The following is a 72,089-nucleotide window of genomic DNA, read 5'->3' on the forward strand; positions in this document are numbered from 1 at the left end:
CCTAGTAGAATAGAATGATGAACCTCTAGGTGCAGTTATCATGTGATACAGTCCTACTATCGTGGATCCCTACAGGACGGAGGTCATGGACAGCTCGTCAAACCCCATCGTCTGTCATATGTGAAGATTTATTCGACTTAAGTTCGAGAGTGAAAAACTCTTTCTCCACTGTGCATACTGCCCCGGCCGAGGTCTTACGAACTCAGTTTTATAAATCACATAGGATCTCTCCTTATCTATCAAGGTCGATAGATTCCTTATAGGTGCATACCCTACTCCTACAGTAAACTTACTGCAGCCAATCTACACTGCATGGACCCATATGGCTAGAGACCATGTATGTGTGCAGTCAAACTACAATAACCTCACTGTGAGTAGCCGAAGCACCGCAGGTCAAAGGACCAGTCACACTACTGCAACATCAAGCAAGTCACTGACGAGTGGATAGACATCCAAGTGACTTCTTGTATTGGTCACACTCAGTACCCTTGTTCTTAACAAGCACCTGCACTATTACTTCAGTGTCGCTACACTGTGGACTTGAGTCTCGTCCATCCATAAGGAAAGTAATCTGTGCACTGATCTCATCGGATCGATCACCGTCCTCGTGATGATCCATCGATCAGGAGCGTTTAGAAATTAATCACTAATGATACATGGCTCAAATTCTCAAATCTTGAGAATATGCATCATCATCTTATTAATTTTTTGGACGATTTATAGACACAATAATAATATGAATGAAAAAGATGCCTTTCATTTATTCAATAATAGTAAAGTCAAGTACAAATTATGTCTTAGAATTAATAATGTGTCAGCCAAAATTGGCTTCTAGGGCATACATCTAACAAATTCTAAAGGATAGATTTTGATGATCACAAAAATAATTGAGTTAAATGTGTACTCTAACGATGTTGGCTTAAATGTGAAGGGTTAGACCTCAAGACAAAAAATTATACTTACAACCTCCAAGAAGCAAGAAGAATAAAATCAAAGCTCTCTGGAAAGTTTGTGAAAAACTTAATGAGTCGACCTATATAGAAACTGAGTCGACCCCTATGTAGTTCAAGAAAAATAGAGAAGAATCACCGCCTGAGACCAACTACATGAGCCGACTCTCGTGTTTGAAGAGACGACTCAAGTTATACATGAGCCGACCCCCGACATTATTGAGTCGACCCTTGGGGGAGCGCAGGTAACCTATGAGCACTAAAGGAATGAGGCGACTCTTGCGTTTAAAAAGTTGACCCAAAATTTACATGAGTCGACTTCCGACATTGACGAGTCGACCCTAGAGGCAAATGCAGGAACATTGTATGGATTGAAGGAAAGAGCCGACTTCTATACTTAGTGTGCCATCTTCCTTTACACACGGGACGACCCCCGAACTTGGGTCGAGCCATGGCATCCTGACAGCTCCAATGGCTAGTTTCGATAGTACTTTTGGATGAACAACAGATAATTTCTTAGTATGACGGGTATCCAGTACTTCCTGAGAAGCTTACAGTCTATAAATTCAAAGTAATACCAAGGAAAAAATAGTGACGAGGGAGAGGATCAAGTGAAAATATCATATCACCCAAAATCGAAGCTTTAAAAAAAATCCTCACATAAGAGCCTTCGAGGAAAAACCATATTGTGAGGAAACTAGTTGAAATATTCAATAAAGAAGTTGTTGCTGTGCATTCAAGACCTTCAGCTGCAGCCAACGACCATCATCAAAACTTCAGTTCTACTTTTATTGTTACATTTATTTTGAAGGTTTATTTACCTTGTTACAACATTCATCACATAGCTTTATTTCTGCTGTAATAGTTATATTTGCTCTAAAACTGTGAAAGGTTCTTCCAAAACCTTAATTGGAAGTTGTTGAATTAGAAAATTCAACAAGGTTAAAAGATTTTGGTTGGTGAGCCTGTGAAAACCAATTGGATTGTTTGTGAGCCCGAAAAACAATCATCTAAGGTTTTTGGTTGGTGAGCCTGTGAAAACCGACTGGATTGTTTGTGAACTCGGAAAACCAACGGTTTAAGGTTGTGGTTGGTGATCCTGTGAAAACCGACTGAGTTTGTTGTGATTCCGAAAAACAGTGAGTTGGGTTGTGAGCTCGAAAAACAGCCATACTATAATCTGGATGGTTATAGTAAAATTTTCAAGAATCTTGGAGAGTAGATGTAGGTGTGGGTTCCACCAAACCACTATCAAATTTCTGTATCTGTGTGCGTGCTTTTTCTCTTTACGCTATTGCACCTTACTCTCTGCCATTATTCATTCATTGCTTAAAGCACACTATATCTTTCAAGTTGACATTATAGTTTATCTGCTGCATTCTAAGAAGAAAAAATTTAAAAATTCAATTCATCCCCCTCTTGGCCTGCATATCTGGGCAACAAGTGGTATCAGAGCCCGAAGGGCAATCCACAAATAGACCACCACTCTTTAATGGCACCAATTACACATATTGGAAAGTACACATGCGCATATTCATCCAAACACTTGACTATGATTTATGGAACATCATAGTCAATGGGCCGCACACACCCATGATGATCATGGATAGCATCTCACTACCCAAACCTGGAGGGGATTGGAATGATCATGATAAGAAAATGGCTCAGCTGAATGCAAAGGCCATGAATATTTTATACTGTTCATTAGATGCTAGTGAATTGAATCGCATATCCATCTGCATGTCTGCAAAAGAAATCTAGGATAGGCTGGAAGTTACACACGAAGGCACTAACCAGGTTAAAGAATCTAAGGTTAAAATGTTAGTGCACAAATATGAACTGTTTAAAATGAAACCCAGTGAGTCTATATCTGAAATGTTTACTAGATTCACTGATATTATTAACAGTCTAAAAAGTCTTGGCAGATCTTACACCAACAGTGATCTTGTCCGAAAAGTTCTCAGGTCACTTCCAAAAACTTGGAAAGCAAAATTTACTGCCATCCAAGAAGCCAAGGATCTCAACGCACTCCCACTGGAAGAATTCTTGGGCTCACTGATGACTCACGAACTCTCCATGAGATAGAGCCTAGAAGAGGATGAATCCAAGAAGCGCAGAACCATTGCTCTAAAGTCAATTCAAGCTGAAAATGAGAGCGATAGTTCTAATTCTGAAGACAGTGAGGAAATGGCCTTGATCACAAGGAGATTTAGAAAGTTCTTCAGAAAGAAGAAATCTGGATTCAAGAAAGCACCAGTGATCAAGGGGGAGCAAAGTAGGAAAAAAGAAAAAAAGCAGCAAGTGACTTGTTATGAATGTAAGAAACCGGGTCACTTTAAAATTGAATGTCTACTACTCAAAAAGGCTCCTAAAAAGTATAAAAAGAAGGCCATGATGGCTATATGGAGTGACAGTGACGAAACGAGCTTTGAAGAAGAAGAGCAACAACAAGAAACTGCACTTCTATACTTTATGGCACACGAAGATGAGGTATGTGCTGGAACTCAAATTGACTTTTTATTTGAAGAACTTCATGATGTATTTTCTGATCTTTTCTTAGAATACAAAAAACTTATTTTAAGAAATAAAGAACTAAAATAGAAAAATCAACTTCTTATTGAAAGCAATATTAAAATTCAGAAAAATAGTGAGCAGCTTTCAGAAATTAATGAAAAGGTAACCAAAGAGATTAACAAGTTAAAACCTTTTGTTGAAAGATTTACTCTCAACTCTGAAAAACTGAACTTAATTCTAGATAATCAAAGAGCTGTGTTTGAGAAGGCTGGTTTGAGATATCATCCTTGGACCAAACAAAAAACACTCAAAAACGTTTGTTAAATCCTCCCTTGTTAATCCTTAAATAGTTCACTGCAAATCTGATAAGTAGAAACAGAAATCTGTTAAAAACATCCCTAAAAATCTATCATCTGTGTATGTTGAAACCATTCTATTTAGACTCAACAAAAACACACTATAATATACACCTTGTAATCTAAAAACCTGCAATCTTGTTAGCAACATGTCTTTTAAAAAAATCTGGATTCCAAAAGGAACTATTATTGCTAACCAGCAATGACCCAAAAGAGCTTGGGTATCTCAGATGAAAATTTGATTGGTGTTTTGCAGGTGTATCTAGCTACCCAAGGATCCAACAAAAGATGGTACTTGGACAGCTGGTGCTCTAGACACATGACAAGGGATGAAACTCAGTTCATCACTCTTGAAAAGAAAAGTGAGGGAATGGTTACCTTTGATGATAATGGCAAAGGTAAAATAATTGGTATAGGTAACATTTGAATCACCCTATCCTCTTACATTGAAAATGTCTTATTAGTTGATGGACTAAAACATAATTTGCTAAGCATCAGTCAATTCTGTGATAAAGGCTATAAAGTAACCTTTGAATCCTCTATGTGTTTAATCTCTAAACCCCATAACAGTGGCATTATTTTTACTGGACATAGGCATGGGAATGGGTACATGGTAGATCTAGATCAAATTTTCATAAAAAATATGACGTCTTGTAGCGATGAAAACTAAGGAAACTAGCTGGTTATGGCACCGAAAATTTGCTCATGCTAGTATGGACTTAATTTCAAAGATCATTAGGAAAGATCTTATTAAGGGTTTACCTAAATTAAATTTTGAAAAGAACAAAGTGTGCAATGCATGTCAGCTAGAAAAATAAACTAGAACCTCTAAATCCAAAAATGCTGTTTTCACCACTAGGCCTTCGGAAATTCTGCACATGGATTTATTTGGACTTACTAGAACTATAAGCCTGGGAGGCAAACGTTATGGTTTTGTGATTGTAGATGATTTTGCAAGATTTACATGAGTTTTGTTCTTGACACATAAAAATGAAGCATTTTCTGCATTTGCAAAACTTTATAAAAGAATCTCAAATAAAAAAGGTTTACAAACGGTAAAAATCAGAAGTGATCATGGTATAGAATTTGAAAACCAAGATTTTAAAAAATTCTGCATAGAAAATGGAATTGAACACAACTTTTCTGCACTAAGAACACCCCAACAAAATGGGATTGTAGAAAAAAAAATAGAACCCTTGGAGAAATGGCAAGGATAATGCTTTGTGATAGTAATCTGCTTAAATATTTCTGTATCAACACAGCTTGTCATATCATTAATAGGTTTACCATTAGATCTATCCTAAAGAAAATTTCTTATGAACTCATGAAAAACAGAAAACCAAATATTGCATATTTTCATATTTTCGATTGCACATGTTATGTTCTAAATAATGTAAAAGATAACTTAAGAAAATTTGATGCCAGATCTGATGAAGAAATTTTTCTAGGATACTCATCATCAAACAAAGCATATAGAGTATTCAATAAAAGAACTTTAGTTGTGGAAGAATCAATTCATGTTATTTTTGATGAAACTAATAACCTCTCATCAAGAAAGGGTATAGATGCCGATGAAGGTGCAGAAGAGCTTGATCAAGGAATTAGAGACTTAACCCTAAGAGATGATTCTGCATTAGAAAATGAAAATCAGGGTAATGAAGAACAGAAAAATGATCAAGATCAAATTCAGCAAGGTAAGCATGACCTACCAAAAGAATGGAGGTATGCAACCCATCACCCCAAAGATTTAATTATTGATGATCCCACTCAAGGTTTTAAAACTAGATTTTTTGTTAGGGATATCATTAATCATATTGCCTTTGTCTCACAAACTGAACCAAAAGATATTAGAGAAGTTGAACAAGACAGTAATTGATAATGACAATGCAAGATGAATTTAATCAGTTTAAAAGAAATAATGTTTAGGATTTAGTTAAAAGACCTAAAAACTACTCTATAATTGGAACTAAATAGGTTTTCAAAAACAAACTTAATGAGAAAGGATTAGTAATAAGAAATAAAACTAGGTTGGTTGCTAAAGGATATAATCAGGAAGAGAAAATAGATTTTGATGAAACCTTTGCACCTGTAGAAAGATTAGAAGCTATAAGATTACTATTATTATTTGCTTGCTACATGAACTTCAGACTCTTTCAAATAGATGTCAAAAGTGCATTTCTAAATGGTTATATTACTGAAGAAGTATATGTAGAACAACCACCTGGATTTGAAAGCCATACTTTTTCAAATCATGTCTACAAACTCAACAAAGCACTATATGGTTTAAAACAAGCACCAAGAGCATGGTATGTGTTGCCCAAAGGTGCAGCCCAAGAGGGGGGTGAATTGGGACTCTTTAAAAAATAATTAAAGTTAAAATGTATGGAGAGTATGAGTTACTGTTATCTTATAGATTCAGCAGCGGAAATAAGATTGCACAAATACGACAGTGAATAAAGTTAGGAAAGCAGTTAGGAATATGCAGAGAAAAGGAAGAGAAGAACCACAATCACAAACACCAAGGTTTATAGTGGTTTGGTGCACTCCCAGCACCTACGTCCACTCCTCAAGCCTAGCTTGAGATTTCACTATAACCCAGCAGATTACAGCCTGATTGTTTTCCGGGCTCACAATCAAAACCCAGTTGGTTTTTCAGACAACCAACTGAAAACCTTTTGTTTTCCAGGATTACAAACAACCCAGTTGGTTTTCAGATAAACCAACCAAAAACTTTACACCGTTTGTTTTCCCGGGCTCACAAACAACCCAATTGATTTTCATATAAACCAACCAGAAACTTTTCCCTTGCTGAATATTTCCAATTCAGCAACTTCCAATCAAGGCATGGAAGAGCCTTTACAAGTTTCAAATCAATGAAACTGTTACAGTAGCAATTAATCCAACTAAAAGAATGCTGTAACTAGAAAACTTAAAGCTTCAGAGCATATAAAGAATAAATCAATGAAAGTAAAAGCTGAAGCTAATGAAGAAGTTAGCTGTGGAAGGATGTTCCAATAGAATCTTTTCTCTTTTCTTGTTGTTTCCATTCTGAGGTTCCCTCGTATTTATAGACAAATTCTTCGGCGGGATTTGAATTCCTTTCTTCCCGTTCTGATGAGAATCTTTTCTGTTACAGAAGAAGACAAAAGTCGTTCACAGCTTCTCGTTGTGGTTCCAGCAATACAAGGGTCGACTCATATAACTCAGGAGTCGACTCATGTTCATTCTGGATCGGCACTTCAAAATGTGGAGAAAGCTTTTGCTGGGTCATCTTCAAAGGGTCGACTCTTAATTCTTAAGGGTCGGCTCATCTTCATCAGGAGTCGCCTCTTTAAACACAAGGGTCGACTTATCGTCTTCAGGAGCTACCTCTTTAAATGCAAGAACGGCTCATACCATAATTTTCCGGTTGTCGCTTAAACTGAGCTGGGGTCGACTCTTCAAATGCAAGGGTCGACTCTTCAATTTCGGGGGTCGACTCATTTTGAACAAGGGTCGACTCTTCAAGCTTCTCTCAGGCGGTAAAAACTTTCTATTTACTTTAAACTACACAAGGGTCGACTTATGTTTTGCGGGGGTCGACTCATTGACTGTGTTCTTTAAATAAAACTTATCAGAATCAACTTAAACTTGTCCTTTTTGCTTAGGGGTTGACTCAAGTTTTTCAAACAGAAAATTTTAGACTTCATCTCTGATCTCCATGGATTGGATTATGATCATTTTCTTTTGGAACATGTCCAATGAGATGTTTGCGAAGAACTTATGATTTTGCAGTGTTTCATTCCTTCTGATTTTTCTTAACTTAGAAATCTTCACAATTAGGCCAATATCATTAGTACACAACATGATCTTAAGTGTTTTGTAATCATCAAAATTCATCCTTTAGGGTTGACAGTATGAAAGGCTCAATAACTTTTTGATAAAAAGTAACTTTTCAAGAAAAAATGTTGATAAAACTCTCTTTATCAAAAAGAAAGATTCTGATATCTTGATTGCTCAAATATATGTTGATGACATTATTTTTGGTGCTACTAGTTGCCTCAGTCCTTGCAGTTCAGATTTTACTTCTTTTATCAGGTCAAATGAGGTCAACAACTGAATTCCAGCAGACTCCAGATTGAACATTGCTTTTATAATGTTATCTCCAATAAATTTTAATTGCCATTTCTCAAGTCTGAGTGGAGGATCTGATGGCCTTTGTATTGGAGGAGGCTGACTGACTGGAGGTTCTGTTCGAGGTGCTTATGTAGGGATTCTTTTGCCTTTTAGTGGTGTAGGAGTGTCTTGACCACTTTCATCTTGAGATTCTTTCCCTTTATGAGTCCATTTTCTCTCAGATTTGACAAATCCCATCCTCTTCAGTGATTTGTCATTGTAAACATCAGAAGACAATAATTCTTTCTTGGTTTCCCCTTCTAGATTTACATTGAAGTTACAGAGGACTTGAGTTAAGACCATACCATAAGGAAGTGAAGCTCCTTTTCTCTGTTCTTGAGCTTCCATGTATCTAAGCATCAGGCAGGGTAGGTTCAGTGGGAGTCCTTGTATAATATGGTGCATTACCAGTATATCCCTTTCTGAAATATGATCAAATTTTCTTGTCTTCGAGAAGAACATTTTGTTGATCATGTGATGCAGTAGACGCATCTCTGCATTCAGTTGATTGGCACTGATCTCAGTCCAATCTTCTGTGACTTCTCTATTCAGAATGGTACAAATTCCTTCATTCCTATTTTCTAGGTGATCTCTATTTTCTCCATCATTTGGAATTCGAAGAGTATCTCTAAGAATCTCTTCAGTAATTAAGATAGGGACTTCTTTTACTTTGGACGAGATCTGTCCTTGTCTATATCTAACATTGTTGTAGAACTCTCGTACCAAGTCTGGGTAGGTTGGCACATTCAGGGAGCATAAGTATTCCCAACCCATATCCTTTAGATTCTGCCCTTGTGGGAAGTTTTCCTTTTCCAAGAACTCGAAATCCACTCTCCTTCATGTTGCCCAGAGATGGTCACCCAAGAGGGGGGTGAATTGGGTGTTTTAAAATTTTTGTCTAATTAAACAATACACACAAGTGTATGCGCAAAAGTAAAATTAAAGTGGTAAGCACAGTCAATCGCAAACGCAGAGGTTTATAGTGGTTCGGAGCTTTCACTGCTCCTACATCCACTCCCCAAACACCTTTGGGAATTTTCCACTATAATCAGCGATTACAGTCCGGTAGTTTTTCGAGTGAACTACCCAACTCGTTGTTTTACCCCGGACTAACAACGAACCCTATAATCCCCCAATTTAACCTAGGCTTGGGACGCCTAACCCTTGTTCCAAGTCCCTTGACTGGAACAAGCACAATATTCAAGTGTTTTACAAGAATTTAAAAGCTTCTATGAAAGCAAATAAAACGATGAAGAACAACAAAACCGGAAGAACCCTCTTTGCCGTTGAAAGCGTGGATGATGGTGGTTCTTCCGATGTGGATCACGTTGGCTTGAATGTGAGCTTTGATTGCCGAGTGGGAGTGAGTAGATGAGCACGAAATCAGATGAAGAAGACTTGAATGCACTTGATTTCTCCTCTTGAAAGCACTAACTCCCTTGTAACTCTTTTTCTTTCTTCTCTCTTGAATGCTCTTATGTTTTGTTGGTGAGAAGATATTTTTAGGCACTTAAAAGCTCCTTTTTATACTCCTACAAGCAATAGATCCGTTAGACACAAGAATATAGCCGTTAGAATTTCAAACAAACCTGCAAAAATGTGTCAGTCGCGTCCCAGGCATTCCGGAGACGTCTCTGCTTGAACGAGAGACGTCTCGGCTGTATAAAAAATCTTTTGACGATGTTGGAGTCGACTCGGCGCTTTCTGGGGACGACTCCGAAGAGGAACAGCTCGATTTCTTGTTTTTCTGTTTTTCTGAGAGAGTCGGCTCGCGTGCCTCGGGGGACGTCTCGGGATTTTTGTGCTTTATGCGTGGGGACGACTCCGCGACGTCGGAGACGGCTCCGATGTTTTCTCAACGAAAAAGCAGGTCCTCTGGAATCCCTGAGAGAGTCGACTCCGCGTCCTTCGGAGACGACTCGCGCGCATCCCTTGAAATCGGCCTTTCTGCCGTCTCTGAGAGAGTCGACTCCGAAAAGCCGGGAGTCGGCTCCGACCCTGCGAGACGCCTCGGCAGGTGCCGGGGACGTCTCCAGACGTCCCAGTTTCTTCTCTACGTGCCAGAGACGTCTCTGGAACAAACCGGAGACGTCTCGGCTGCCCCTGATCCATTTTCTTCATCTCAAAGATCTTCAATAAACTCTCCAAAAAATATGGGAACATGCCTTGACAATTCTTAACAATATTCTTAGTTAAACACCTAAAATGCTTAAGTAAATTGTTAATATAAAGGGAATTATACTCTAGTATTTTGTATTCATCAAAATCCATTAGGAGGTCAACAATCTCCCTCTTTTTGATGATGACAAAACACTGAGTATATGCAAAATTTAAAATTAAACATATACACAGTATTTGATCAGATGTACAAGTATTGTGTTTTGGTTAGAGCTAGATACAGTATGCATAATTCAATATAGTCAACTGTCAGTTCTATCCTTATGCATAAGTATTGATCTTAGTAGCTCTTTGAGCAATTTTGGCATATCATCTATCACTTTTAGATTTGCATCAAGTTAAAGTGTAAATTAATGAAATATTGATGCTAACGACAATCAAAAGCCAAATACTTTTGACTCCCCCTTTCTTTTCCATAAGGACAATATTCTTCAATTTTATCTTTTCATTTTGTTGATTCTAATTCAACTTTCAAGTATGAGTGTAAATTTTGCGTTTTGCATTCCATATTGGTTCTACTCTCCCTTTTTGTCATCAACAATGAAGGGGACAAATTTTCCTTAGGTACCTAAAACGCGATGCCTATTAGAATTCAGCATTCATATTACCATGAAGCATTTAATAATTTGGAAAGGTGAAATTTACTCCCCCTTTGTTTTGGAATTCATTTCAGACCTTTTAAATGCAATTATTATAAGTTGTGCTCCCCCTGTTTCATATGCATTGTCAAGTTGGCAAAATAGTGAAATGGTTGCACATTGTCAAGTTTGAACATTCAAGGTACGTTATGACATTTCCATGGCACATCACAGTATTAGAAACATACTCCAAGATTCAAAAAGAAGGGTTATGACATTCATATAGTATTACAATCATTTGAAGCCATTACAAAGATTGATTGCTAATACAAAAGAAAGAGTTTCATATAAGCCTAGGGTTTTACAAAAAGATGAACCCTAGATGTCCACAAAAAGTGCCTCACCGGCGACCACGCTCAATAGCCCCAGCAGCAGCCTCCACAAACCTATTTATTGCATCCATTAGACTTCTAAAGTTATCTCCCTGAGATTGATTGAGTGCTGTCACTAATGCTTCAAATTTATGGGTTGCCCTATCAATCCTCCCTCGAAGCTGGGCAGCCACACTGCCCAAATTGCCTTCAGGGCTCGTCAGCTCTTGAAGACCATCCGATATGATCTTCAATTCAGCCTGTATCTCACATGATCTTCTAGTTTGGTTTGATGCCACACAAACCAATTCTGACCCTATAGCTTCCATTTGAGTTCTGATTTCTTTCAACTCTTCTAAGAGTGCTTCATGTGAGGTGCGGATGGGAGCTATCTCAGCAGAAACCACTGATCTCATTTCTTTCCTCATTTGCTGGCACACCATGGATGCTAGGGTGTGCATCTGCTCATCTGACAAGAGCATCGATCCACCAGCTGGAGGAGGAGGCATGGAAGTGGATGGTCCAGCCGAGCTGGAAGGTACATCAGGAAAGCTCTCCATATGATCAGTAAAGGGTATAGGGCTATGTGGAGGAGAGAGGTGGACAGGCTCCTGATGATGGATCTCAGGCTCTACAGTTTGGGATTTTCTTTTACAGACCTTAACCCAAGACCCGTCTTTCTTGTGAAACTCCATCCTATGTAGTGTGCTCTCGTTATAGAAGTCAGTGTTTCTCAAGGGTTTCTCTTGCTCATTTTCAGGGATAGGAACCTTAAAGTGCTTGAAAAGTAAGGTGAAGACCATCCCATACGGTATGCTAAATTTGGAGTACCTATGACATATTGAGATGTAGTTCAACATGAGCCTAGGAAGGTTTAGGAGAATCCCTAGCAGGATGTGGTGCATAATGGCCAAATCTCGCTCCGAAACAAAGTCGAAGCGACCGGTTTTTGGGAACAAGACCCTGTTAATTATGCTCAAGAGCAGTCTCATTTCAGCATTGAGGTCTTGGGACTTAACTATGTCAAAAGGACCGCAGTTCTCTCTACCTAGAATTAGGTTTAAAGCAATCTCCCTTTGAGGATGTGAGGTCGGAGCCTCACCGTACTTAGGTATTTGTAACAAACTAGATAAAATGTCCTCATTGATTTCTACCAATGTGCCTCGGACATACCCGGTGTACCCCGAGCTCCCTAAGGCCAAATTACTAAAGATTTCTCTCATTAGGCAGGGATAGGTAGACATGTTTAGGGAACATAGGTGTTCCCAACCTTGGGCACGGAGTCTCTCTCCAATAGAGAACCCCTCACTCGCTAAGAAATGAAAATCTATGTGCCTACCTGTTGTTACTGTGCGATTCGCACAGGAGGGAGTCACGGTTGGCGGAGCAACCGGAGGAGACGGCGCGGAGGACTCTTCCCTCCGTTCCTCGTCGTTCGCCACCCTAGGATGCCTCCCACCACTACGCCTAGCTTTCTTAGGTGCCATTGATCAGAAATCTAGGAAAATGGGCAGTGATTTTGGTTCGATTTGTGGTGGAGAGAAGATGGATGCTAGGGTTTAGGGTTTCGTTGGGGACGATGGAAAGCAGCTCGGGACGGCTCGAGCTGTTTCGGCCTATTTAAAAAAATATTCATTCTGTCCCCGAGACGTCTCCGCGACTAATGCGAGACGTCTCGTCGGGGGGACGTCTCTGCGATTTGCCAGAGACGTCTCCGGCACTGAAAGATTTCAGAAGGTTCCCAATCTTTTTCCAATTCGTTTTATTCAACCTTAATGATCAGTTTGATTTCTTTTGGCGAATATAAAGTGACCTTGCTTGTGATCCTTCCCTTTAATAATACATCCTATAAAAGCTTGACAATGATTTTTGAATTATCAATATTGAAATGAGGAATGTTTGACCAAATTTCGAAGGCCTATGGAATAGGCTCTGAAAATATCTCTATGAAGAGTCCAAGGGGGATAACTATCCTCCGAAAAGTCAAACAATTCGTCATCTAATTTGATAGATTCATATTTTCACTCATTAGGTACTTGGTTTCCTATATGTGACCTTGAAGTGTATTATTAGTTTGAGTAGCATTCATATTTATCTTTAGAGCATACAAAGCATTGCATATGTTTGAGGAGTTAAATCATTTAAGCTATAGTGTTGAAATCAAATCATGCTTGCATTACAAATTCAATCTACTTGCTAGGATCATACAAGCACAAGGCATTCCTTAAAAAGTTGAACCTATCTTTATAAAGGGACTTTGTAAAGATATCGGCCAATTGATTTTCAGTGCATACATACTCAAGCAATACATCATTTTTCAACACATGATCCCTTATAAAGTGATGCCTAATCTCTATGTGTTTTGATTTAGAGTATTGGACAGGATTTTTTTGTTAAATTGATTGCACTTGTATTATCACATCTAATTGGAATATTGTCCATTTTGATACCAAAATCTTCAAGTTGTTGCTTAATCCAAAGAACTTGGGCACAACAGCTTCCGGCTGCAATGTACTCAGCCTCAGCTGTGGACAAGGCAACTGAATTCTGTTTCTTGCTAAACCAAAAACCAAGTTAGCACCCAAGAATTGACAGATGCCACTTGTGCTTTTTCTGTCGAGTTTGCACCCGGCAAAATCAGCATCGGAATAAGCAATTAAGTTTAAATCAGATTGTTTAGAATACCATAAACCTGCATTAGATGTCCCTACTAGGTATTTGAATATTCTTTTAACAGCTTGCAAGTGTGATTCCTTAGGACATGCTTGGTATCTAGCACACATGCAAACACTGAATAATATGTCTGGTCTACTAGCAGTAAGGTAAAGTAAAGACCCTATCATACGTCTGTACAATTTGCAGTCTACACTTTTACCTTTTTCATCTTTGTCAAGCTTGCAACTTGAGCCCATGGGTGTGCTGATTTCCTTTGCATCCTTCATCTTGAACTTCTCCAACATTTCCTTGATGTATTTGGACTGACTGAAGAAGATGCCTTCCTCTGATTGTTTTATTTGTAGCCCAAGGAAGAAGTTGAGCTCACCCATCATGCTCATTTCGAATTCTCCCTGCATAAGCTTAGCAAACTCTTGACAAAGACTATCATTAGTAGCACCAAAAATTATATCATCCACATAAATTTGCACAAGCAATAAGTCATTCCCTTTTCTTTTAATGAAGAGTGTTTTGTCAACATTTTCTCTTTTAAACTTATTTTCAATTAGGAAATTACTTAATCTTTCATACCACGCCCTAAGGGCTTCCTTAAGTCCATACAATGCTTTATGCAATTTAAAAACATAATCTGGATGTAAGTGGTTTTCAAAACCTGGAGGTTGTTCTACATAAACTTCCTTCATTAAATAACCATTTAAAAAAGCACTTTTTACATCCATTTGATAGAGTTTGAAATCCATGAAGCATGCATATGCCAAAAGTAGTCTAATAGCCTCTAACCTGGCAATAGGAGCAAAAGTTTCATCAAAATCTATGCCTTCCTCCTGATTGTAGTCTTTGGCTACTAGCCTAGCTTTGTTTCTTATTACTATTCCATCTTCATCTAGTTTATTTCTATATACCCACTTGGTGCCTATAATTGAAACATTAGGGGGTCTTTTCATTAGAGTCCAAACTTGATTTCTTTCAAATTGGTTTAATTCCTCTTGCATAGCATTTATCCAATTTTCATCTTTTTCGGCTTCTTCTAGTGATTTAGGCTCTATTTGTGAAATGAATGCAAGATAATTACTAGTGTTTCTTAAAGAGGATCTTGTCCTTACCCCTTGTGAAAGGTCACCAAGGATTAGATCCCTTGGATGACCATGTGCATACCTCCATTCCCTAGGAAGATCTTGATTACTCGCTGGGGGTTGATCTTCTTCATCTTGCTGAATTGTATCTTCTTTGATTTCATCCTCATGTTGTTTGTCTTGTATGGAGAATTCCTTCATTCTGTCTTCAAGTATACCTGCATCACCATCTTCTTCTTTTCTAGAAGAATCTCCATTAGCTTCATCAAAAACAACATGAATGGATTCTTCAATAACGAGAGTTCTCTTGTTGAAGACCCTGTATGCTCTACTAGATGAGGAATAACCTAAAAAGATCCCCTCATCTGATTTAGCACTAAACTTACTTAGATTGTCCTTTCCATTGTTTAAAATAAAGCAGCGACAACCGAAAACATAAAAATAACTTATATTGGGCTTTTTATTTTTCAACAACTCATAAGGTGTTTTCTTTAAGATAGATCTAACTAAAGCATGGTTTAAAATATGGCAGGCAGTATTGATTGCTTCAGCCCAAAAATACTTTGGTAGATCCGATTCGCACAACATGGTACGAGCCATATCTGCTAGTGTGCGATTCTTCCTTTCTACCACCCCATTTTGTTGGGGTGTCCTAGGGGCCGAAAAATTGTGATTGATACCGTTTTCTTCACAAAATTTTTCAAAATACTGATTTTCAAACTCGGTACCATGGTCACTCCTAATTGCTTTTAGTTTAAGGTTAGGCTCATTTGAAATCCTATTATGAAACTTGATAAAAGCGGGAAAGGACTCATCTTTGTGGGCAAGAAATGAAACCCATGTAAAACGTGAAAAGTCATCAACAATTACAAGACCAAACTTCTTACCTCCTAGACTAGCAGTTCTAGTGGGTCCAAATAAATCCATGTGAATTAGTTCTAAGGATTTTGATGTTGAGACTATGTTCTTAGATTTGAAAGAGCTTCTTGTCTGTTTCCCTAGTTGACATGCAGCACAAATTTTGTTCTTTTCAAAGTCTATTTTTGGTAGTCCTTTGACTAGATCTTTTGTAATCAATTTAGAAATTAAATCCATGCTAGCATGCCCTAACCTACGATGCCATAACCAGCTAGTCTCATTGACCTTGACATCCATGGCTACAAGACATTGGCCATCCTTCATGGTGAGATCATCAAGATCTACCATGTAAACATTTCCAAGCCTATGTCCCATAAGTATGATCTCATTGTCAATTGGACTACTAATTATGCATAGGGAAGATTCAAATGACACTTTAAAGCCCTTGTCACAAAATTGACTTATACTTAATAAATTATGTTTTAATCCATTAACTAACAATACATTGTCAATAAATGAGGAGGGTGATATGGAGATTTTACCAACGCCAATGGTTTGACCTTTAGCATTGTCTCCAAATGTGACTACTCCTCCTTCTTTTGATTTCAAAGTGACGAAAAGGCTCTTGTCACCGGTCATATGCCTTGAGCAACCGCTATCAAGATACCACATTCTCTTTTTGCTCCCGGCTGCAAGGCATACCTGCAAAATAATTATGTGAAGCTCTTAGGTACCCAAGTTTTCTTGGGTCCTTCTTGGTTAGTGTAGTTGGTTCCCTTAGGCACCCACCTTTTGGTTGTGTTTTTACCCTTTACAAGTGTGTTCTTATAAGTTTGAATCTTTCTTTGAATGCAAGAATAAGCTTTATGTCCACTTTTCTCACAATAAAAGCATGTAGGTTTTTCAGTTTTGACATCTTTTGCTTTTACAAAAAAGTTCTTTAGATATTTTTGTTGTTTGCTAGTTTTGTATCCTAATCCGACTTTATTAAAAACAGCTCTTTGATTGGATAGAATAAGATTTAATTTTTTCGAGCTATGTGTAAATTTTTGCACAATTGGTTTATACTTGTGTAGCTCATCTTTAAGGTCCAAATTTTCTTTAGCTAATTCTTCCTTATCATTTTTAAGGGATTCGACATTTTGTGCAAGTGAAGTATTACTATTGAGTAGGAATTTGACTCTTAGATTTAATTCCTTAATGAGTGTTTTTGCCGTTTTATTTTCAATGCTAAGTTTTGAATTTTTATCCTTTAGGTCAATGATGCTATCATTTTCATAGCTCTCCTTTTCAATCAATAGGTTTTTAATGTCATCCTTTAGTTTTTGATTGGAGGCCTTTAGTTCTTTATTTTTTACTCCTAACATACTACAATCATTCATGAGTTCTTGGAAAGCTTCATATAATTCTTGTAAAGTAAAATCTGTAGTTGAGCTTTGACATACCTCATCGTCGTCGAATGCCATGAAACACAAATTGGCAGTTTCTTCCTTCTCTTCCTCGGAGGAGGATGTGTCACTATCATCCCAAGTCGCTTTTAACGCCTTCTTCTTTTTCTTTCCATAGTACTTCTTCTGTTGAGGGCATTCGGAGCGGATGTGTCCCGGTCTCTTGCAATCATAACATATGATTGGGTCTCTTTCTTTTTCTTTTTCCTTTTTCCAATCATTTCTCCCTCCAAACTTCTTTCTTGGGAAGGCCTTCTTTCTTCTTATGAATTTTTTGAACTTTCTTACTATTAAGCCCAAGTCTTTATCTTCACTTTCTTCTTCACTTTCACTGCTTTCTTCTTCACAAATACTTGAAGTAGCCTTGAGGGCGATTGTCTTCTTCTTTGGCACATCTTCTTCATGTTGCTTCATTGTGAGCTCATGCATCATCAATGAGCCCAATAGTTCTTCAAGTGCCAAGGTGTTGAGGTCTTTGGCTTCTACAATCGCCGTGACCTTCGCTTTCCAAACTTTTGGCAAGGACCTGAGAATTTTCCTCACAAGTTCTGAGTTAGTGTAAGATTTACCCAAATTCTTTAGACCATTAATTATATCAGTGAAGCGTGTGAACATGCATGAAATAGTTTCGTTGGGTTCCATCTTAAATAATTCATATTTGTGAACTAGAATGTTCATTTTAGACTCCTTGACTTGATTAGTACCCTCGTGGGTAACTTCAAGCCTATCCCATATTTCCTTGGCGGAACTACAGGTGGAGACTCTATTAAACTCATTTACATCTAGAGCATAAACAATGAATTCATGGCTCTAGCATTGAGTTGAACCATCTTACTATCATTCTCATCCCAATCCTCCTCATGTTTGGGAACCTGAACGCCATTAACTGTATGAGATGGTTCGTGTGGTCCTTTGATTATAACCCTCCACAGGGCATAATCTTGTGCCTGAATAAAAATTCTCATTCTAGTTTTTCAATAGGAATAATTTGTCCCATTGAAAAGTGAAGGTCTATTGGTAGCCTGCCCCTCAGCAGGAACATTGTTAAAGGGTGTTGCCATCTTGATCTTTGGCAAAGACGGTTAGGTCTTCAAGAATACATAGAGCACCTGCTCTGATACCACTTGTTGCCCAGAGATGGTCACCCAAGAGGGGGGTGAATTGGGTGTTTTAAAATTTTTGTCTAATTAAACAATACACACAAGTGTATGTGCAAAAGTAAAATTAAAGTGGTAAGCACAGTCAATCGCAAACGCAGAGGTTTATAGTGGTTCGGAGCTTCCACTGCTCCTACATCTACTCCCCAAACACCTTTGAAAATTTTTCACTATAATCAGTGATTACAGTCCGGTAGTTTTTCGAGTGAACTACCCAACTCGTTGTTTTACCCCGGGCTAACAACGAACCCTATAATCCCCTAATTTAACCTAGGCTTGGGATGCCTAACCCTTGTTCCAAGTCTCTTGACTGGAACAAGCACAATATTCAAGTGTTTTACAAGAATTTAAAAGCTTCTATGAAAGCAAATAAAACGATGAAGAACAACAAAATCGGAAGAACCCTCTTTGCCATTGAAAGCGTGGATGATGGTGGTTCTTCCGATGTGGATCACGTTGGCTTGAATGTGAGCTTTGATTGCCGAGTGGGAGTGAGTAGATGAGCACGAAATCAGATGAAGAAGACTTGAATGCACTTGATTTCTCCTCTTGAAAGCACTAACTCCCTTGTAACTCTTTCTCTTTCTTCTCTCTTGAATGCTCTTATGTTTTGTTGGTGAGAAGATGTTTTTAGGCACTTAAAAGCTCCTTTTTATACTCCTACAAGCAATAGGTCCGTTAGACACAAGAATATAGCAGTTAGAATTTCAAACAAACCTGCAAAAATGTGTCAGTCGCGTCCCAGGCATTCCGGAGACGTCTTCGCTTGAACGAGAGACGTCTCGGCTGTATAAAAAATCTTTTGACGATGTTGGAGTTGACTCGGCGCTTTCTGGGGACGACTCTGAAGAGGAACAGCTCGATTTCTTGTTTTTCTATTTTTCTGAGAGAGTCGGCTCGCGTGCCTCGGGGGACGTCTCGGGATTTTTGTGCTTTATGCGTGGGTACGACTCCGCGACGTCGGAGACGGCTCCGATGTTTTCTCAATGAAAAAGCTGGTCCTCTGGAATCCCTGAGAAAGTCGACTCCGCGTCCTTCGGAGACGACTCGCGCGCATCCCTTGAAATCGGCCTTTCTGCCGTCTCTGAGAGAGTCGACTCCGGAAAGCCGGGAGTCGGCTCCGACCCTGTGAGACGCCTCGGCAGGTGCCGGGGACGTCTCCAGACGTCCCAGTTTCTTCTCTACGTGCCAGAGACGTCTCTGGAACAAACCGGAGACGTCTCGACTGCCCCTGATCCGTTTTCTTCATCTCAAAGATCTTCAATAAACTCTCCAAAAAATATGGAAACATGCCTTGACAATTCTTAACAATATTCTTAGTTAAACACCTGAAATGCTCAAGTAAATTGTTAATATAAAGAAAATTATACTCTAGTGTTTTGTATTCATCAAAATCCATTAGGGGGTCAACACTTCCTATGGATACATTTCTTATGGAGAGAGGTCCTTGTTTCAAGACCGAGGACGGAGGTGACAGAGGGGCTGTGACTGGTTGAGGCGGTGGCATTGCTTGCCTTTGTGGATTCATCTTATTTTCTGCTCTAGCCTTCGTTCTTCTCTTTGTGTGTGAAGTGGCATTCTTCCTCTTAGGTCTGGATGTCACTTGCTTTACCCTCACCATTGGAAGATTAATCAGAACCTCGGAAAGATTTTCTAGGGTTTTTGGAGGTTTTTGTTTGAAGAAGAGTTTGAAGACAAAAAAGGTGCTCTAAGGGGTATGAAATGTTTCAGGTTCAACGTTTCAGAGAGAGAGAGAAAGCCTTTTAGAATCCATTTTGAATAGTTTCCGCTTTAGTCGACTCATTCAACTCAAGAGTCATCTCCTATAGACTAGGAGTCAACTCTTTTAACTTAAGAGTCGTCTAATGTAAGTTAGGGGTCGACTCTTTTAACTTAAGAGTCGTCCCTTACTACATGAGTCGACTCCTCATTTACATGAGTCGTCTCCTCAGACTATTCAAGAGACAAAATTTTTTTGAATAAGATTCAAAAATCAATTGTAAATCACGGATCAAATCAACTAAAATTCAACCAATAATAGTCAATCAAAATACACAGTTAGCCATTCATAATCAGTCAACAAAATGGATCACAAATGCATAATTCATCTCTAAATTTACAAAATACTTCTCCATTAAGAGGTTTAGTGAAAATATCTGCAATTTGTTTATCAGTATTTATAAATTCCATTTTTATATCTCCATTTTGAGCATGATCTCTTATGAAATGATGTCTGATTTCTATATGTTTAGATCTTGAGTGTTGTATGGAATTTTTAGTTAGATTTATGGCACTAGTGTTGTCACACCTTATAGAAATTTTATTTTGTTTTATGTCATAGTCCTCAAGCTGTTGCTTAATCCATAGGATTTGGGCACAGCAACTTCCTGCAGTAATATATTCAGCCTCAGCTGTAGATAGTGCTACGGAATTTTGTTTTTTGCTAAACCAAGAAATTAAGTTTGTTCCAAGGAATTAACAAGTTTCACTTATACTTTTTCTGTCGAATCTACAACCAGCAAAATCAGCATCTGAATATCCAATCAAGTCAATTGCAGATGCCTTAGAATACCATAAACTTAAGTATTATATTCTTTTTAAGTATCTTAATATCCTTTTAACAGCAATTAAGTGTGATTCTTTAGGATTTACTTGATATCTTGCACACATACAAATACTATGCATTATATCAGGTCTACTTGCTGTAAGATAAAGTAAAGATCTAATCATTCCTCTATACAGCTTTGAATCAAAGGATTTATCATGCTCATTTTTTTCTAATTTATAAGAGAAGCTCATAAGAGTACCTATTGATTTTGAATCTTTCATACCAAACTTCCTTAAGATCTTCTTTGTGTATTTGCTCTGGCAGATACTCTTGTTTGCTTGATTTGGAGTCCAAGAAAGAAGTTGAGTTCACCCATCAAACTCATCTCGAACTCATCTTGCATGAGCTTAGCAAATTCTTCACATAAACTTTCATTAGTAGCACCAAATATAATATCCTCAACATATATTTGAACAATCAGAATATCAGAATTTTTCTTTCTAATAAACAGAGTTTTATCAACATTTCCTCTTGAAAAATTACTCTTTATTAAAAAATTGCTTAATCTATCATACCAAGCTCTAGGAGCTTGCTTCAAGCTATAAAATGCTTTGTTCAATTTAAAAATATGATCTGGAAGTTTATGATTTTCAAATCTAGGTGGTTGTTTTACATAAACTTCTTCAGTTATGAAACCATTTAGAAATGCACTTTTGACATCCATCTAAAATAATTTAAAATCCATGAAGCATGCAAATGCAAGTAATAATCTAATAGCTTCAAGTCAAGCTACAGGTGCAAAAGTTTCATCAAAATCAATTCCTACTTCTTGATTATATCCTTTAGCAACTAATCTAGCCTTATTTCTAATTACAATTTCATCCTCATTTAATTTATTTCTGAAAACCCATTTTGTTCCAATTACAGAAATATTTTCAGGCCTTCTAACTAAATTCCAAACATTATTTCTTTCAAATTGATTCAGTTCTTCTTGCATTGCCATTAACCAATTGTTATCTTTTTCAGCTTCTTCAAAAAAATTTGGTTCTATTTGAGAAACAAATACAAGATGATTACAAACATCTCTAATGGAGGATTTAGTCCTATTAGTTCTCTAGGATGACTATGTGCATACCTCCATTCTTTTGGTAGACTAGTTTTTTATTAAGCATTTGATCTTCTTCTTTCTGATTTTCATCATGCTCTGAATTTTCAGATGCAGACACATCCTTTAGGGTCAATTCTTTGGCTTGCTTATTGAGTTCTTCTACATCATCATCGAGATCTAAATTCTTCCTTGATGAAGGGTCATTAGATTCATCAAAGATAACATGTATTGACTCTTCTACAACTAGAGTTCTCTTGTTAAATATTCTATATGCTTTGCTTGATGAAGAGTATGCAAGAAAAATAGCTTCATCTGATTTTGAATCAAATTTTTCCAAATTGTCCTTACCATTATTTAGAACAAAATAGATGCAACCAAAAACATGAAAGTATGAAAGATTTGGTCTCTTATTTTTCAAGAATTCATATAGAGTTTTCTTTAGTATTGACCTAATAGTAACTCTATTAAGAACATGACAAGCTGTATTTATTGCTTCAGCCCAAAAATATTTTGGTAAGTCATTCTCACATAACATTGTCCTAGCCATTTCAGTAAGTATTCTATTCTTTCTTTCTACAACACTATTTTGTTGCGGTGTTCTTGGTGCAGAAAAATTATGATCAATACCATTTTCAGTGCAGAAAATTTCAAAATCATGATTTTCAAATTCAGCTCTATGATCACTTCTAATCTTGATAGTTTTCAGTCTATATTCATTTGAAATCTTTTTATACAGTTTAGTGAAAGCTGAAAATGCTTCACTTTTGTATGCCAAGAATAAAACCCATGTATACCTAGAAAAATCATCCATAATAACAAAGCCATAAAGTTTTCCTCCTAGACTTGCAGTTCTAGTTGGTTCAAATAAGTCCATATGTAGAAGCTCTAAAGGCCTATTTGTGGAGACAGCATTTTTAGATTTGAAAGAGATTCTGGTCTGTTTTTCTAGTTGGCATGCAGAGCAGATTTTATCTTTTTCAAATGATAATTTAAGCAAGCCGAAAACAAGTTCTTTTCGGATAAGTTTTGAAATTAAGTCCATGCTTGCATAAGCTAATTTTCGATGCCATAACAAGATGGCTTCACTATTTTTGGTCTTAATTGCTACTAGACAGTCCATGTTTTTCATGAGTATTTGATCTAAATCAACTAAATATACATTTCCATGTCTATATCCAGTAAATATTATACCACTGTCATTACTACTAGAAACTAAGCATAATGATGATTCAAAAGTCACAAAATATCCTTTATCACAGAATTGACTAATGCTTAGCAAATTATGTTTCAATCCATCTACCAATAAAACATTTTCAATAAAAGTAGTTGGTGTAATCCGAATGTTACCAATACCAATAATTTTGCCTTTTCCATTATCACCAAAGGTAACCATTCCTCCATATTTCTTTTTGAGGGGCATGAATTGGGATTCATCCCCTGTCACGTGTCTAAAGCACCCACTATCTAAGTACCATTTTCTGTTTCATGCTTGGGATGCTAAACACACCTGCAAAACAGAAATTTAATTCTTTTTCTTTGGTACCCAAGCTTTCTTGGGTCCTTGAATGTTAGCAATGATGGCTCTCTTCGGAACCCATATCTTTTTAATTGAAACATTGTTCATAAGATTCTGACTTATAGGATTGTAAGTGGTGAAGGGTTCTAGCATGTCATAATGGGCAGCGAAAGCTAGGAATTTTAAAATTTTCTTAATAAAGTCCCTATGCATGAAACCCTTTTAAGCCTAGATCACCTTAATGATTACAATCAAATAATATAAAATAAATGCAGAATTAGTAGAATACCTCAAACGCTAATCCAAAGTGTACAATCTCTACGAGGCGTCCAAGTGTCCGCCCTCCAATGGTGATCCACACGAAAACTTGATCAAGACTTTAGCTCCAAAGACTTTTGATCCTTAATGCAGAATTCTTCTAAAGAACTCTAACGGCTTGCTTTCCTTCATTTCTATTTTTCTTTAGCCTTCTAAAATCACTTCTAATCCTTTTGTCCTAATGAAGACCACCTTGTCTTGGCTTAGGACACACTAGAAGCAATGTTAGAAAGAAAGAAACTAATGTAAGAAAGAAGGGATATGAGAGAGAGAGAGTTGGATTGATTTCCGATGATTTGAAAACACCGGGAGCATTCCCTATTTATAGATGGCGTACGGATGCATTGTAGCCATCCATTCATGCATGAAGAGGGGCGTGAGATCAAGGGATGTGTCATTTGATGAGAGGGCATATCAGAAGTAGTTAGGATAAGATGAAGTGCTTATGATATGGCGCTTCATCCTTATCCATTCCCTAAGCATCTCTTCATGAAATCCACCGTACTCATGCCTCTCTTCATTTCTTCTCATGCATGAAAAATAGGGAGCATTCTCAACCATTGATCAAGGCTAGATGATGATCCAAAGGCCCTTATTGGTGGCGCCATAAGAAAGAAGGAGAGAGAGAATGATGCGGTTGAAGGGAAAGTAGTTAGGATATGATGACGTGTCATCTTTATCCAATCCAAGTGGCACTTCTTCATGAGGCGTCATTCTAAATTCACCGTATTCCCTTCTTTCTCACGCCATCTGATGTTGACTAAGTCAATATCACAAGTCCATCACGAGATCATGATCTCCCATCATCCCATGATGAAGATCCAATGGCTCTAATCCATGGCGCCATCCATTTGATCCTTCTCTTCATCCAAATGTTGATCTAACGGTCAAAATTAAATGTTTTATCAAATCTAATCCAATTAGACTCAAATCAAGCCAATTTAGGTGCCAACTCTTGACTAACCCATATTAGAATATGATCTAATCAAATTAGATCAATTAAGAATCAGATTCGAATCCAATTCGAATCAGGAGCTAAGGTTTGCAACACCTGTTAGGATGTTTATCTTGCAAACATGATCTAATCCAATTAGACCCTTGATAAGTTTTCTTGTGTGTGACCCATTGGGTTCCATACTTAGCCAGCAATAGGTGTGAGTGCGAGTTGACCCAACTTGATTAGAACTCTTCTAATCGATTTAAGTCCAAACTGCGCGAACCCGAACTTAACAATTAGAATCCTTTCTAATTGATGATCGAATTAAACTCTTTAGTTTGATCAAACCTATAAGACAAGATTGACGTCTAGCAACGTGTCATGTCTACCCGAAAAATATGGAATTTGGTGGAAATACCAAAAATACCCTTCAGTGGCAAGTTACCATGCAATTCAATCCTTTAATCAAACTGCATCCCAAATATGTATATGAGTATGAATATATGTCAAACTCAATTTCATATTCATATTTTTCTCAATCTTTTAATGATAATTCAAATAATGAAACATTAGAAACTCTTTCTAATTTTTATTCTGCTTTGATCAAAGGCTTCCTGAATTATCATATGATTAGAATAAATAGGATGCTATCTTCTCTTACTAGAAGTGATTAATTCCTTGTTGATCTACTCATAATCTTCGTACACAATCTACCATATCCAGAAGACCTCGTACATAACTTATTGTCATGAATGAGTGTAAACCAAAACATAGGTTCATGTGCACAAGATACCATGGTGATCTCAGGTCAAAGGATCAGTTGCACAACTCCCACTAAGAGAATCATCTTTTGACATGTAAGTAAGACTTCATAAGATTTCTCTTTGTAGGTCAATTCAGTGAACTCATTCTTCTAATGAGCACCCATATCTTTGTATTAGTGTCTCCACACAAATGATTGTGAGATCAATCATCCTCTGCATCGAGCATACATAAGACATGCCAGTCTTTCCGGTAATCATTGATCCCGACTCAATGTACCAATGACTGGGAATATTTAAGATTAGGATTTTAGGATTTTAAGTCTCACTAGTATGATCTCATCATAGTCTTAAAACCATTGCCCTAATCTAAGGAGTTTATCATAAATATAATCAACAGCATATGATAAAATATAATGCCTTTATTCATATTTAAATGTCATGTACATGATTTGGACAAATCAAAAGAAAAACCCTTCGCAATACATATTGCGATTGGCTTGTAGGGCATCTACTCTTTCAATCTCCCACTTGCACTAAAGCCAATCGCTCTTATATTTTATCCCCATACAATCGAGGTGGCGATCGAACTGCTGTTGTGGTAGAGCTTTAGTGAACGGGTCTGCTAGGTTGTTCTTGGTGTCTACTCGTTCAATGACTATGTCTTGTCTCTCGACAATCTCTCGAACAAGATGGAAGCGTCTTAGAATGTGCTTGGATTTGTGATGAGACCTTGGTTCCTTCGCTTGAGCAACAGCTCCAGTGTTATCACAATAAACTGGGACTGGTCCAGCAATCTCGGGAACTACTCCTAACTCAGAGATGAACTTCTTCATCCAGACAGCTTCCTTAGTGGCTTCACTTACAGCAATGTATTCTGCCTCAGTAGTTGAGTCAGCTACAGTTTGCTGTTTGGAACTCTTCCAGCTCACTGCACCACCATTTAGGGTAAAGACATACCCTGAAGTGGACTTGCTATCATCTGGATCTGATTGAAAACTAGAATCAGAAAATCCTTCTAGTTTTAACTCAGATCCTCCATAAACTAGAAAAATATCTTTAGTCCTTCTCAAGTACTTAAGAATATTTTTCACAGCTATCCAATGATCCTCTCCTGGATCAGCCTGAAATCTACTTGTTATGCCTAAGGCATAAGCAACATCAGGCCTAGTACATAGCAAGCATACATAATCGATCCTATTGCCGAAGCATAGGGAATAGAATTCATTCTATTCCTCTCTTCAGATGTCTTAGGAGACATCTTCTTAGAGAGACGTATGCCATGACTCATAGGCAAATAACCTCTTTTACTTTCTTCCATGCTGAATCTTTTCAGCACATTATCTATGTACCTAGACTGGGACAAGCCTAGCATCCTTTTAGATCTATCCCTATAGATATTTATACCAAGTATATAGGATGCTTCTCCCAAGTCTTTCATGGAAAAGCTTTTTGATAGCCAAGTCTTGACCGATTGTAACATTGGAATATCATTTCCAATGATCAGTATGTCATCTACATACAATATTAAGAAGACAATGGCACTCCCACTAGTCTTCTTGTACACACATGGTTCATCCACATTTTTGATAAAACCAAACTCTTTGACTGTTGTATCAAAACGGATGTTCCAACTCCTCGATGCTTGCTTTAATCCATAAATGGATCTCTTAAGCTTGCATACTTGATTTGCTCTCTTACTTGAGACAAATCCTTCTGGCTGTGTCATGTAAACTTCTTCCTCAAGATAACCATTAAGGAAGGCGGTTTTGACATCCATCTGCCAGATTTCATAATCATAGTATGCAACTATTGCAAGCAAAATCCGAATAGATTTGAGCATAGCTACTGGCGAAAAAGTTTCATCATAGTCAATTCCTTGCTTTTGCTTGAAACCTTTTGCCACCAATCTAGCCTTGTAGGTTTCTACTTGGCCATCTGCTCCAATCTTTTTCTTATAGACCCATTTGCAACCTATAGGGTTTACACCCTCTGGTGCATCAACCAAAGTCCATACTTGGTTGGTATACATAGAATCTATTTCGGATTTCATGGCTTCTAGCCATTTGTCAGAGTCACTACTCATGACAGCTTCCGAATAAGTCAGAGGATCATTATTCTGAACAATGTGGGCTTCATCATTCTCAATGATGAACCCATACCTCTCAGGTGCTCTTCGCACTCTATCTGACCTTCGGAGAGGAGATGTGTGTTGTGGTTGTACCTCATCAATGGGTATATCTGGTTGAAGAATTTCTTGTGTTTCTATTTGTAGGTCTTGAACTTTTTCAAGTTCAATTTTCCTATCCTTGCCCTTTTCTAAGATAAACTCTTTTTCTAAGAAAATGGCATGCCTACCTACAAAAACTTTTTGTTCGGTAGGATGATAGAAGATGTATCCTATACTATCTTTAGGATAACCTACAAAAATATATTTATCTGATCTAGCACTTAGCTTGTGTCCAAAATTTCTTTTGACATAAGCTTGACAACCCCATATCTTAAGATACTTAAGATTAGGCTTTTTTCCTCTCCATATCTCATATGGAGTACTAGGTACAGACTTGAAGGTACCCTGTTTAATATTAGTGCAGCAGTCTCTAGGGCAAAACCCCATAAGGAAATAGGAAGATCAGTAAAGCACATTATGGACCGTACCATATCTAATAAAGTACGATTCCTCCGTTCAGCTACACCATTTAATTGTGGCGTATACGGAGGTGTCCATTCAGAGAGAATGCCCTTTTCTTTAAGATGATTTAAAAACTCACTAGAAAGGTATTCACCTCCTCGATCAGATCGAAGGATTTTAATACACTTTCCGATTTGTTTTTCAACCATACTTTGATACTCTTTAAACTTATCAAAAGCTTCGGATTTATGTTTCATAAGATACATATATCCGAACCTTGATAAATCATCAGTGAATGTGATGAAGTAAGAGTATCCACCTCTAGCTGGAGTTGTCATAGGACCACATACATCTGTGTGTATAAGTCCTAATAACTCACTTGCCCTTTCTCCATGTCCAGTGAATGGAGACTTAGTCATTTTACCCATAAGACAAGATTCACAAGTTCCTAATGATTCATAATCATAAGGATCAAAGAACTCTTCTTTGTATAACTTGTTGATTCTTGATTCACTTATGTGACCAAGTCGGCAATGCCAAAGAAGGGTTTTATTCACTTCCTCTCTCTTTCTTTTATTGCTTTTATTAATATGAAAGACATTGTCATTAAGTAATAAAACAAGAAGACCATTTTCCATAATGCCATTGCAAAGATGCTTATTAGAAAAATAAATAGAGCAACCATTGCCCTTTCCATTAATTTCAAATCCTTTCTTTAACAACAAAGGAATGGAAATTACATTTCTAATAATTTTGGGCATATAATAACAATCTTCTAATTGTAGGAGCTCTTCCGAAGGTAACTCCAAGTTGTAGGTTCCAACAGCTTCAGCCTGGATGGTCTCTCCTCCAGCGCCATACAGCTCGAAGTCACCTTTCTTCAAAATTTTAATTTTCTGTAGTCCATGCAAAGATTTGCAAATTTGAAAACCACAGCCGGTATCCAATACCCATAAATTTGAATTTGAAGAACTTAATGACAAGTTGGCATGTAACATAAACATACCTTTTGATGCAACTCTTGCATCGGTCTTCATACTTGCAAGAAAACTCTTGCAATTCCTTTTCCAGTGTCCAGCTTTGCCGCAATGAAAACAGGTACTTGATCCGGAGTTTTTCTTTTCTTTTTTCTTTTTGATGCTACTCTTAGGGTTCAATCTTTTCTTAGAACCCTTATTGCCCGATTTTCTCTTAGAGGTGCCATCTATAAGAAGGAGTGAACCTTTATCCTTCTTAATATGGCCTTCAGCTGTTTTGAGCATATTTAACAGCTCGGGCAGGGAGGTGTTCAGCTTGTTCATGTGAAAGTTCACAACAAACTGAGAGAATGAATCAGGCAGTGATTGCAGGATCAAATCCTGACTGAGCTCACTATCCATAGCAAAACCTAATTGACTTAATCTAGTGATTAAGTCTATAACCATAAGAACATGATTTTGCACTGGAATTCCTTCATTCATTCTAGCACGGAACAACTGCTTAGATATCTCATACCTAGCAGTCCTGCTTTGTTCTCCATACAACTCTTTTAAATTGAGAAGTATGGATTGAGTGTCCATGCCTTCATGTTGCCTCTGTAATTCATTGCTCATAGAGGCAAGTATGATACATTTGACAGTCAAACTGTCATTTTTCCACATCTTATGTGTGGCAACCTCCTCTTCTGTAGCATCATCCCCTAGATCTCCAAGATCAGGGGTTTCAAGTATATAGAAAATTTTCTCCTAAGTGAGTACTATCTTTAAATTCCTCAACCAGTCCACATAGTTTGGTCCGGTCAACTTGTTGGCATCTAAGATGCCTCTTAGTGAAAGTGAAGCCATTTAATAATTCTACATATGCAAGAACATAACTAATATAAGCAGACCAATCATGATGACATGTTTGCAACTAGATAAGGACTTTAATCTAATTTGTCTCCTACTATTTTTATCGAATATCATAGCCCTCTCCTATGATAAACGTGAAAATATAATTTTTCTTAGTAGGGTTGAGATCCTAATTCATCATAAAAAGCCTTGTATTTACACAACAAACTCTTATGAGTTCAAAGGTAGGAAACTCTTTCCAATTGCATCTCATGCAATTCTCAACTTTATCTTGTCCTCTTAAAATACTTATTGCCTTGTGTTAGCACAACAAACAATAATATTTTAGTTAAGTCAAACCCTTCATTTCCATATAGTCATATTCGAATAATATTGCCCTTGTGGTTGCACAACAAGACAATATATTAAAATATGCCATAAGCATCTTAATGCACCAAGGCAGTATAACATCAGTCCCCATTGCAAGTTTTGTGTTAGCACAACAAACTAGCATGGATCTTGACATAATAATATCGAGGCATGAAGGAAGACTATCAATAGTGTTATATCAATATTAAGCTTATCCATAATAGACAATCAAACAATCGGCCAGGTAAGCAGGTGGGAGGCTCCCCTTACTCAAAGAGTAAGGTCCTAATTAAGTAACCACCTTTAGTGCTTTCCTTAGACACCAATTAGATTAATTGTTCTAGAATGGGTTAGCTCAAAGTTTTTGAACACTATGACTTAATATAATTTTTATTGAGGGCTTACTAGTCTCTAGCACATTCTTTAATTGTAACATATATTTAACATATCTAAAATAAGCTATCATGCATCATAGCTATCTCATAGCATGTATAAATTATAAGCAACTAATTAACATGCTTCAACATATTTTCATATGGAAAATTTCATATCATGACATTTTATTACATATCATATCATATATGAATCATATATTTCAGCATTTCATTAAGCATATGACATTACTATCTCATAGTAAATTAATAATCATACATCATGCATTATTATTTGATTGAACCAATTAAGGATAGCTCTGATACCACTGTAGGGTTCTAGCATGTCATAATGGGCAGCGGAAGCTAGGGATTTTAAAATTTTCTTAATAAAGTCCCTATGCATGAAACCCTTTTAAGCCTAGATCACCTTAATGATTACAATCAAATAATATAAAATAAATGTAGAATTAGTAGAATACCTCAAACGCTAATCCAAAGTGTACAATCTCTACGAGGCGTCCAAGTGTCCGCCCTCCAATGGTGATCCACACGAAAACTTGATCAAGACTTTAGCTCCAAAGACTATTGATCCTTAATGCAGAATTCTTCTAAAGAACTCTAACGGCTTGCTTTCATTCCTTTCTATTTTTCTTTAGCCTTCTAAAATCACTTCTAATCCTTTTGTCCTAATGAAGACCACCTTGTCTTGGCTTAGGACACACTAGAAGCAATGTTAGAAAGAAAGAAACTAATGTAAGAAAGAAGGGATATGAGAGAGAGAGAGTTGGATTGATTTCCGATGATTTGAAAACACCGGGAGCATTCCCTATTTATAGATGGCGTACGGATGCATTGTAGCCATCCATTCATGCATGAAGAGGGGCGTGAGATCAAGGGATGTGTCATTTGATGAGAGGGCATATCAGAAGTAGTTAGGATAAGATGAAGTGCTTATGATATGGCGCTTCATCCTTATCCATTCCCTAAGCATCTCTTCATGAAATCCACCGTACTCATGCCTCTCTTCATTTCTTCTCACGCATGAAAAATAGGGAGCATTCTCAACCATTGATCAAGGCTAGATGATGATCCAAAGGCCCTTATTGGTGGCGCAATAAGAAAGAAGGAGAGAGAGAATGATGCGGTTGAAGGGAAAGTAGTTAGGATATGATGATGTGTCATCTTTATCCAATCCAAGTGGCACTTCTTCATGAGGCGCCATTCTAAATTCACCGTATTCCCTTCTTTCTCACGCCATCTGATGTTGACTAAGTCAATATCACAAGTCCATCACGAGATCATGATCTCCCATCATCCCATGATGAAGATCCAATGGCTCTAATCCATGGCGCCATCCATTTGATCCTTCTCTTCATCCAAATGTTGATCCAACGGTCAAAATTAAATATTTTATCAAATCTAATCCAATTAGACTTAAATCAAGCCAATTTAGGTGCCAACTCTTGGCTAACTCATATTAGAATATGATCTAATCAAATTAGATCAATTAAGAATCAGATTCGAATCCAATTCGAATCAGATTCGAATCCAGTTCGAATCAGGAGCTAAGGTTTGCAACACCTGCTAGGATGTTTATCTTGCAAACATGATCTAATCCAATTAGACCCTTGATAAGTTTTCTTGTGTGTGACCCATTGGGTTCCATACTTAGCCAGCAATAGGTGTGAGTGCGAGTTGACCCAACTTGATTAGAACTCTTCTAATCGATTTAAGTCCAAACTGCGCGAACCCGAACTTAACAATTAGAATCCTTTCTAATTGATGATCGAATTAAACTCTTTAGTTCGATCAAACCTATAAGACAAGATTGACGTCTAGCAACGTGTCATGTCTACCCGAAAAATATGGAATTTGGTGGAAATACCAAAAATACCCTTCAGTGGCAAGTTACCATGCAATTCAATCCTTTAATCAAACTGCATCCCAAATATGTATATGAGTATGAATATATGTCAAACTCAATTTCATATTCATATTTTTCTCAATCTTTTAATGATAATTCAAATAATGAAACATTAGAAACTCTTTCTAATTTTCATTCTGCTTTGATCAAAGGCTTCCTGAATTATCATATGATTAGAATAAATAGGATGCTATCTTCTCTTACTAGAAGTGATTAATTCCTTGTTGATCTACTCATAATCTTCGTACACAATCCACCATATCCAGAAGACCTCGTACATAACTTATTGTCATGAATGAGTGTAAACCAAAACATAGGTTCATGTGCACAAGATACCATGGTGATCTCAGGTCAAAGGATCAGTTGCACAACTCCCACTAAGAGAATCATCTTTTGACATGTAAGTAAGACTTCATAAGATTTCTCTTTGTAGGTCAATTCAGTGAACTCATTCTTCTAATGAGCACCCATATCTTTGTATTAGTGTCTCCACACAAATAATTGTGAGATCAATCATCCTCTGCATCGAGCATACATAAGACATGCCAGTCTTTCCGGTAATTATTGATCCCCGACTCAATGTACCAATGACTGGAAATATTTAAGATTAGGATTTTAGGATTTTAAGTCTCACTAGTATGATCTCATCATAGTCTTAAAACCATTGCCCTAATCTAAGAAGTTTATCATAAATATAATCAACAGCATATGATAAAATATAATGCCTTTATTCATATTTAAATGTCATGTACATGATTTGGACAAATCAAAAGAAAAACCCTTCGCAATACATATTGCGATTGGCTTGTAGGGCATCTACTCTTTCACAAAAATTCTGACTTATAGGATTGTAAGTGGCATATTTCTGTTTCAGTTTGTCTAATTTGAATGGTACAGATTTCGGTTGAACATAAGTGGGTTTCACAAAAATATTTTTCAATGATTTATGTTTCTTCTAAAGATTATATCCTAAACCAGCTTTATCATAAACAGCTTTCTGACTTTCTAGAATTAAATTTAATTTCTCAGAACTTAGGATGAATTTATCAATTATAGGTTTCAGTTTTTCAACTTCATTAACTAACTTCTGATTTTCTTCATGCAGTTTCTTCTTATTATCCAGAAGCAGAGTATTTTCTTTTTCTAATGATTGGTTCTTAATCTTCAGTTCCTTGTTCTTTAAGCTAAGCTTTTTATATTCAATCATAAGCTCAGAAAAAGCATCTTGAAGCTCATCGAAAGTGAAATCATATTCAGTATTCAGATATACCTCATTTTCATGTTCCATTAGATACAGATTTGCAGCTTCTTGTTGCCGTTCTTCTTCTCCAGAGCTGGATTTATCACTATCACTCCAAGTAGCCATCATAGCTTTTTTCCTTAACCTCTTTGGATCCTTCTTTAATAGAGGACAGTCTGTTCTGAAGTGTGTTGCCCAGATAGACAACCCAAGAGGGGGGGGGGGGGGTGAATTGGGTTTTAAAATAATTTGAATAATTAAAACGATGTGGTTGACTAATTAAAAACTATTGCAAGTTATTTAATTAATGCTAAGTGCTGTGAGTGATGTGAGGGGAAGAAGAAGAGAGACAATCCAACACAAACACAAGGTTTTATAGTGGTTCGGAGCTAACCCTTGCTCCTACGTCCACTCCCCAAGTCTCACTTGGGAATTCACTATAACCCCCTTGGATTACAGCCGGTTGTTTTCCAAGCTCACAACCAAACTTGTTGTTTTACGAGCTCACAACGAACTCAGTCGGTTTTTCCAGGCTCACCGACTAGAACCGCCCCGATTGTTTTCCCGGGATCACAATCAAACCCTTACACACGTTGGTTTTAACTCGGCTCACCAACCAACCTCAATCTCCTTGATTCAATCCCCGATTGAACCAAGTAAATACAAGTTGTAGAAAGAAAACAGAAAATGAGCTTCTCAAAAAGCAGATGAAAACAATATGAACAATAAATGAAGTTAAGAAGCCTCAAACGCTTTTAGATTGGAGATGAGGAATGGCTTCTTAAACTTCTGGTCTCCTCTTGAAAGAGTAGTCGACTTGAATGCAGGAGAAGGAGGCTTTAATTGCTGGGAAGATGTAGTTGGAAGCAGTAAATGCAGATCTTCCTCTTTTTCGTTGAAGAGCACGTTGCAGAGCTTGAATGCTTGATTAGTTGGAGTGGAATGGTTGTTCTCTGCCTTGCTACAGTCCTCTGTGGCTATTTAAGCCAACCCCCACGGAAACTAGCCGTTAGAGTGCTTTTTCTGCCCGTTCTGAACACTCTGCGCAGCCTGACAATATGACCGTTGGTGGGTTGGAGTCGACTCGCGCGATCAGGAGTCGACTCGGCTGTAGCGGGAGTCGACTCAAGCTTTTCCGGAGTCGACTCGGCAACTGTTCCAAATTTGAATTAAAGTTGCCTTCACGACTGGGAGTCGACTCGTCTTGACCTGGAGTCGACTCGTCAACTTCTGGAGCTGACTTGGCAATTTTGGAGTCGGCTCATCCACTGAAGTCCGTGGATCCAATTTTGAATTTTGTCCACTCGAGTCGACTCGACTGTCCTGGGAGTCGACTCGAATCTCAGAGCCCGAACTCCCGATCCTCTGTCTTTTGGCTCGTCCAGTCTTGGAGTCGACTCGAACTTCCTTGGAGTCGACTCGGCTCTCAGTTTCCGAAAGATGGTCTTCTACCTTTTGACGTGAAGCTGTCTTGGAGTCGACTCGAGCTGTCTGAGAGTCGACTCGAATCTCAGAGGCAGTAACTTGGTTTTCTGTCTGTCTTGGGGTCGCGATGTCTTGGAGTCGACTCGCGTATTGCGGGAGTCGACTCGAATCTCAGAGTCCATAAAATGCTCTCTGACTTTTTCTTTGTGTACCGCTGAGAGTCGACTCTTGCTTTCTCTGGAGTCGACTTGCCACCTATCGGAGTCGACTCGCGTTCCACTGGAGTCGACTCGAATCTCAGACCCGAAAACTGTTCTCTGACTTTTCTGCCTGTGACTGCTTGGAGTCGACTCTTACTTCCTTGGAGTCGACTCGGTGAACATCGGAGTCGACTCGCGCACTTCGGGAGTCGACTCGCTGACAGGTTCTGAGTTGAAGCTTTCTGTCCTTCTGTCTGTTCTCAGTCGGAGTCGACTCGTACTTATCTGGAGTCGACTCGAGCTCGTGCCAGTGAACTTGATACGCTTGGAGTCGACTCGAGTCTCAGACATTGGTTCAAACAGACTCCTTAACTTATCCAAAAATTATGAACCAAGTCTTGGGACACTTAGACAGGATTTTCACTGAAACACTCAATTGAATTCATTAGTAATCAAAAGATAAACTCAAATGCTTTGAGCTCATCAAAATCAAATGGGGTTTTAATCAATCACTCCACAATCTCCCCCTTTTTGATGATGACAAAACTTTGAGTATATGTAAAATGAATTGCTCAATAAATAATGAAATAAAATCCATAAATGAATTCAAATGTCTGGTAATTCAATTTATCCAAGCTTGAAAGGAGTGAAACAATAAATTTCGGAGTTAAAGCTCCCCCTTTCATTTGGAATTATATAAGCCTTCATATTATGCAATCAATTGTTTGGCTTATATGTCATTAATGATTTAGTTTGATTAAAATTCAGATTCTCCCCCTCAACATATGCATTCAACTATATTTTGATTCTCTGAATTTTCTTTTAATGCTTTGAAGTTTTTGAACTGAATTTTTTGTATTTAGAGGGAAAATTTGTCAATTTGTTCTTGTGTAGGATTCAGCTAATCTCCGAATATCCCTTGAATAGATTCTGGAGATTACTCCATTAGGAGCCCCAAAAGAGAGATAATGAGCCTCGAGGTACCGAATCCACTTAGAACAAATTTGTGTGTTTTTAAGAGTTTTATATTTTTATTGATTTCCATTGATTTCTTTTACATATTTCGCCCCTTTTACATACTTTATACATATTTCTCCCTTTTTTTTACATATTTTATTTCTCCCCCTTTTTGTCATCATATCAAAAAGGAGGTAATCACACACAATCAATGGCACAACCAATCATCAAATGGCACATAATTGAAGATAAAATGTCTACTCATTGTATTGATATGAATGTGAATACATGTGAGAATACAATAAGTAAAGTAAAACAAGACAAAACACAAAAACATCTATGGCCTCCTCGAGGATGAGGCACCTCCTCTCGAGGATGTGGGTCCTCCTCTCGTGGATGTGGCTCCTCCTCTCAATCGGCTCTGCTCCATAAGGAGGGTGACTGCATCTGTAACATGGCCAAGCTGCGTGATAATAGACGTAGTGGCTCTGCTATGTGTAGTGGAGAGCTCAGTCACCGACGTCTGAAGTGCGTCCAGCTTGTCGATGAGTACATTCGACAAGCGCTCGGCCCCCTCGGTGGTGGTGTGCATGTCACGACCTATGTCCTCTCGCATCTGTCGAGTGGTGCTCGTGACCTCACTCATGCTGTGGAACTGGGCCTGGACCAAACTCCGGACATTGTAGATCTCTTCCCGTACATGAGCCGTCATGTCAGTCACGGCTGTCAAGGAAGGGACCAACTGAGAAGATACGGGTGCAGGAGTGGGAGCAGGCACCGCACCTCGGAGCTCCCGAAGCAGCTCATCCCTCACATCTCTGACTATCTCCTGTCGCAGCTCCCGGAGCTGCTCAGGATCAATCCGGACCTCCATGGATGGTGGAGCCGAGGAGGAAGGTCCGGCGGAGGTGGTAGGAGCAGGAGGAGTGGATGGAAGGTCTGGATGGTCTGGAAGGTCTGGGTAGTCTGAATCGGGCTCAGGACTGGGTGAAGGTCTGGTGGTCTGAGCGGTGAGGGTAGACTTCCTAACCCATACCCCCTCTCTCTTCCGAAACCCCATCCTGTGTAGGGTCCCCGCACGCGTGCGATCAGTCCATCGCAAAGCGCGAAAGGGCTCCCCCTCAGGAATGGAAACCTCGTACTCCCTAAAAAGAAGGGTGATAATCATGCCGTATGGGAGGGTGAGCCTAGGTCTATCTAGGAGCTCACACATATACCTATAGATGAGCTTAGGGAAGTTGATTGGGGTGTCCTGAAGGATATAGAACATAAGAGCTAGGTCTCTCTCATTTACAAAATCAAATCTTCCTGTCTTAGGGAAGATGGATCTAGACAAAATACTCAAGAGGATCCGCACCTCAATCGGTAGTGAGCTCGCGGATACCTCGTCTAGAGGTGACTGGGGTGGATGTCCTAGAACGGCCGTAAGGGCCTCAACCCTATCCTCAGGGTGTGCGGGAGCCACCCCTGCTAATGGAAGGTGGAGGATGTGGGCAATAAGATCCTCCGTGACACGCAAAGGGACACCGGCTACTGTGCCCTCGATACCTCCATCTCCCCAATGGACGGTACCATAGAACTCTCTAATAAGGCCCGGGTATGTGGGGAGGTCCAGTGTAAGGAAGTACTCTAGGCCCTAGGCCCTAAGTCTATCACCTATGGTGAACCCTTCCTGGGAGAGGAAGTCGAAATCGACATACCTCCCGGTGGAGACGACCTTTCCGGCCAATGGCCTCGCGGGAACCGCCCTAGGCGGGGAACGAGCCGGAGGTGGTTGCCTCGCGGGATCGTGCCGCGCCTTGGAGCGCCGCTCGGGACCGGCCTCGGGTCGGGACCTCTTCCTAACTACGGTCTTACGCGGCATTTTGACCTAAACTGAGAGGAAAAACCTAGAGGACGGTGAAGGACCGACGGAAAAGACTCGGAACCGACCGGGAATGACCTAGGAAGGGAGGAGAACTCAATGTCCGGCGAAGAATCGACGGGAAAATGGCTTGAAGACGATCGGGGACGACCTAGGAGTCGGCTCTAGGGCTTTTTGAACAGTGGCGGCTTGAAAGAAAAGTGTTTTCGAAACGACAAATCTAGGGTTAAAAAGTCGGATCCCGACTGCGAGTCGACTCCACTGAGTCGCGAGTCGACTCGACCTCGAGTCGACTCCAGAATATGCGCGAGTCGACTCTCCTTATGCGCCTGTGGACCTCGAGTCGACTCCCGACAGTATGCGAGTCGACTCCCCCCTCTGCTGCCATCTTTGCGAGTCGACTCCCGCCAATGCGCGAGTCGACTCCCCCTTAGGAGCCGGCTCTGAAACTTACTCGAGTCGTCTCTAACTTTGGCACGCACCTAAAACTCATGCTATAATCGTGCCGAATGACGGAAAATCACTTAATTAAGATCTGATTTGATGATCATTGGAAAGAAACTCTATTTTTAACCACATTGTAATCATCAAAATCAATGTATCTAGTGGAACCACTAGGATGGATCAATCACTCCTAATCCCCTCCTAAGCACACTAAACCTCTCTTCACTTAGGGGTTTTGTAAAAATATCTGCTAATTGATTATCAGTACAAACAAATTGGAGTGTCACATCACCATTCAATATATGATCTCTTATGAAGTGATGTCTTATCTCAATGTGTTTAGCTCTTGAATGTTGAATTGGATTTTTAGTTAGGTTTATGGCACTTGTATTATCACAATTAATGAGAATTTTATCTTGTTTAATGCCATAATCTTCTAATTGTTGTTTAATCCATAAGATTTGAGCACAACAACTCCCGGCTGCAACATATTCAGCTTCTGCAGTGGATAATGCAACCGAGTTTTGTTTCTTGCTAAACCATGAGATAAGGTTTTCTCCTAGAAATTGACATGACCCGCTGGTACTTTTTCTATCAAGCTTACATCCAGCGAAGTCTGAATCTGTGTACCCTATTAAGTTTAGGCTAGATTCTTTAGAGTACCATAGCCCTATGTTCTTAGTTCCTATTAAGTATTTAAAAATTCTCTTAACTGCAACTAGATGTGATTCTTTAGGATTAGCCTGATATCTAGCACACATGCACACACTAAACATAATATCAGGTCTACTTGCAGTAAGATACAGTAAAGATCCTATCATACTTCTATAAAGTTTTTGATCTACAGATTTACCTGATTCATCTTGGTCTAACTTGCATGATGAGCTCATGGGGGTGCTGATTGACTTGTTTCCCTCCATGTCAAACTTCTTGAGCATCTCCTTGATATATTTGGCTTGATTGATGAAGATGCCTCCTTCAGACTGTTTGATTTGAAGCCCGAGAAAGTAGTTCAGCTCTCCCATCATGCTCATCTCAAACTCACTCTGCATCAAATCAGCAAATTCCTCGCAGAGGCGATTGTTAGTAGCACCGAAAATGATATCATCAACATAAATCTGTACTAATAACATATCCTTATTTTGCTTTTTCAGAAATAGTGTTGTATCTACATTTCTCCTAGAGAATTCATGTTCTAATAGGAATTTGCTAAGCCTCTCATACCATGCTCTAGGTGTTTGTTTTAAACCATAAAGTGCTTTATTTAGCTTATATACATGATTGGGGTATTGATGATTTTCAAAACCAGGAGGTTGTTCTACATATACCTCCTCATTAATATACCCATTTAAAAATGCACTTTTTACATCCATTTGAAATAGTTTGAAGTCCTTAGAGCATGCATATGCTAATAGTAGTCTAATCGCCTCAAGTCTAGCTACGGAAGCAAAGGTTTCATCAAAATCTATACCTTCTTCTTGATTATACCCCTTTGCTACTAGTCTAGCCTTATTCCTTATAACAATTCCATTTTCATCAAGTTTATTTTTATAAATTCATTTAGTACCAATAATTGGATATTCAGAAGGTCTCTCTACTAGATTCCATACTTTGTTTCTAGTAAATTGGTTTAGTTCTTCTTGCATTGCATTTATCCAATTTACATCATTTTCGGCTTCTTCTATATGTTTGGGCTCAAAGTGTGAAACAAAAGCTAGATGGTTATTCAAATTCCTAAGGGATGCTCTAGTCCTAACTGGTTGAGATGGATCATCTAGAATTAGTTCCTTAGGATGCCCATGAGCATACCTCCAAGCTTTAGTTAGCCCATGATCCATAATAGCCTCTTGGCTTGATGATTCTCCTTCAATCAACTTTTGATTATCATCTTGTAATCCCATCTCATCTATCTTTTCTTCAAGTATTTCCATATCATCATTAAAATTAACCTTCTTACTAGACGAGATGTCACTAGAGTCATCAAAAACAACATGTATAGATTCTTCTATAACTAAGGTTCTTTTATTAAAGACTCTATAGGCTTTACTAGTTGTAGAATAACCTAAGAATATTCCTTCATCAGATTTAGGGTCAAATTTCCCTAGATTATCTTTCCCATTATTATGCACAAAACACCTACATCCAAAAACATGAAAATAATTAACCTTTGGTTTTCTGTTTTTCCACAGTTCATAAGGTGTTTTCTTTATAATGGGTCTCAATAGAACTCTATTTAGTATGTGACAAGAGGTATTAATGGCTTCTCCCCAAAAGTATTTAGGGAGGTTACTTTCACATAACATAGTTCTAGCCATTTCCTCTAGTGTTCTATTCTTCCTTTCCACCACTCCATTTTGTTGTGGTGTCCTAGGTGCTGAGAAATTATGGGTTATCCCCTTCTTACTACAAAATTCATTAAATGACTGATTTTCGAATTCGGTACCATGGTCACTTCTAATGGCTATGACTGAAGACTCTCTAGCATTTGTTACTTCCTTATGGAACTTCTTAAACATAGAAAATGCTTGATCCTTATGCACTAGAAACATGACCCATGTGTACCTAGAGTAATCATCTACTATAACTAGACCATATTTATTTCCACCTAGGCTTGTTGTTCTAGTTGGACCAAATAGGTCCATGTGTAATAATTCTAGAGGCCTAGAGGTAGAGACACATTTTATGGATTTAAAAGAGTTCCTAGATTGTTTGCCAAATTGACATGCTTCACATATTTTGTTCTTTTCAAATTTTAATTTTGGCAAACCTATCACGGAGTCTCTTTTAACTAGTTTAGTTATTGTGTCCATGCTTGCATGACCTAACTTACGGTGCCATAACCAACTAGCATCATTATCTTTAGTTTCATTTACAACTAAACATTGGTTATGTTTTGCAAGATCTTCTAGGTCTACAACATATACATTTCCACGTCTAATCCCTTTAAAAACTAAACTATTATCATTAGGGTTTGTTATAATGCATAGTGATGGCTTAAACATAACATCATACCCTTTATCACATAATTGACTAATGCTTAATAAGTTATGCTTAAGACCATCAACATATCTAACATTATCAATAAAAGTAGAAGGGGTGATTTGAACTTTACCAATACCAATGATGTAACCTTGGTTGTTGTCTCCAAAAGTCACAGCACCTCCCTTCTTAGCTTCAAGGGTGAAAAATTGATCTTTGTCACCCGTCATGTGCCTTGAGCAGCCACTATCCAAGTACCAGCAGTTTTTGTTGACCTTGGCTGCAAGACACTCCTACACAAGCAAATCATGTCATCTTAGGTACCCAAGTTTTCTTGGGTCCTTCATGGTTAGTCAAGTTGGTTCCTTTTGGAACCCATACCCTTTTAATTTTCCTTTTTGTTTTATTTTTCCTAAAATTACACACATTCGCTTTATGACCTATAGTACCACAGCAAAAGCAAGTTATTTTCTTAGTTTTAGTTTTCCCAGCTTTAACAAAGAAGTTACTAAGAAGTTTTTGTTTATTTCTTGGTTTATACCCTAAACCCGCTTTATTAAATATGGCTCGTTGACTATTAAGTATCATGTTTAATTTTTCAGAACTATATGTAAATTTTTCAACTAAGGGTTTGTATTTGTTAAGTTCTTTAGTTAGAGTTTGATTTTCTGCTTTTAAGTCATTAAGTTCTTTTGTGAGATCCTTATTTAAGATTTGTTTATGATTTTTAAGTTCTGAAAGTTCCTTAGTTAGTTTTTCATTATCTTTAGTTAAGGTACTAGTCTTTTGAGTTAAAAGTTGGTTGCTTGTCTTAAGTTCTATATTTTCTTTGATGATTAAATCCTTATCCTTAACTAATTTATCGTATTTATGTAGGTATGATTGATTAGCTATTTTTAGTTCTTTATTCTTAAGATTTATGGCCTTATATTCTACCATTAATTCATTAAATGCATCATAAAGTTCATCAAAAGAAAAATCAGGATGCGTATCGGAAGTTACCTCGTTTTCATTGGCCATGAAGCAGAAATTGGCCTTCTCTTCTTGTTCATCATCTGATGAGGAGGATGATGAGTCGGAGTCGGATAGTGTTGTGACAAGAGCCTTCTTCTTCTTGTACTTACTCCCCTTCTTCAGTAAGGGGCACTCAGCTCTTATGTGACCCGGCTTCTTGCACTCGTAACACCCAATCCCCTCATTTTTCCTTTCCTTACCTTTGTCCTTGCGGTAGGAATTTGAGGGGCCTCTCCTTTGATGATAGGACTTCTTGTGGTTGATGAATTTCTTGAACTTGCGCACAAGAAGAGCCTCACCATCATCTTCCTCATTCTCTTCTTCGTCACTGCTGCTACTGCAAGACAAGTCCTTGTTAGATGAAGTAGACTTAAGAGCTATTACCTTTTTCTTGTGGGAGGACTCCTCTTCGCTGTGTTGCTTCATGGTTAGCTCGTGAGTCATTAGGGATCCAAGGAGCTCTTCAAGTGGAAGCTTGTTCAAGTCTTTAGCTTCTTGGATTGCCGTCACCTTGGCTTCCCATGACCTTGGTAGGCAGCGAAGTATTTTCCTGACAAGATCACTGTTAGTATAGCTCTTGCCAAGGCTTTTTAGGCCATTGACAATATCAGTAAACCTAGTGAACATGCTAGTGATTGTCTCATTAGAATCCATTTTAAATAGTTCATACTTATGAACCAATATATTCTCATCTTAGCCTTCCAGTATGAGTAGTCGGATCCATTAAAGAAAGGGGGTCTTTGGGTGGACTGACCCTCAATGTGGGAAGATCCAAATGGGGTTGTCATTTTGATCTTTTAACTCTTGGGTGGAAGAGTTTAGGCTCTGATACCACTTGTTGCCCAGATAGACAACCCAAGAGGGGGGGTGAATTGGGTTTTAAAATAATTTGAATAATTAAAACGATGTGGTTGACTAATTAAAAACTATTGCAAGTTATTTAATTAATGCTAAGTGCTGTGAGTGATGTGAGGGGAAGAAGAAGAGAGACAATCCAACACAAACACAAGGTTTTATAGTGGTTCGGAGCTAACCCTTGCTCCTACGTCCACTCCCCAAGTCTCACTTGGGAATTCACTATAACCCCCTTGGATTACAGCCGGTTGTTTTCCAAGCTCACAACCAAACTTGTTGTTTTACGAGCTCACAACGAACTCGGTCGGTTTTTCCAGGCTCACCGACTAGAACCGCCCCGATTGTTTTTCCGGGATCACAATCAAACCCTTACATACATTGGTTTTAACTCGGCTCACCAACCAACCTCAATCCCCTTGATTCAATCCCCGATTGAACCAAGTAAATACAAGTTGTAGAAAGAAAACAGAAAATGAGCTTCTCAAAAAGCAGATGAAAACAATATGAACAATAAATGAAGTTAAGAAGCCTCAAACGCTTTTAGATTGGAGATGAGGAATGGCTTCTTAAACTTCTGGTCTCCTCTTGAAAGAGTAGTCGACTTGAATGCAGGAGGAGGCTTTAATTGCTGGGAAGATGTAGTTGGAAGCAGTAAATGCAGATCTTCCTCTTTTTCGTTGAAGAGCACGTTGCAGAGCTTGAATGCTTGATTAGTTGGAGTGGAATGGTTGTTCTCTGCCTTGCTACAGTCCTCTGTGGCTATTTAAGCCAACCCCCACGGAAACTAGCCGTTAGAGTGCTTTTTCTGCCCGTTCTGAACACTCTGCGCAGCCTAACAATATGACCGTTGGTGGGTTGGAGTCGACTCGCGCGATCAGGAGTCGACTCGGCTGTAGCGGGAGTCGACTCAAGCTTTTCCGGAGTCGACTCGGCAACTGTTCCAAATTTGAATTAAAGTTGCCTTCACGACTGGGAGTCGACTCGTCTTGACCTGGAGTCGACTCGTCAACTTCTGGAGCTGACTTGGCAATTTTGGAGTCGGCTCATCCACTGAAGTCCATGGATCCAATTTTGAATTTTATCCACTCGAGTCGACTCGACTGTCCTGGGAGTCGACTCGAATCTCAGAGCCCGAACTCCCGATCCTCTGTCTTTTGGCTCGTCCAGTCTTGGAGTCGACTCGAACTTCCTTGGAGTCGACTCGGCTCTCAGTTTCCGAAAGATGGTCTTCTGCCTTTTGACGTGAAGCTGTCTTGGAGTCGACTCGAGCTGTCTGGGAGTCGACTCGAATCTCAGAGGCAGTAACTTGGTTTTCTGTCTGTCTTGGGGTCGCGGTGTCTTGGAGTCGACTCGCGTATTGCGGGAGTCGACTCGAATCTCAGAGTCCATAAAATGCTCTCTGACTTTTTCTTTGTGTACCGCTGAGAGTCGACTCTTGCTTTCTCTGGAGTCGACTTGCCACCTATCGGAGTCGACTCGCGTTCCACTGGAGTCGACTCGAATCTCAGACCCGAAAACTGTTCTCTGACTTTTCTGCCTGTGACTGCTTGGAGTCGACTCTTACTTCCTTGGAGTCGACTCGGTGAACATCGGAGTCGACTCGCGCACTTCGGGAGTCGACTCGCTGACAGGTTCTGAGTTGAAGCTTTCTGTCCTTCTGTCTGTTCTCAGTCGGAGTCGACTCGTACTTATCTGGAGTCGACTCGAGCTCGTGCCAGTGAACTTGATACGCTTGGAGTCGACTCGTGATACTCGGGAGTCGACTCGAGTCTCAGACATTGGTTCAAACAGACTCCTTAACTTATCCAAAAATTATGAACCAAGTCTTGGGACACTTAGACAGGATTTTCACTGAAACACTCAATTGAATTCATTAGTAATCAAAAGATATACTCAAATGTTTTGAGCTCATCAAAATCAAATGGAGTTTTAATCAATCACTCCACAAAGTGTCCAGGCTTTTTGCACTCATAACAAACATATTGCTCCTTATTTTTTTTGCTTTGCTCCCTCTTGATTATAGGCCTTTTCCTGAAATTTTCTCTATTTCTTCTGAAGAATTTTCTGAACTTTCTTGTAATCAGGGCCATTTCCTCACTGTTATCAGGTTCAGAATCCTCACTCTCATCCTCATGCAGAGTGGATTAAGAGCGATGGTTCTGCGCTTCTTGGGTTCATCCTCCTCAAGGTTCGGTTTCATTGAGAGCTCATGAGTCATTAAGGAACCCAGCAGTTCTTCCAGTGGGAGAGAGTTGAGATCTTTGGCTTCTTGAATGGCAATGACCTTTGCTTCCCATGCTCTAGGAAGAGATCTAAGAATTTTTCGAACAAAATCATTGTTAGAGTAAGATCTACCAAGGCTTTTCAGGCCGTTTATAATATCAGTGAATCTAGTAAACATTTCAGTTATAGATTCACTGTTTTCCATTCTAAATAATTCATACTTATGCACTAGCATACTGATTTTAGATTCTTTGACCTGGTTAGTGCCTTCATGTGTAACTTCCAGCCTATCCCATATTTCTTTAGCAGTCATGCAAATAGATATATGATTAACCTTATTTGCATCTATAGAATAGTAAAGAACATTCATGGCTTTTGCATTCAGCTGAGCCATTTTTTTATCATGGTCATTCCATTCAATCTCAGGTTTGAATAAGGTGATGCCATCAACAATTTTAGTTGGTGTGTGAGGTCCATTAATAATTACAGTCCATAAATCATAGTCAAGTGCTTGAATAAAAATTCTCATACGAGCTTTTCAATAAGTAAAATTTGTGCCATTGAAAAGAGATGGTCTATTGGTAGATTGCCCTTCGGCAACAGAGGATCCCATAGTGGCTGCCATGACCTTTAACTCTTGATTGTTAGATCAAAAAGTTTCTGGGAGTACCAGGCTCTGATACCACTTGTTGCCCAGAGGTGCAGCCCAAGAGGGGGGGTGAATTAGGTCTCTTTAAAAAATAATTAAAGTTAAAACGTATGGAGAGTATGAGTTACTATTATCTTATAGATTCAGCAGCGGAAATAAGATTGCACAAATACGATAGTGAATAAAGTTAGGAAAGCAGTCAGAAATATGCAAAGAAAGGAAGAGAAGAACCACAATCACAAACACCAAGATTTATAGTGGTTCGGTGCACTTTCAGCACGTACGTCCACTTCTCAAGCCTAGCTTGAGATTTCACTATAACCCACCAGATTATAGCTTGATTGTTTTCCGGACTCATAATCAAAACCCAGTTGGTTTTTTCAAGCAACCAACCGAAAATCTTTTGTTTTTCGGAATCACAAACAACCCAGTTGGTTTTCAGATAAACCAACCAAAAACTTTACACCGTTTGTTTTTCGGGGCTTACAAACAACCTAGTTGGTTTTCAGATAAACCAACCAGAAACTTTTTCCTTGCTGAATATTCCCAATTGAGCAACTTTCAATGAGGCTTAGAAGAGCCTTTACAAGTTTCAAATCAATGAAACTATTACAGCAGCAATTAATCCAACTAAAAGAATGCTGTAACTAGAAACTTAAAGCTTCAGAGCATATAAAGAATAAATCAATGAAAGTAAAAGTTGAAACCGATGAAGAAGTTGGCTGTGGAAGGATGTTCCAATGTCCGAACAGCAGTTCTTCACGATGCAGTGAGAAACTTCGACTGATCTCTTCACAAGAGAAAGTTTCAGATTACAATGCTGGTGAGGATGATGAACTGTTAAGCTTTTTTTCTCTTTTTCTCAATGAAAACCTTTTGTTTTCAATAGAATTTTTTTCCTTTCCTTGTTTTTTCCATTCTGAGGTTCCCTCATATTTACAGATAAATTCTTCGGCGGGATTTGAATTCCTTTTTTTCCGTTCTGATAAGAATCTTTTTCTGTTACAGAAGAAGACAAAAGTCGTTCACAACTTTCCATTGTGGTCCCAGCAGTACAAGGGTCGACTCATATAACCTAGGGGTCGACTCATGTTCATTCTGGATCGGCACTTCAAAGGGTCAACTCTTAATTCTTAAGGGTCGGCTCATCTTCATCAGGAGTCGCCTCTTTAAATATAAGGGTCGACTCATCGTCTTCAGGAGTCGCCTCTTTAAATGCAAGAGTCGGCTCATACCATAATTTTTCGGCTGTCGCTTAAACTGAGCTGGGGTCGACTCTTCAAACGCAAGGGTCGACTCTTCAATTTCGGAGGTCGACTCATTTTGAACAAGGGTCGACTCTTCAAGCTTCTCTCAGGCGGTAAAAACTTTTTGTTTACTTTAAACTATACAAGGGTTGACTCATGTATTGTGGGGGTCGACTCATTGACTGTATTCTTTGAATAAAACTTATCAGAATCAACTTAAACTTGTCCTTTTTGCTTAGGAGTTGACTCAAGTTTTTCAAACAGAAAACTTTAGACTTCATCTCTGATCTCCATAGATTAGATTATGATCATTTTCTTTTGGAACATGTCCAATGAGATGTTTGCGAAGAACTTATAATTTTGCAGTGCTTCATTCCTTCTGATTTTTCTTAACTTAGAAATCTTCATAATTAGGCCAATGTCATTAGTACAAAACATGATCTCAAGTATTTTGTAATCATCAAAATTCATCCTTTAGGGTTGACAGTATGAAAGGCTAAATAACTTTTTGATAAAAAGTAACGTTTCAAGAGAAAATGTTGATAAAACTCTCTTTATCAAAAAGAAAGATTCTGATATCTTAATTGCTAAAATATATGTTGATGACATTATTTTTGGTGCTACTAATAAAGCTTTATGTGAAGATTTTGCTAAGCTCATATAGGGTGAGTTTTAGATGAGTATGATAGGTGAGCTAATCTTCTTTCTCAGACTCCAAGTTTAGCAAACAAGAGAAGGTATCTTCATTAGCCAAAGTAAGTATACAAGAAAAATCTTAAAGAAGTTTGGCATAGAGGATACAAAGCAAATAGGTACGCTTATGACCCCATCTTGTAAGATTGACAAAGATAAGCTAAGTAAATCTATCAATTTAAAGCTGTATAGAAGCATGATAGGATCTCTACTTTATCTTACAATTAGTAGGCCAGATATAATATTCAGCATTTGCTTATGTGCAAGATATCAATCAAATCCTAAAGAATCACACTTAAGTGCTGTTAAAAGAATAATGAAATATCTATTAGGCACATAAAATCTAGGCCTATGGTACTCTAAGGACTCTACAGTTGACTTAATTGGCTATTCAGATGTTGATCTTGCCGGTTGTAGACTAGACAGAAAAAGTACAAGTAGAACTTGCCAATTTTTTGGAACTAATTTAATTTTTTGGTTTAGCAAGAAACAAAATTTAGTTGCATTGTCAATAGCCGAGGCTGAATACATTGCAGCTGGGAGCTGTTGTGCTCAAATATTATGGATCAAACAACAACTTGAAGATTCTGGCATTAAATTAAACAAAATCTCCATAAGATGTGATATCACAAGTGCCATAAATTTAACCAAGAATCCAATTCAACACTCAAGATCCAAACACATAGAAATAAGACATCATTTTATAAGGGATCATGTTCAAAATGAAAATATCATAATTGAATTTGTTAGCACTAAAAAACAAATTGCCGGCATTTTCACCAAACCTCTAATTAAGAAAGATTTAATGAAATAAGAGAAGAGCTATGTATTTGTGACCCATTTTGATTAAAATCATAGTACAAACTTTGTTTGATTGAATGCTTACATGATTAACTCCTATTATTCTCATTGATTAAATCATATTCGGAGAATCTCAATTTGAAAATTCGAGTCTTGACTAATGAAGAGACGACTCATAGTAATGAGAAGTCGACTCATGAAGTGAGGGGGAGAGTCTGCATCATATAGAGGTCTAAAACAACTTCGTCTCAAGTAGAAGGGATGACTCACCCAAGTCGGGAGTCGACCCGCGCTTTACTTAACTCGACTCATGAAATAAATGAGTCGACCCTCGCTGTTCCGAAATAGTTTTTTTTTGAAACATTATTCACTTAGTCAAGAGTCGACCCCCATTCCACAGAACACTTCAGTCATTCCAAAATTTTCCTTTTCGTCATCTTCCTTTCCAAAAACCAAAAACCAAAAATCCTAAAACCCTAGAGTGGTCCCGGCCGGTCCCTCATGGCTCCTAGGAAGCAAATCACTTTTGGTCCCAAAAGAAAACAACCAATTATGCAACAAAAAAGAAGATCAAGAGCACGATCGGACAGAATGGTGGAACCCACAAATCCGTCATCATCTCAATAAGAAACTGTCCCGTCCTCATCCGTTCCATCACCATCATTTTCCTTTCCGAGACTCATACTTTCTGCACGTTATCCATCCGAACAGTGTCAACAGGAAGAAAGGTAGATTTTCAGTTTTTAGAAAGGGAAGGGCTTCAAATAGGAACAAATTTGAAGGAGATGGATGGAAATATATATGTTCACTAGACCTTCCGACCTACCTCGACATGGTTAAAGAGTTCTATGGCAATGCTAGGTATGGTCTCGATTAGATCTCTTCAAGGGTCAGCGAAGTTCCTATCTTAATCACGGAAGAAATTTTAGGGAATGTGATCTCGTCAAGGGTCAGGGAAGTTCCTATCTTGGTCTTGTTAAGATCAATAAAAAAACTTGTAAAATTCTTTTTGATAGCGGGAGTTGCATCAACGCCACTGCTTCAGGAGTTGTATTTCGTCTCAGCCTGAAATCTACCCCTCATCCCCACCCGTATAAAGTAGCATGGGTAGACAATACATCCATCTCTGTATCAAAAAGATGCATCGTCCCAATTCAATTCCTATCATATAAGGACGAAATTTGGTGTGACTGCATTCCAATGGATGTAGGTTAGGTCATCTTAGGAAGATCTTGGCTATACGATTTGGACGTTACACTTCATGGACGTTCGAACTCGTGTAGTTTCAGTTTTCAAGATCAAAAAATTAGACTGAACCAATGCTTTCTAGAGAGTCCGCCCTTAAAAAGAAGAGTGATGACCTGCGTAAAAACGAACCACTTTACATCATTACTTCGAAAGAGGTAGTAAAAGATATCGAGAGCCGATCACCCATATTTACACTTGTGGCTCGAGTTATCAGTGTGGAATCCAGTTTTGAATACCCAACTGCCGTAGCTCCTCTTCTGAAGGAGTTTCACTCTGTCTTCCCTGATGATCTTCCGAATGCACTTTCTCTGATGCGTGATATCCAGCACGCAATTGATTTAGTTCCGTGAGCATCTCTGCCCAACCTTTTTCATCATAGGCTCAACCCAAATGAGTATGCTAGGACTTGGAATTTAGTGTTACCAACAGTTGAGTTTGCATATAATAATTCGATCAATAAGTCTATAGGCATGAGTCCGTTCAAAGTGGTGCATAGTTATAAACCTAAACAGCCCATAGACCTGATCCCCATATCTCATCAGCATAGATTATCTGAGTCTGCACATTCATTTGCATTGCACCTGCATTCATTGAATCAAAAAATTAGCAAACGCATTTACTCTAATAACTTAAAATATAAATTTCTTGCTAATTTGCACAGATGTTATAAAAAGCTAACTGTAGGAGATTATATCATGGTAAGAATTAGCGCTGAACGACTTCATTTGAAAACGTTCAAGAAATTGCAAGCTTGTAGTACGGGACCGTGCAAAGTCTTAAAGAAAATCAGTTCGAATGCTTATGTTGTGGATCTTTCTGAGGACTATAGGATTAGTGCAATATTTAATATTGAAGATTTAGTCCCCTGCAAAAAGGCAGCCTTGATGATAACCCTAACCCATTACTAATTCTTGAGCCGCCACCTCCCAAATTTCATGTACGCAGAGAACAAATAGAGCATATATTAGATGAGCATGTTATGTCATCCAGAAAAGGCGGTTACCAATGTTACCTTGTTCGGTGAAAGGCCGACCAGATTCTAACGTGACGCGGATTTTCAGAGTAGTACGCAGCTAGCCAGACCTGCACTCGACGGGGTCGAGTTTTTTTCACCTGGAAAGAGTTGATGGGGACATCAGAATTGTTTGGTCAGACAATCGAGCCATCAGAGCTGCTCACTCACGTTTGCGCTAAGGATTAACATCATTATGGCTAGGAGATGATCTTGAGCTACCGGGTTGAGTCAGGCCCCAGATTGGGTTTATTTGAGTCGGCTTCATTTTCTGCATTTTGCTTTTGTTTGATCAAGTCAATTTGGTAATTTGTTTTTGTTTTAGTCAAGTCAATTTGGTCAGTTGTTTTATTATTAGACAAGTCAATTGAGTTAGTTATTAAGTCATATAATTTGGTCGAGTGATTGGATTGATTTTAGTATATGATCAATTAATTGACTTAGTCAATTGATTAAATTGATGTAAGGGTCCAAGTTTGGTATGTAGTCAATTGATTGACCTGATATAAGGCCTATATAAAGGCCACCCCTCTTATGAATTAGGGCATTGAAAATTGAATAAAACTTAGCCCCCTTTTCTTCTTCTTCTTTCTCCTCTCGTTCTCTCCTTCTCTTCTTCCTTCTCTTTCCCTCTCCTCCCCTGCAATGGTCCTCCATCAGATGGTAAACTCCCAGAGGACTAGGGAGAAGCCTGGCGGCTAAAATGTTAAGCTGCACGCTATGCCTTGCCGGAGGGAAAGCTTTACAGGAGGACATTCAGTCTACCCCTTGGTGGAGAACCACTGCAGGGAGGAGAGGGAAGGAGGAGAAAGAAGAGAAAGAGAGGAGAAGGAAGAAGAAGAGAAGAAGAGAAGGAGAGGAGGAGGAGGAAGAAGAAGAAGAAAGGAGGATAGAATTTTTATTCAATCATTAAATGCCCTAATTCATGAGTGGGGTGGCCTTTATATAGGCCTTACATCATGAATTGACCAAGTCAATTAATTGACAACTAACCAAACTTGGACCCTTCAATTAATTGACTAAGTCAATCAATTGATTACATACCAAAATCGATCCAATCACTCGACCCAATTATATGACTCAATTGACTTGATTAATAACAAAACAGCTGACCAATTGACTTAACTAAAACAACAGTAAATAATACAATAAAATAAAAGTGTCTCAGACTCAAATGGACCCAATCTGGATCTGACTCAATCTAGTGGTGCAAGATCATCTTCGAGATATAACGATGTCAATCCCTAGTACAAACGTGAGGGAGCGGCTCTGATGTCCCCATCAGATGGTTTCGTCTAGCTTGAGTCGGTCGCCGAGCTAACTCGTCATTGGGCCGAACTGAGATATCTCGATTTCTCAGGTCAACCACTTTTTGTTTACTCGTCTCGGCTTTTAGGTCGGCTTGGGGGGGAGTCCCGACTAGAATGCTTTGGAGAATTTTTGAGTGAGCCAAGATTGCCACATGGATATGAATTTGACTGCGCCATATCATCATACTCCTGAATGCTACATCAAGAAGTTACATGGCAGTTGAGACAAAAAAAAAAACTAGGTGTTTTAAGTCTTCTGTATCTAATATTAAAAATATATTATGTTTTATAAATTAGATTATTGTGATTGATCTCAACAAGATTTAAACCGAATCACATGTAAGGAAGTCTCAGATTAAACTTCTTATTCCACGTGGACTTGAATCCTCATCTGTAACTTCTATGGGTGAGAAATCAGGATTATCTGTGCGGCTAGATCATCAAATTAAAGTTGACCCTGGAACCAACCATTTTGTTTTGGCTCCACATTACTCAATTGGATTGATTTCAATCAAAATATTGATCTTAATTGGCTCATTGAGAGGTCAATAGAGCCAATATCGATCCAATTTGAGTCGCTTGTTGGATATCTCAAACACGGTGGTTTGGATGAAAGTTGGGGTACCACCTTTGGTCCACAACCCACCTTGTAACATACTAGCATGTGACATTTGCTTCCGCTTGGTGGATTCCTCACACTCCCGTTATTTTTGTTGCTTGCTGTCTACCTTCATCCACACCGTCCAAATTACATAAATATCCCATATTGCATTGATCTCAACAAACGGAGACGTTTCTAAGAACTCCAAAAGACTGGCATTTCCACCTCTTTATCCAGTTAAACAAAAGCCTCGAAAATATCACGTTATCATCAACTAATAATAATTATTCCTTCTAAAAGTTAAATATTTGTAATTATTTCTTTAAAATACATATATTTATTTTCTCGATTCGATGGCTAATAGTTGATAAGCCTCCTATATAGCGTATGCATACAAACGCTTACCGGCATAAAAGACCATCGGATAAAAATAAAAATAATGTATTTTATATACATTTATAGTAAAATAGAATACTTAATTTTTTAAAAATCCAACGCACAAACATCGCTACTCGTCACCTTCGCCACTCATTTCTTATAAAGGGTCGCCCACTGCCTTCTTCCCTCTTTATATTCGCTTCGTTTCTTCTTTACATAGACATGAATATCTTAAACCATTTCTCGTTCCTTCCCTCGTGAAATGAATCAAGCGGAATTGGAGGAAGAAAAGAAGGTGGTAAAAGTAGTAGGAATAGAGGGGACGAAATTTATTTGGATCTGCTAACGTATATCATGCATATATATATATAAACAAAGGAAGAAGGGATGGTGGGGAGAGGGCAGAGATGAGGAGGCGTTCTGCTATACTTCTGATGCCGAAGACTGCCAGATCTTAGGAAAAAAGGCCGATCAATCCGCCTTAGATCGGTGAGCACTTCCTTCCTCCTTCTTCGTATGCCACTTATCTTTTGTTATCTGATCGAGTCTTGGAGTCATGGATTCTTTGGATGGGATCCTCAAAGGATCTGAGTTTTCTTCGATCGGATTCAGAAGAATTCATTGCCTATCTTGCTATTGCTTGCTGGATTTATCCTTATATTCTTTGGCTCCATCACTGGATCCTTCTTTTGGATCATCTGATATTTTTTGTTTCTCACCCAATTCGCCAAATTTAATCAATAATTAGGTATAGGTAGGTACGATTTTGTATAAGAATCGTTTTTCCGTTTCGAATTGTATATTTAAGCTTGGATCTGACACTGAACGATTGTATATCCATTTAACTGGGTGTGTTTGATTCCATTTGATTAGTGGAGAAAACCGATGCTTTCTAAATTGGGTGTTTAGATGCATGGGATGATGATGATGATGGATTGTGTGGTCATAATTGCAGAAGAGAGAATGGAGTCCGATCTTGGCAAGCTCTTCATTGGCGGGATCTCCTGGGATACCAATGAAGACCGCCTACGGGAGTACTTCAAGACTTATGGGGAGGTGGTTGAGGCTGTAATCATGAAGGACCGGACTACCGGCCGTGCCCGTGGTTTCGGGTTCGTCGTGTTTGCAGACCCTGCTGTGGCTGAGAGAGTCCTCATGGAGATGCACGTAATCGATGGCCGCAAGGTAACTTCTGATTTCTTCTAGTTTCATATTAATTGTTGTAGTTCAATCTCATTTGAGGCAATGCTGATGGTAAATTATGGTTATGGATTTGGAATGTCATCAATTAAGAGAATTGTCGACAAGCAAATTTGTCTATGTTAAAATCTACTATTGGGTCGATGAATAATCCTCAGGTGGAGGTGAAAAAAGCTGTTCCCAGGGTTGATCAGCACATCCTTAATAGAAACAACACCAGTATTCATGGTTCTCCAGGTCCTGGCCGCACCAAGAAGATATTTGTGGGAGGCTTGCCACCAAATATAACAGAGAGTGACTTCAAAAAGTACTTTGAACAGTTTGGGAATATCACTGATGTCGTCGTGATGTATGATCACAACACTCAGAGGCCAAGGGGGTTTGGATTCGTCACTTATGACTTGGAGGATGCTGTGGATCAGGTATTGCTTAAAACCTTTCATGAGCTAAATGGTAAGATGGTTGAGGTCAAGAGAGCTGTTCCTAAAGAATCGTCCCCAGCGCCCAACATGCGCTCATCTATAGGGGGATGTAATTATGGCCTGAATCGGGTTAATAGCTTTCTTAATGGGCATACTCAGGGTTACAATTCAAGCTCAGTATGTGGATATGGAATGAGAATGGATGGTAGATTGGGACCAGTAGCAAGTGCACAGATTGGGTTCTCTTCTTTTAGTCCTGGTTTCAGTATGGGGATGAGTTTTGAGCCTGGTATGAACACAAGCTTCGCGGGAACTTCAAGCTTCAACAACAACCTTGGATATGGGCGAGGTTTGAACCCTTACTATAGTGGAAATTCAAGTAGGTATCATAGTTCTATTGGTAATATTGGAGGTAGTGGTAATACTGGGTCAGTTTTTAGTTTAATGGCTCGTAATGCGTGGGGTATTGGTGGCATTAACTACGCTACAAACTCTGCAAGTTCTGATGCCTACATGACCTCAGGAAGTAGGAGTTTCAGTAGCTTTGGCAATAGTAGCCTGAACTGGGCTGGATCTTCTTCACTTATTTCAGCTCAGGGTGGGGGCAATGGATCAGACTATAATAATGGAAGCTTGAGTTATGAAACTGGTGAGAATAACCTCGGTTTGGGCCCCGGCAGTTTTGGAAGGAGTGGTCGAACTGGAGCTGCTAACACTTCCCTTACTGCAACAACCGGTGGGTATGAAGGAGATTATGCGGAGCTATATGGTGGTAGTTCAGTTTATGGAGACCCAACTTGGCGGTCAGCATCCTCTGAATTTGGTGGCACTGGCTCATTTGATTACCGGTTTGGGAATGCCACCTCAGATATAACAGGCAAGAGCTCTGTAGCTTATATGGGTGGCTATAATGTTACTAGTGGACACCCAAATAGAGGTAAGAAATTTATTTGATTCTATCAAAATGCCTGAAAGATGCATCTATTTTTCAATTTATAAACTCAAGAAAGGTATTTTGGTCTTTGGAAATCTGTGGATCTTTTGAAGTGGTTGGCAAAGCTGTGGGAAAAAGGAAGAGCCAAAATGTACACATAAACATAAACAACCATGTTTAGGCTAGGCTTGCTATATGAAAGGGTAAATTAAACATGCTTGACCAAGCTTCTTATTAAGCCACGCCCGATTCTATTTATTTTTGCAAGCCTATAGTGTTCAGACTCCTTCGGTTTATAAGTCAAGTTATAAAATCTGTTTGATCTCAGTTCATTTCCTAGATGAGCGCTAGGCTGAGCTTAAGCAAGCCGATTACCTTGCCAATCCTAAGCTGTTCATGAATTGCTCAGACTGTTTGTGGCCTTACATTGGATTCATGCCCATTCCTGACATGCATGGGCTGAGCTGCATAACTTAATGCTTACAGAAGCAACAACAAAATAGATGCCTGCCTGCAACCGAAATTCTCTCTATGTCAATCTGTTTTGCTTAGCGCATGCAGCAGTTGTTTGAATAGCATCTTGCACCCCTCAAGAATCCATATGAAGATTTTAAGGGTGTAAATTTAAGGTCATGCAAGTGGAGTTCTATTTGATTTATCCTGAAAGTAAATTCATCTTTTTGCTTCCTGTCTTTTGGAACTAAATTATTTTCTTAAAATGTTCTCTTCTGCATCTAGCCAAGATTTTGTTGAGGACACATATCTGGCTTATAAATATGCACCTCAACAAGGCCTGAAGGATTTGCTTGTGTTATTGCAAGTATAACAACATTAATCTGCCTCCATCGCTGTGAAGCGGGTCTTGTTGGTTTTGAGTTCAGCACTCTCCAGATCCAATTCATGTCATCTGAGTGAAAAGTTCAGGTTGGATAGGGTTTTGGATTGAATTTATTGATCCATAATGTTTCTTTGGGTTGAATTAGGTCAAGAATTTTCCAACCACAAACCATTAGAAGAATGAAATTTGTTAGTTTTATGCTGAACATACCTGCAAGAACATAGTAGTAAAACAACATGGCAACATTTTTGACATTATTAACAACTATTTTCTTACAAAACTGAAACGGGTTATTGACAACAACAAAAATTGTCATCAGCATTGATGATTAACTGCGTAAATGTTATTGGCCAAAAGGAAAAAAAAATGCTTTCTTAAATTGGAGGGATGTAAAAAAGTGGTGTTTTATTGGGGTTCAGTTGGTGTTAGTGATCCATGTTTAATCTATGTTTGCAATGGGTCATACTTTTCCTTCTAGGTTTAGTCCAAATGACTTCAGTTCAGACCGAACATGGTTGTTTCAGGTCAGATCCTGATCAGAAGCAAGTTTCTTCTTTTAACCCAATCCAGCTGCTACCCTAGTGTGCACCTAGGCAATGGAGATTTCCATTCTAAAGAGAATTAATATCTACCCTCGAATTTGGTTTGGTATTCTGTATTTGACTTGAACAATCAAAACGTTGATTCCAGGAACTTTTTCTAACAAGGAATTATTTCTGAGAAAGTCGACAAATTTATACTCGATTTCACTGTCTAATGACTTTACAATATGTTTCAGTTATATTGCCATTTAAATGGAATTTTATTCAATTCTTTTTCTGCACATAGTAATGATTCTCATGACTTCTGTAAACGTAATGCACAAATGAATGCCCAATGGCTGACTTTATTATATTGGATTATATTGCTTTAAATATTAAGCAAATAATAGTGACGAGATTTTCTTCATCTGATGTCACTTAAGCATGTGTATGATAATTTTTTTAAACATTCTTATGTCCTTGTCTTGTAGATTCTAATATGAGGAAATTTATGCTTGGCAGAGGGCTGACATTTTTGCGTGCATTTTTTCCATCTTAGATATGTTCTTGTCAAGATTGGAGCAGAGTTATTGTGAGTGGAAATGTATGAAACTTTTCTTTCACAAAACTGGAGTTTCAATTTCTCTTTTTATTCTTTATATATATAAGTGAAGATTCCTGATTTTCTAATGTTTAAAAGGGTGAACCTTGGTGCAACGGTGAGGTTGCTCTACTGTGATATGGAGGTCATAGATTCGAAACACGGAAGCAACATCTCCATATGCGGCCTCATGCACTAGGCTGCCCTATTGTTTTATAATGTTTAATTGTTGATGAACATGTGCAGGAATTGCTGCATATGAAGATTATGAAGGTTTTGATTGGTGAAGAATCCAGTACATCAGGTGCCTGCCTGCAAAGTTTACATATCCCGTATATTATATGGGTTAGTTATTCAAATAGAGCTAACCAGGGAGATGTTCAGAAATCCAGATTTAGAGAATTTAAAGATAAAAAGATTTTGTGTAAGGTTTGGGATTTGAATTTAATTTCTACATTGGGTGTGCTTTATTTCTTGGGACTTGGTTGAGATGTAATATCTGATTGCGGGATATATTCGGAAGAGTGTTCAGATTTATGACAGCAATGTGCCAAATAAACTTCTAGTATTGTTCAAAACAAACAGAAAAGAAGGAAAGCAAACTACTTTAATATCTGGCAACATTGTTGCTTCTTGTCGGTATATTCCTTCATGTTTTTTCCTTCAATCCTACTTCGGGTGTACCAGATACTAGGTTGGGTTGCTGGTGTACAAGTACCAGGGATTCCATCTAGATGCCTAAAATAAAACATTAAACATTTTAAATCATTTCTATAGTAAAAAGTCTTCAATAGTGATCATTGTAGTTTCTCCATTCTTTATTGCCTTTGTTTGGTTTTTGGACTTTGTAGAATCATCCAGGATAGGACATTAGCTGTTTCTCAATTTAACTTGTACATGGGTATACCGAATCTTTTGAAATGCTTTCTAATTTGGAATTTGCAAGAAAAGTACACTTTATTTTCAATTATGCAAAACATACGTCATTTGTAATGATTTTATAACTAATCTATTTTGGACCTTACTGGGTTATTATACCCCTGCCCTCACGGTGCGTTAACCTACATTGCATGCATCCATTACCACTATTTTCTCATAAGAATAGCCGTTACTAAGCATGTACATTTATGTGAGCGGATGGCATTAATGGTCTAGTAAAATTTAAAGTAGCTTATTTTTACAAATAATAAGGATAAGAAGAAGAAGGAAAACAGTAATAATCCACAAATAAATATAAAAAAAATCTTTTTTGCTTATTGAAAGTAAAGTTGAACTTTTTCTACAAAATTCTCTTAATTTTAAGGCTTTGTTTGGTTGTGAAATAAGCTAACCCTAAGCAAATGGGTAAACTTAGTTGTAACTTTCTTTTCTTGGAATAATTACTCCACTAATATAAGATGTAGTAATTTATTCCGAGTCCACTGAAAAAAATAGCTTCATTTTGGAATAAATACATTTAACATATGAAGACTAAAGAAAGGTTCTTTTTCAACAACCCTATGTTTTGTATATAGCTTGTTCCAAGCACAAATAAAGAAGGGTTGTGATAGGTTGATGGATAACATAAAACTATAGTCACATCATAGAAGCATGAATCTCCTCTATTAAGAGCCCTATGAGCGATACACTCAATTTGACCTCGAGTAAGTGAGAAGTAAGCAAGGGTTCTCATACTATAACTAATGGGTGTAGGTAAAGAAGTTATTCCAAAAAAATAGAATATGTTTAGTAACTTGGAATATAAGATTGCTGATGGAAAATTAATGGAACTAGTAAATACAATATCTAGGAGCAAGGTTAACATAGCTTGGTTGCAAAATACTAAGTGGATAAGTGAAAAAGCAAAGGGACGTTGGTAAGACAAGTGTTTACACCCTATCTCAGCCTGAGAGTTGAGAGCAAGCATCGTGTGAACCATGTTTGATGAAATTGGAGCAGATGAGGGTCACATGACTTTTGTTAAACTAGATAAGAATTTAGGTGTGATAAATTTCATCTAATGAGAAGGCACAAAGCAAAGGAGGAGAGTTAGGTCATAATATTGATAAGTAGGCCAAAAGCACAGGACTTGGCCATGATCAACCATAATACATAGACATAGACAGAGGTGATTGAAGCAGTCTCAGAGTATTTCTAAGTACAATAATTGTATTATGGGCCGAAATAAAAGAGAGGGCCGATATAAACTTTGCTAAGATTGATGAGGTTATTGGTTTAACAGTTGATGCAGGGCGACTGTGCCAACGTTGATGCAGGGAGACTATACCAACATTGATGCAGGCGACTATGCCAACAAATGTGTATAGTGGAGGATAATTGGCATTAGTTATTAAAACCACTATGAGTGGAGGAAAGATGTAATAGTAATTGTCAGAGTAGGCATTCACTGATAGTACAAATAAGTGTAAATATATTTTTTAAAAGACCCTTTGATAATCCAAATCAATGCATTTTTATATTAGTTCTTAATCTACTAGTAGTTTTTAATCTAATACTACATGAACTTAGAATTTCTACTACTATAGCCCAGTGCTACACCTCTATCCCCATCTAGGTCCTTTTTTTTCGAACGATAGTGTGACTGTGGCAAAAGTCCTTTAAGATCAAGGCAACTGGGCATAAGCTACACTCTATCATCCTTTCAATCACAATCTTTCTAGCTAATATGATGCCAGTGGCATGTCCATGCACTCATCATACACCTACCAACAGGTTCTCTAAGCATGCCCACTCCTTGGGATGTCACGAGAGAGACTCTGCAGTGGCTAACAAGTTTTGTGACATGCTCGATAGGACATCTCATAGTTACCATCATGGCATTGCAGGAAAAAAATAAAAAAGTAGATGCAGAGAAAGTGGTTGTTGGGCTAAGGTTGCTCATGGAATGATATGTAGCATCTTCAACTTTGATAGTGGAATAGGTCGAAAAATCTGTTATTTATGGTTGAAAGCTGATAATGTTTGGCCGTATATTCTAGCATATCTTGTGGAAGAGAAAATCGATTTCGTCCTCATAAAGGATGAATTGATTTTATATACAAGTACTAAGGTTTATAAAGAATCATATTGGGGACTTCAGCTTATTACAAGAAAATGGTTGAAGACTAATGGGGCTCCCAAAATCAACTGATCGAGGGAGTGTAGTAATCAAGCCAGCAAGGTTCGACAAGACCGAAACATCAAAGGATATTTTAGTCAACGCCTAGCTGATATTGCAAATTGTTAGTCATGGTGGTTGCAGAGGATGGGTAGTAAAGTTGGTGAATCCAAGCTGACAATAGTTCATGATCCATGAGTAAAAGGTAAAAGTATAACAACTTTATAGCACTAGTTGTAAGCATCACGAGGGCTATAGGAAAACCTTCTCAAAGGGAGTTTCCTATGGGACGTGCATTCCATATTCATATATCAGAGGGTAGCACAATAATGCAAGAATAGATCCGGACCCGTACCTGGTGCTACATATAGTTCAAGATCCTCATATAGATTATGGGTAGCTTGGATCTCGATGCTATACAAAAAAACCACCGAAAGATCGAACAAAAAATAAATTTTGTCCGAAAGTGGAATAAATAAATAGTATCATATATTATCTCAAATGAAGGAGTTCCACTAAGATTTCGATCAAGAGACCAATGCATAAAATAATGATCTACTATGATTGATTCTATTCCACAAGTCTTCTATTGGCTTTCTTTTGGTAGACCTGAAGATGACTTAAAAAGGGTGTCGTTATCAAAGTCTTAACGAACAAACAAAAATTTTTATACTACTCTTACCATCCTCTACTCGACGAATAGTGGTTGTAGGAGGTCGATTCACAGGGAGGCGATTGGAACACACAAATAAAGAATAGAAACTCTATTAAGATTCATGGCAATATATATTTTTTCTTTTTTTTTAAAAAAAATAATTTTTTGAGGATATTCGATTAATCTCTAACCAACCAGAGCTAGTTCTCTATTCAAAAATAAACAAAGGAAAGAAAGAAAGTTTTGCAATTAAATTCTAATGCAGAGTAGGGGTCGATTCCTCAACGTGGGAGTCGACTCCTGAAGACAGAAAGTAAATAAAAACCACAAATTGAACAGTAAAGAAAAATATTTTAGAGTTATCTTAACATAAGAATGCATAAAATAAATTGTAAAAATTAAACTGAAATTTAGAACACGGATTGCATAAAAAAGAAAAATAATGGATTGCATGAAAAGATAATTACAAAAGTAAAATAAAAATTGGAAGCCTAATGCTTCTTTCCTTCTGCAAAATAAAATGTAACAAGAAATAACAATCGCGTTGTTTCTCTCCCTCGGTGGGACTCTCAAGAGAAATGATTTTTTTCTTTTTTTTTTTTCCGAGAAACAGAGGAGCTCTGTTTTCCTTTCTCTCTTCTTTTTTTTTTGAATTAGAGCTCCCTCCCTTTCCAGCCGAGAGCCATCCCTTCTTATAGTCGCAGGATGCTGAGGATTGGAACGGAGGTAGAGGGGGCAATGATGCGCAATGCCTCATCCCGGCTGGCCGCGAGATCGCTGGGAGTTTACCACGGAAGAAGATCCCTCCTGGATGGCGAGAAACGGAAGAGACAGACGCGGGGGAGGGGGAAGCTGAGACGCACGTGGGAACGGGCGTTGATCGTGGGATGCTGAGATGCTGGAAGATTTTTGAAATGGGGAAAGAGGCAGATGCGGGAGCTGGGGTGGCTGAAAATGAACGCTGCCGCGGGATCTTTGCTGGGAGGAGGCGGTCGTCCGGGTCGCAAGTGGAAGAGATGCAGAAGAAAGCTGGAAGGAGGCGGTCGTCCAGGTCGCACACGGAAGAGGAAGGATGCCACAGAATCGCTGGGGCATGCATCGCGGAGGAAACGGAAGTAGATCGCGGAGAATGCTGGAAGGAGTTGATTCGGAATGGAGCTGGGAACATGGAGGGAATCCGGAAGGATGCTTGCGGAATCGCTGGGGTACTGGAAATGGAAGGAGCTGCAGACGCATGTGAGGGATCGCGATCAATGGGGCACGGACGCTAGGGCTCTGAAGCTGAAATGCGGAACGAAATCTGGGAGGAATTCTTAGAAGGTGGATCGTGGAATCAGGACAACGGGCGGTGGCTGGCAAGCGCAGAGGAGAAAGGTTGAACGTGGGAGAAGAAATTGCTGATCTGGAGTCCTCAAAGAGATCAGGAAGGCTTCATCGCGGACAGGTGAAGCGTGTGGAGTTGATTTTCAATTAGGAAGATAGGTGGCTGGTTGGCTGGCGAGAACGGGATGATGCAACTTGTTGAAGACGTGATGCTGGTGACGAACCATGGGATGGCTAGCACAATATGGAAAGTCGCTCGGATGCAAATGTGCTCGATCAGGTCATGGCAGGATTGGGCCTACACGATTTGAGAAAATGATGTATCTCTCTAAACCCAATCTGTACCAAATACGCATTTAAACTTTAATTTATAATAACCTGTGCCAAACAAAAATATAATATTAAACCAATGAATTTATCATTATTAGTTAGCAATAACACTAATTTAAGTAATATTTAGATCACACTTTTGTGCTCTCATCACAACCCCAACTAGCTTATTGCTAGTCTCTATCAATTAACAAACAAACGATAAAATGAGGGTACAAATGATATAGTCTAGCCTATGACTTTTTATTGAAGCTAAGTACATAAAATTGAGATACGTACCCATTTTCGTAGGAAATCACGATTGCACTTAGCACGTGCAACAAGCCTTTAAACTCCTAGGTTACCCTAGTGGACGAGTATTGTCTCGTGAGAGTTTGCAGTAAAGTTACTCATAAACATCATCAGTCAGGGATTTCCAATGTTTAACTCGAAAGTTGAACAAGTATTATTGTATGAACCTAGAATTGCAAGGACAATGAGACTTATTGCTATCATATTTAAGCATACTCTAACTCAAATTTCATTATACCCCATCTGTTTGCTAATAAGTCAAGAATGTAGTGAGGTGTAAGATAGTATCATATAAATGAGTGGCTTTCACTTACTTCCAACATGATAACTCTAATTTTCAAGACTTTCTAGAATTAAATGGTAATGAACATGCAAGTATAACTTTTAATCAGACTGAATGCTAAGAAGAATGACTTGTGCAATATCTAGCCTTATTAAGCTTTCTAGCTGACCCATGTAGCGAGTGTTAGGCCAATGACTCCCGATCCAGATGGCTTAGGGCACTAGGTGTAAAGACACCCTAACAAGCTTAATAACTCAAGTCAACTAGGCTCCAAGGCCGAATTAGTCACTTAGAGTTTAATCTCAGTCATTCTTACTTTTTTACGCGAACACTCGCTGCTTGCCAGGCAAGAGGCTCGGTTACTCAGTGAGAAGACTTAAAATAAACTCATTTTATTATTATTATTATTATTATTAGGTGTTCATCACACACATAACTTTAAATTATCCAGAAGATTAAAAGGATTAATATTAGTTCCAAGTTTACATACCCCACTATTCATATGCTTACGTGTAGGTGCTAAATCATGTTCTATACTGTTAGCAAAGGACCGGTGGGACGAAAACTCAAGCTAGAGCTGTTATCATATTCCTTAACTCAAAATTATTGTCAAAGCAATTCTTGGTTTATACACCTAAAAAGGTTAGAATTTGAGTTAAAAATTTGAAATCCTCCATTTTCTCTCTTTATTTTATTTTTTTAATAGGCAAAAAAATCAAAAATATTCTTACCCCCATACCTAAATTCAACATTATCCTTAATATTGAGAAAATTAAAACAGTAATAGGGCAGAGAAGACATTACCTGATATTGGACTTTGATATGGCTGAATAAATTGAAGATTGGGGAAAATACCCCCAAACCTACATGTTAGTAATTTAAATCTTTACATTTTGGGTTGCCTTCCAAGAGCGCTAAGTTTTATGTCTTCAACCAGACAATTCTAATTCACTCATAATAGACAGGGTCGGTCAGAAGTATCTCATCGACTTCTGGACTTAGATACTCAAGGTATAGTTTTAAACGATATCCATTGACTTGAAAAGACCTACCATCCTTGGTATTGCATATTACTACCGTACCATGTGGATGCACTTTCTCTACTACGTAGGTGCCAGTCCAGTGAGATTTAAGTTTTTCAGAAAATAGATGTAATCGAGAATCATATAAAAGGACCTTTTGTCCTCGGTGAAACTCCTTACGAGTGATCATTTTATCATGTATGACCTTCATGCGATCCTTGTACTTTTTAACACACTCGTAAGCATCGTTCCTAATTTCTTCAAGCTCATCGAGCTGAAGCTTTCTATGCTCTCCCGCCTTGTCGAGATCGAAATTTAGGCGTTTGATTGCCCAATAGGCCTTGTGCTCTAACTCGACAGGTAAATGGCAAGCCTTGCCATAGACAATCCTATATGGGGACATTCCAATTGGTATTTTGTAGGCCGTACGATATGCCCATAATGCATCCGTTAACCTAAGGGACCAATCCTTTCGAGATGTATTGACAGTTTTCTCAAGGATGGTCTAAATTTTTCTATTGAAAATCTCAACTTGTCCACTCGTTTGTGGATGATACGGTGTACCAACCTTATGGGTGATGTTGTACTTTCTAGCAAGGGCTTTAAAAATTTTATTGCAAAAGTTTTTTCCCCCATCACTAATGATAGCACAAGGGGTGCAAAAACGAGCGAAGATAGACTCCTTAAGAAACTTGATCACCACTTTGTGATCATTGGTCTTACATGCAACAGTTTCAATCTACTTGGAACATAGTCAACAGCAATGAGTATGTACTGGTGCCCAAACGACATAGGAAAAGGATCCATAAAATCAATACCCCAAACATCAAAGATTTCTACAATTAAGATCGGGTTCAGGGGCATCTCATTTTTTTCTGAAAAGTTTTTCTAGTCTTTGACATCGGTCACATGTTTTACAATACTTGTGTGAGTCATGGAATACTGTGGGCCAATAGAATCCGCACTGCAAAACCTTTGCAGCCGTCTTTTTACCACTAAAATGACCACCACAAGCATGGTCATGACAAAAGGAAAGGGCTTTCCTTTATTCGTATTTAGGGATGCACCATCAGATGATTTGATTAGGGCAGTATTTGAATAAATATGGTTCATCCCAAAAATACCACTTCACATGAGCTAGGAAGCAAAATTGCTCTTGCTGGGTCTAAGAGCTGGGCATTCGTTCAGTAACGAGGTAGTTGACTATGTCAGCATACCATAGAACATTGGTTTGGGAAATCATCATTAGTTGTTCATTAGGGAAAGTTTCGGATACAGGTAAGGATTCTACATATGACTCAACAATCAATCTGGACAAGTGGTCAGCAACTACATTTTCAGATCCTTTTTTATCTCGAATTTCGAGATCAAATTCCTGGAGCAATAGGATCCAATGAATGAGCCTTGCCTTGGCATCCTTCTTTGTGAGAAGGTACGTAAGGGCAGCATGATCAGAATAAACAAGGACCTTAGATCCTATCAGGTAGGGATGAAATTTATTTAGGGCAAAAACAACCACCAACAATTCTTTTTCAGTGGTAGAATAGTTGAGTTGGGCGTCATTTAGAGTTTTGCTCGCATAATGAATAATATGGGGAAGCTTCCGCACTCGCTGACCTAAGACGACACTTATGGCATAATCAGATGCATCACACATGATTTCAAAAGGACGACTCCAATCAAGAGACCTTATGATAGGTGCTGAAGTCAATTCAGACTTCAGTCTTTCGAAAGCAGTTACACAAGTTGGCGAAAAATTAAAAATAGTATCTTTAGTCAACAAATCACATAAGGATTTCGATATTTTGCTGAAATCCATGATAAAGCGGCGGTAAAAACCCGCATGCCCTAAAATGGATCGAATTTTTCTAACAGTCTTGGAAGGTGGCAATTTAGCAATTAATTCTACTTTGGCCTTATCCACCTCAATTCTCCTTTGTGACACAATGTGTCCTAAAACATTACCTGATTCTACCATAAAATGACACTTCTTCCAGTTAAGAACTAAGTTTTTCTCTTTACAACGCTCTACAACAAGTGTCAAGTAGTGTAGACATTCATCGAAATTGGATCCAAATACAGAAAAGTCATCCATGAAAACTTCTAAAAATTTCTTCACCATGTCGAAGAAAATACTCATCATATACCGCTAGAATGTAACCAGTGCATTGCATAGCCCAAAAGGCATGCGACGATAGGCAAAAGTGCCATAAAGATAGGTGAACGTGGTTTTCTCTTGATCCTCACGTGCAATAGGAACTTGGTTATATCCAGAATAACCATCGAGAAAATAGTAATGAGAGTGGCCAGCTAGTCGTTCTAGCATTTGATCGATGAAGGGTAGAGAAAAGTGGTCTTTCCTAGTCATGGCATTAAGCTTTCTGTAGTCGATGCATACTCGCCATCCCATTTGGATTCGAGTAGGAACTAACTCATTGTAATCATTTTTTACTACAGTGATGCCAGACTTCTTGGGTACGACTTGAACTAGGCTTACCCACTGACTATCAAAAATAGGATAAATAATTCCTGCATCTAAAAGCTTGATGACCTTGGCTCGAACTACGTCCTTCATGACTGGATTAAGTCGCCTTTGTGGTTCTCTAGAGATTTTTGCATCCTCTTCTAGATGGATCTTATGTTGGACCCTATCAGCTAGAGACCAACTGAAAGCTTCCTGATTCTTCCGAAGGATACTTAACAACTTCTCTTCCTGTTCTTTAGTCAGATTCGATGCAATTATAATAGGTAAGGTCTTGTTGTCTCTAAGAAATGCATACTTCAAGTTCTCGAGAAGGTCTTTAAGTTCTAGCTGGAGAGGTTTGACATTGGATGGCACTAGCTGAGATTCTGAAATAGGCAATGATTCAACCTTGGTAGCCCATTTGCTAGTATCCATCATAGGAATGAAATCTAACAATGCGTTTACCTCCTGACTTGATTCACAATCTTGACCGAAATTAGCCAAATATCTTTCTAATGGATCAGAATAACTTGACTCTTCAAAAGAACTGCTAATTATGTTCTCGATCATGTGAATTTCTTCCAAATCATCCATCTCAGTTGACTGACTACTACTGTGAAAAACATTAAGCTGGACAGTCATGTTCCCAAAGGCTAGAGTCATTATTCCATTTTGGCAACTGATCACAGCATTTGAAGTGGCCAAAAATGGTCTACCTAGGATCATCCGGATGTGACTTTCTGAAATTTTTTACTGGTTCAGTTTCAAGGACTACAAAATCCACAGGGTAGTAAAACTCATTAACTTTTACAATCACATCCTCTGCAATTCATTTGGGATACTTTACAATCCTATCTGCTAATAAAAGAGTGATGTTTGTGGGTTTTACACTAGCTCCTAAAAAAATCTAGGAGGGCTCTCTGAATGGTGGTTTCTTCTATTTTAATTTCAACGATGGGGCAACCAGGGTCCTTGTATTTTGGGGCAATCTGTTGTTGAATAAGAGATGAGGCTTGTGCCGCCATCACAGCTTGCCTAGAAATACTGATTTTTCTTTTCACCGTGGTGAGGTCTTTTAAAAATTTTGTATAGAAGGGGATCTGTCTGATGGCATCTAGGAAGGATATATTTATTTGGACATTTTTAAAAACCTCCATGATTTCATCATACTGAGATTTTTTTCTTGGAGTCTTGTAATCTACTAGAAAAAGGAGCCTTAGGTTTGTATGTCTCTATTGGTTTCTCCTCTATTCCTTATGTTCCCTTTTCTTGCCCCTTTTTTCTGTGTGAGGTTTGGTTCATGCTTTTCTTCTTTTTCTTGTACAAGAAGTTGGACCTTGTTGTCCACTTGCTTGCCAGATCGTAAAGTGGTAATTGCCTGGACTTTATGGGTTGGGTTTTCATTCGAGTCAATCTGAAACTGGCCTCTCGGCCCTTGATTCTATTGCCTACTAGGATTAGGCACTCGCTGACTGGGTAATTCACCTTTCTTTCTATCCCCTAGAGAGTTAGCTATTTGGCTCAGACTAACCTCAAGTTTTGCAATTGCTTGTGCATGGAATTGATTAGTCTGGGTTTGAGCCATATTGGTCTGTTGTTGCTGTTGGATGAAGTCTTGTTGCTGTTTCATCATGTCAGCCATCATGGCTTCCAATGATGGAGATTGCTGAGGGATAGGGGTACTATAAGGAGGAATAGGTGGAGCCAATGATTGCTTCATCTATGATGGACCTATCCTGAAAATTTTTTCTGAAAACCTGGTGGACCACCCTGATGCTGAATAGGTTCAGTCTGCCTGTATGAGAATTTCGAGTGAAATCTATTATCAGGATGATAAGCTGGGCTGAATGAGTTGGGAGTGGGTTTCTTAAAGCCACTATATGAATTTAGAGCATTGCCTGCTCGGTCTTGATGTTGGGTAAACTAGGGCAGCACTCCAATAGATGCTCAAAACTATTACATAAAATGCATAAGCCCTGTGGCTCGTGTTTTACTTTCAGGATGGGATTTGACTCTTTGTGTGAGTTCGAGTTAGTGGAAACAGTGAAAGTATCCAACTTTTTACTGAGATTGTTCACCCCATTCACCAAATTGGACATGACATTCTTGAGATCTGGGTCTGTTTTTATTTCGTAGGTACTTGGTTCTCTAGACCCATAATCATCTCTATCTATCTCCTGACCGTAGTTACTCCAATTTTGGGCATTTTCAGCTAAGTCAACAAGAAACTCATAGGCTTGATCAGGGGTTTGGTTCATGAACCTACCCTTATGCATGGATTCAATCATGTTCCTGTGTGTTGGGGGTAGTCCTTTGTAAAAGAAATGTACAAGATCAGCCTTGTCAAGCCTATGGTGTGAGCACTTGAACAAAAGATCATGAAATCTTTTCCAAAGTTGGAAAAAATTCTTCCTCAGATTTTTCTCTAAAAGTTCTTATGGCATCCTTAATTTTTTCAGTTTTTACCATGGGGTAGAACTCAGCCATGAACTTCCTAGATAGTTGTTCCCATGATGTGATGGAATTCGGAGCAAGAGAATACAGCCATGCAGCGGCACGATCCTCTAAAGTCATAGAAAACAACCTTAATTTAATACCCTCTTCATCTAAGTTTTGATCTCTGAATGTTTGACAGATTGTCAAAAATTTATTTAAATGAATATACGGTGGTTCGCTCTCAAATCCATGAAATTTGGATAACATATTTATTGCTGCAGCCCGAATCTCGAATTGGGCTGCATTATTAATTGGTAACACTATATAAGTAGGGGGACTAGCGGATGCGGGTGCGAACAACTCATTCAAAGTTCTAATATGTTCAACCTTTGTAGAGATTGACGGTTGGCTTACAGTTCGCTGGGTGTGATGAAAAGTTCTGTCAATCTCAGGATCAAATGGTATTAACTCGCCCCTTAATGACCTTCTACCATGCATACACTATCAACAATTCATTAGATTTGACTCCTAAAATGAACGAGATCCTAAAAGAAAAGAAGGGCTAGACACAGATGACCACAACCATCACCACACAATAATTTGGCTTTATTAGTCTTAAAATTAAGTGAGGTTTAGTAGCTTCTTAAATTTAGTTGCATAGATAATTATTAGGTAAAAAATTTCTAAAATTCTCTCCTAGATTAGACAGCTCCTAATCTCCCTTCCAGTTTAAACTAGAGCATACCAGTTAAGAAGATCTAGTAACTAGTGACCAGGTAAGTCCTAGAGTGTGTGGTGGTGCACTAAGCTCACTTAAGTACCACAATTTTCGTAACAGTTTTTACTGTTATAAAACTTGCCTAGACATCACCAATTACTAAGGTTCTCATTGGAGTGGCCTTCAGTCGCTTCTTTCCAAGAGCCTATTGAGCTCGAAAATCCTAAGGCCAATGTCTAATTACTTTTATTATGATTAGGCTTAGGATATTTATGCACTATGATGATTTTTGGGCTAAGAGCGAGTAATGAAATTCCGACCTTATCTTTATAATAGGTTCTGCCCTTAGAATATTTTATGCAAATGCTTTACACTACATGTAACAATCATAAAAATTTTAAAGTTTTATGGCATGACATAAAATCACTTTAATTAAATGATCAAGCAAATTATTTTTTTTTATTTTTTATTTTATTTTATTTTATTTTTTTATATATAGGAAGAACTTGAATGTAAACTAAAAACTAATCCTTATGCGTCAGTCAATCTCTGAATGCTCCTTGAATAAGCTCTGGAGATTACTCCGTGAGGAGCCCCAATAGAGGTATGATAATCTCAGGGGATTGCATCCTATCAATTACTAGCAAATTTTTTTTTAATTATTTTTTACTTTAATCTCGAAAGAATTAAATAAGCCAAGATTAAAATAATCTAAGAAAATAAATCAAGGCTAAAATTGAAAATTTCACACCTGATCTTAGCGTCGTTCGCTAAATCTTCCTTGCGACTCGCCTTGCCTCCCCGACAACGGTGCTAAAATTTTGTTGGCTTTCTTTTGGTAGACCTAAAGATGACTTAAAAAGGATATCGTTGTCAAAGTCTTAACCAATAAATAAAGATTTTTATACTACTCTTACCATTCTCTACTCGATGAATAGTGGTTGTAGGAGGTCGATCCACAAGGAGACGATTGGAGCACACAAATAAAGAATAGAAACTCCATTAAGATTCATGGCAATGTATATTTTTTTCTTCTTTTTTTTAAAAAAATAATTTCTTGAGGACATTCGATTAATCTCTAACCAACCAGAACTAGTTTTCTATTCAAAAATAAACAAAGAAAAGAAAGAAAGCTTTGCAATTGAATTCTAATGTAGAGTAGGGGTCGATTCCTCAACGTGGGAGTCGACTTCTGAAGACAGAAA

At 38.4% G+C, this 72,089-nt stretch overlaps 2 protein-coding genes and 1 pseudogene across 10 annotated transcripts; 2 read left to right on the forward strand and 1 right to left on the reverse strand.

Moving 5' to 3' along the window:
• Positions 1-2,134: 2,134 nt before the first annotated feature.
• Positions 2,135-3,035, forward strand: LOC148715121 (uncharacterized; annotated as a pseudogene).
• Positions 3,036-8,062: 5,027 nt separating this feature from the next.
• On the reverse strand, positions 8,063-43,386 carry LOC149768548 (uncharacterized). The gene is made up of 3 exons (XM_089930287.1): positions 42,721-43,386; positions 41,852-42,011; positions 8,063-8,703 (listed from the first exon to the last, which is right to left on the reverse strand). Exons 1-3 carry the CDS (start codon positions 43,384-43,386, stop codon positions 8,063-8,065), a joined length of 1,467 nt encoding a protein of 488 aa, XP_089786413.1.
• A 10,522-nt stretch (positions 43,387-53,908) lies between these two features.
• Positions 53,909-58,878, forward strand: LOC103696964 (uncharacterized). Of its 9 annotated transcripts, none has more exons than XR_602486.4 (5): positions 53,909-54,238; positions 54,705-54,934; positions 55,108-56,308; positions 58,187-58,268; positions 58,512-58,878. XR_602486.4 is itself a non-coding variant. In XM_008778702.4 (5 exons), the coding sequence occupies exons 2-4, from the start codon at positions 54,713-54,715 to the stop codon at positions 58,221-58,223; spliced, it is 1,491 nt and encodes a 496-aa protein (XP_008776924.1). In that variant the 5' UTR covers positions 53,909-54,238; positions 54,705-54,712; the 3' UTR covers positions 58,224-58,268; positions 58,512-58,878. The 9 variants fall into 9 exon arrangements, 8 of the variants coding, with proteins under 8 accessions (XP_008776924.1, XP_008776925.1, XP_088577248.1 ...); XM_008778702.4 differs by having other exon boundaries at positions 58,156-58,268; XM_008778703.4 differs by having other exon boundaries at positions 58,224-58,268.
• The last annotated feature ends 13,211 nt before the right edge of the window (positions 58,879-72,089 follow it).

This window comes from Phoenix dactylifera, chromosome 1 (genome assembly GCF_051530095.1).
Source record: "Phoenix dactylifera cultivar Ajwa chromosome 1, Ajwa_hap1_PhDact_Kaust_v1.1, whole genome shotgun sequence".
NCBI lineage: Eukaryota > Viridiplantae > Streptophyta > Magnoliopsida > Arecales > Arecaceae > Phoenix > Phoenix dactylifera.

Bases quoted from the DNA above. Each gene is read 5' to 3' on its own strand.
- LOC149768548 (XM_089930287.1), bottom strand. From the start codon at position 43,386: ATGGATTCTAATGAGACAATCACTAGCATGTTCACTAGGTTTACTGAT. The intron at 42,012-42,720 runs GTAACTTCCGAT...TTGCTTGTGTAG, and splicing joins TCATGGCCAATGAAAACGAG to GAGTGTCTTGCAGCCAAGGT. The intron at 8,704-41,851 runs GTAAAGTTCAAA...CAACCTACCCAG, and splicing joins AGGTTACATCATTGGTATTG to ACTTGGTACGAGAGTTCTAC.
- LOC103696964 (XM_088721119.1), top strand. From the start codon at position 54,713: ATGGAGTCCGATCTTGGCAAGCTCTTCATTGGCGGGATCTCCTGGGAT. The intron at 54,935-55,107 runs GTAACTTCTGAT...AATAATCCTCAG, and splicing joins ACGTAATCGATGGCCGCAAG to GTGGAGGTGAAAAAAGCTGT. The intron at 56,309-58,223 runs GTAAGAAATTTA...TTTCCATCTTAG, and splicing joins TAGTGGACACCCAAATAGAG to ATATGTTCTTGTCAAGATTG.